This window comes from Triticum urartu, chromosome 6 (genome assembly GCF_003073215.2).
Source record: "Triticum urartu cultivar G1812 chromosome 6, Tu2.1, whole genome shotgun sequence".
In the NCBI taxonomy this organism is placed as follows: Eukaryota; Viridiplantae; Streptophyta; class Magnoliopsida; order Poales; family Poaceae; genus Triticum; species Triticum urartu.
In genome coordinates, this window is record NC_053027.1 from 384,104,552 (window position 1) to 384,176,640 (window position 72,089).

The window sequence follows — 72,089 nt, forward strand, 5'->3', positions numbered from 1 at the left end:
AGAATGCCTTACCCGCTGCTATCTTCTTCATATCCTCCAACTCTCGGAGGGCCTTTTGGGCTTCGGCCTTGGCGGACTTGGCAGTCTCAAGGGCCGTCGCGAGCTCGGACGCTTGAGTCTTTGACTCAAGCTCCAAACTCTCATGTTTTTTCATGAGAGCCTGAAGCTCTTGCTGCACCTTGCCGACCTGAGCCCCAAGTTTCTCTCGCTCGGTGCGCTCCACGGCCGTTTTCTTTTCGGCCTCGGACAGCGCCTGCTTGAGGGTCACCACCTCAGTCGTAGCCCCTACAATAAGAAGTACAATCCTGTTATTTTTTGCAATCACGCCTCTCTATAGGCACCTTTTTATAAGATATGTCTTACCTTCTTTCTCCTCGAGCTGCCGCTTGGCATGGCCGAGCTCTTGCTCGGACCGCTTGAGCCCCTGCTTCAGGGTACCCACCTCCGCAGTCAGTGCGGCGGTGGCTAGCAGCGAAGCCTGCATACGCATATTGACACTTTATTGTTAGACTCCTGCGAAATTTAATAGATCCTCTATTCGGCTTTTCTTTCCGAACGCCAAACAGAGCATCAGGGGCTATTGTCTATGCGGTAATATTTTTACATATTTTTACTTACCTCGAAGCCTGTTAGGAGGCTAGCGCAAGCTTCATTCAGCCCGCTCTTGGCGGAGTGAACCTTCCGGATCACCGCACTCATAATAGTACGGTGCTCCTCGTCGATGGAGGCGCCTTCAAGCACCTCCAGCAGATTATCCGGCACCTCCGGTTGGTCGGGGGCTGCTGGCTCAGAAGGCTGGGTCCTCCTCGAAGGAGTTCGCCTGCCGCGGTCCCGAATCGTTGAAGATTCCGGCACGGTGTCTGTCTTAAAGCCGTACTTGGAGCCCTGGGGGGTCTTGTACCCTTCACTCCTGGGGTCCAGGAGGTCGCCTTGCGGCTCCTCCAGGACCACCTCTTCCTGCCCCGGAGCTCATTGCGACGCCACTTCGGCGTCATCCGCAGTGCGGAGGGAGATAGCGGGCGGAACAGAGTTCACGTCTGATGAATCCAGGGAGCCGCTCGACGACTCGTTGAGTTCGTCCCGGGGCAGGCTGCATGATTATATTCGACGTTAGGGAAAGCTGTGCAACAAAAGAAATATCATGAGTTACTCTGGTATCTGAACACTTACGATTTCGCCGGACGCCTGGCCCTGTCCGGCCACTCCTCTTCGCCCTCGTCGGCGTCGGGGGCGTAGTCCGGCGGAGGGGTTTTCCTCTTCTTGGACCCTTCGCCCCCCCCCTCTGGGGCGGCCTTCCTTTTCTTTCCTTCCCCCGCTGGAGGGGGAGAGGTTTCTTCTTCCTCCTCCTTGTTTTCACGGGAAGAGGGCATCTCGGACTCGTCAGATGACGAGTCCGACAGCACCACGTTACGGGTACTCTTCCAGGTCCCCGTGGTCTTCTTCTTCTTGGCCTTCTTTTCCGGCACCACATAAGGCGCCGGAGCCAGCAGCTTCACTAGTAGAGCTGGGGCTGGGTCTTCGGGCAGCAGAGCCAGACAGTTAATTGGTTCGGCTACCGCCCGCCAAGCCTGTCAAAGGTAAGGGAGTTTAGATCCCGCACAGAGTCAATCTATGAAAAAAGCTCAACAACCTGTAAAAGATGTAGATGGCATACCTTGCTAGCGTGACGCTGCAAGTTGTATCCGCGGTCCTCGGAAGCGGATGCGGGAGCCTCGGCGCCCTTGAATAGCATCTTCCAGGCGTCCTCGTATGTTGTGTCGAAGAGCTCGCTGAGGGTTTGATGTTGCGCCGGGTCGAACTCCCACAGATTGAAATCCCGTTGTTGGCACGGGAGGATCCGGCGGACGAGCATAACCTGGATTATATTAACTAGCCGGACTGGCTTGTTTACCAGGGATCGGATGCATGTTTGCAATCCGGCTACCTCTTCCTCATCGCCCCACGACAGGCCCGTCTCTTTCCAGGACACAAGCCGCGTGGGGGGTCCGGATCGGAACTCAGGGACCGCGGTCCATTCCGGATCGCGTGGCTCGGTGATATAAAACCACCCGGATTGCCATCCCTTTAGGGTCTCCACGAAAGAGCCCTTGAACCATAGGGCATTGGCCATCTTGCCCGCCATGGCGCCTCTGCACTCCGCCTGGCTACCGCTCACCACCTTGGGCTTGACGTTGAAAGTCTTGAGCCAGAGGCCTAAATGGGGGCGGACGTGGAGAAAGGCCTCACACATGACGATAAACGCCGAGATGTTGAGGATGAAGTTCGGAGCCAGATCGTGGAAATCCAGGCCGTAGTAGAACATGAGCCCCCGGACAAATGGGTGGAGTGGAAAACCCAGTCCGCGGAGGAAGTGGAGGAGAAATACCACCCTCTCATGGGGCCTTGGGGTGGGGATAAGCTGCCCCTCCTCGAGGAGCCGGTGCGCGATGTCCTTGGACAGATACCCAGCCTTCCTTAGCTTCTTGATTTTGCCCTCCATAACGGTGGAGACCATCCATTTGCCTCCCGCTCCGGACATTGCTGGAGAAGGTTGAGGTGGGAAGTGCGGGCTTGGGCGCTGGAGCTCGGGTGCGCGAGAGATGGGTAGGCAAGGGAGGAAGAAGGTGTAGGTAAATAGGGTGGGTCCTTATCCTCTTATATAGGCGGATGCGGTTATGCGTCCCCACCTTCCTAGTAAAACTCTCTTGCCTCCCGAGCATCATGATAAATGGCGCGGTTGGGTTACCCACGTCCGTATTAATGAGAATCCCGTAAAAAGGGTACATGATCTCTGCTTCGACAAGACGTGCCAAGGAAACCGCCTCGCAAAACATGCTGAGGTGGGAAAGTAAAAACAATTCGAGTAAAGGACTTGGCTATAGTGTGATGGCGCACTGCAGAATACGTCAGCAGATTTGATTTGTGTTAATATTATTCTCTCTATGGCAATATGTGGAAACTTATTTTTCAGAGCCGGACACTACTCTTGTTGATTACAATCTTCTAAATGAAGGACTTGGAGGAGGAACCCGCCTTGCAATGCCGAAGACAATTTGTGCGCCGGACTCGTCGTCATTGAAGCCTGGTTCAGGGGCTACTGGGGGAGTCCTGGATAAGGGGGTGTTTGGATAGCCGGACTATACCTTCAAGCCGGACTCCTGGACTATGAAGATACAAGATTGAAGACTTCGTTCCGTGTCCGGATGGGACTTTCCTTGGCATGGAAGGCAAGCTTGGCGATGCGATATTCAAGATCTCCTACCATTGTAACCGTCTCTGTGTAACCCTAACCCTATCCGATGTCTATATAAACCGGAGGGTTGTAGTCCGTAGGACAGAATCAACTCCATACACAACAATCATACCATAGGCTAGCTTCTAGGGTTTAGCCTCCTTGATCTCGTGGTAGATCTACTCTTGTACTACCCATATCATCAATATTAATCAAGCAGGAGTAGGGTTTTACCTCCATCGAGAGGGCCCGAACCTGGGTAAAACAAAGTGTCCCCTGTCTCCTGTTACCATCCAGCCAAGACGCACAGTTCGGGACTCCCTACCCGAGATCCGCCGGTTTTGACACCGAACACACCCTGTCCACGAGGGTGGGGGCGCGCCCCCTGCCTCGTGGGCCCCCTGACGCTCCACCGACCTCAACTCCAACTCCATATATTCGTGTTTGGGGAGAAAAATTCAGAGAGAAGGATTCGTCGCGTTTTATGATACGGAGCCGCCGCCAAGCCCTAAACTCTCTCGGGAGGGCTGATCTGGAGTCCGTTCGGGGCTCCGGAGAGGGGAATCCGTCGCCATCGTCATCATCAACCTTCCTCCATCACCAATTCCATGATGCTCACCGCCATGTGTGAGTAATTCCATCGTAGGCTTGCTGGACGGTGATGGGTTGGATGAGATTTATCATGTAATCGAGTTAGTTTTGTTAGGGTTTGATCCTTAGTATCCACTATGTTCTGAGATTGATGTTGCTATGACTTTGCTATGCTTAATGCTTGTCACTAGGGCCCGAGTGCCATGATTTTAGATCTAAATCTATTATGTTTTCATGAATATATGTGAGTTCTTGATCCTATCTTGCAAGTCTATAGTCACCTACTATGTGTTATGACCGGCAACCCCGAAGTGACAATAATCGGGACCACTCCCGGTGATGACCGTAGTTTGAGGAGTTCATGTATTCACTATGTGTTAATGCTTTGGTCTGGTACTCTATTAAAAGGAGGCCTTAATATCCCTTAGTTTCCAATAGGACCCCGCTGCCACTGGAGGGTAGGACAAAAGATGTCATGCACGTTCTTTTCCATAAGCACGTATGACTATATTCAGAATACATGCCTACATTACATTGATGAATTGGAGCTAGTTCTGTGTCACCCTATGTTATAACTGTTGCATGAATAATCACATCCAGCATAATTCTCCATCACCAATCCAATGCCTACGAGCTTTCCATATATTGTTCTTCGCTTATTTACTTTTTCGTTGCTACTGTTACAATCACTACAAAACCCAAAATATTACTTTTGCTATCATTACAACTACTATCATATTACATTGCTACTAAATACCTTGCTGCAGATATTAAGTTTCCAGGTGTGGTTGAATTAACAACTCAGCTGCTAATACTTGAGAATATTCTTTGGCTCCCCTTGTGTTGAATCAATAAATTTGGGTTGAATACTCTACCCTCGAAAACTATTGCGATCCCCTATACTTGTGGGTTATCCGACACTCAGCTGGATCTAGAGTTCACGGGACGTCACCGAGCTGAACGTGTGCAGATCACGGAGGTGCCATACCTTCAGTGCTAGGATCGATCGGATCGTGAAGACGTTCGACTACATCAACCACGTTGTCATAACGCTTCCGCTTACGTTCTACGAGGGTACGTGTGAGGGAGTCCTGGATTAAGGGGTCCTCAGGCGTATAACCTGTTGGACATGGGCCGGACCGATGGGCCGTGAAGATACAAGACAGAAGACTCTCTCCCGTGTCCTGATGGGACTCTCTTTAGCATGGATGGCAAGCCTAGCGTTCAGATATTGTCATGGAATTGTCACGGAAGATGTCCTAGTGAAAGGACTTAACCATGGAGCCATCGCAACTAGGAAGCTTAAAGGGGTTTAAACGGGACAAAGGACACGAGGGTTATACTGGTTCGGCCCCTTGCGGCGAAGCTAAAAGCCTAGTCAAGTTTGAGGTGGTATTGCTTATGTTTCGATTACTAGGGATCGAATCCGCTTGACCTAGCTTTAGATCTGATCTTTCTTGCCCTAAACCGCCGCCCGGTTGTCCCTTTATATACAGAGGCTGCCCCCGGCGGCTCGTAGAATCCCTGCCAGCTCATAAACAGTATCTGGCTCGGTCTCTAACTATTCCTGCCTGACAATGCAAGTTATGTACATACGGCGGTTTATCTCTATGGGCCTTGAGTCACCTTTGGGTCTTTGGCCCTTAACTTAACCGCCATCTTGCAGGGCTGTCTTGGGCTTCAAGAATCGCCATAGGTATAACTCGCCCCCTCCTGGGTGGGTCATACCTAATAGTTATATCCCCAACATTAGGCCCAGGTTGATTTGAACTGGTTCATGTCAATCTTCAACACTTATAAGAAATCTTCTGCTCTTTATTGTGCGAAAATTTGTAACCCGCCATGACGCCATCTCCAGGATTTTGTGATAACCCTCCATGACATTATCTGCCATTACTTCACACTTTATCTACATATCTCAATGGATCTTTATCTTAATGATTATCCCGAGAATTGAGGCGTCCTGATAGCTGGATGACCATATTTTTCGGCCTCCTTGTATTTTGCACCTGCCTATTCCCTGTGTCCTTATAAATAGGATCCGAAAACCATCTCCCATTTTTATCCTTCTTCCTTCTTTCTCTCGCAACCTATCTGCTGCTCGAGCTCCACCGCTGCCGCAGAGCACCTCATCTTCGTCAATCTCGGCCGCTGCATCAACCTGAGTCAACCCAAACAACGGCGGCGACCCTCCGCAGCAGATCTGCAACTGTAAGTTTCTGCCTTCTCATACCTTAGACCCGCACTAGGGTTTGCGAGCTTCTCTGTGTTCTTCTTAGTTCGTCATAGTTCATCTTCCAGGCTGCTCCACGAGCTTCTTTAATCTGAAAACGGCGTTAAACTAATGCGGTAGTCGTTTTATTTCTACCTTTGATATCAGTAGATCCCCTTTTCTGGAAGAAATATCTTGTGCAAGCTCATGAACTCATATGTACTGATTTTTAGGTCTAGATTTATTTTTCCTTTCCTGAACAACCTTTGATCCAAAATAATAGCTGCAGCCATTGAAACTTCTTGCTGGCAACTCTTGAGTATCTTTATTCATGGCGGCTTACCATTCCGGCTTATTTTTCCTTCCTATACCATTGCCCTTATTTCAGCCACCATTATACATCTGTACTGCAGTCATTAGCTTGTAATTCCACCAATTAATTTGAGCTGGCAAATTACTTCCTTTTAGATTGTCTTTTCGCCATGCCGCCGAAGACAACGACAGTTTGCAACTGGGTCACTTCCGCAGTCGCTGAGGATAATCTAAAGGATTTTGTCACTGTCGGATATTTACCAGAGAAGAGCGTCATGTCTTACCACGCCCCTGACCCGGCCGAAGAAAGACCTCAGCCAAAGGATGGTGAAATGATCGTCTTCACTGATCTTATGAACCGGGGCTTTTCACCGCCCGGCTCAAAATTCTTTAGAGATGTTATGCATTTTTTCAAGCTTCACCCGCAAGACATTGGACCCAATTCCATATCAAACATTTGTAACTTCCAAGCTTTCTATGACGTTTATCTTCAAGAAGAACCTACTGTTGAACTCTTCAGAGAATTCTTCTATTTGAACCGCCAGAATGAGTACACCAACGACCCCATCTTGGAACTTGGCGGGACTTCAATTCAGTGCAGATGGGATGCTGTCTTTCCTCTAGTAGTCTTGCCAAGCCATCCCAAGGACTGGAATCAAACCTAGTTATATTGCAAAGATACATCGCTGGTTGATGAAAAACCAATGCCGGGTTATCGCGCTGAGCGTCTTGACGCTAAATATTCACTCCCTGATAAACTTTCTGTCGATGAACGCAAGAAACTTATCCCAACAATCAAAAGGGTTCAAGCCTTGCTGGGAAATGGCTTAACTAGAGTTGACTTGATCCACTGTTGGATTGCATGGCGGATCATCCCTCTGAGCTGCCGATCTGACTTGATGTGCAACTATACTGGAGGAATAGACGATCCATTACATCATAGCTCCCTACATCTGACCGAAGAAGCCATTGTCAAAATGGCGACCACCCTCGTCAACAGCAAATATGAAGACTGCATCAAACACTACAAAAAAATACACTTCCGTGATGATACGTGTTTGTCACAGTAGGTTGCTTTTTTGTCATGCATGTACATCCATGACAAATTTATGACAGAATCAAGATAGTCATACATGTGCTGTCGTAGAAGTGTTCCATGACATTACCAAAATTATCATCACGGAAGTGTCCACTTCCATGACGATAAATCGCGAGTCACAGAAGTGCTTTCGTCAAGGGTGACCGACACGTGGCATCCACCGTAACGGAACGCCGTTAAGCTATCGGTCGGGTTTTGGATCCGATAACCCGTTAACAGCCCCGACCAATGGGGATTTTCCACGTGTAAAATCATCATTGGCTAGAGGGAACACGTGTCGGCTCATCGTCGAGACAGATGTCATCCACTCAGTGGACAGAAGGCGCCTATGATACGTCGACACGTGGCATGGCCCAACAAGTTTAAATGGGCCAGCCCAACTAAAGGCCCACAAAATTTTGCGGACCATAATGGGCCGGCCCAGCTAAAGGCACATGAGATTCTGCAAACCATAATGGGCTGGCCCAGCTAAAGGCCCACAAGATTTTGTGGGCCATAATGGGCCGGCCCAGGTAAAGGCCCACAAGATTTTTGTGTGCCATAATGGGCCAGCCCAGGTAAAGGCCCACAAGATTCTTGCGGGTCATAATGGGCCGGCCTAGCTAAAGGCCCATGAGATTTCGCCGACATTAATGGGTCAGCCCAGCTGTAGGCCCACAAGATTTTGAGGACCCTGGTAGGCCGACCCATTAACTGGCTGCCATGTTTTGGGCCAAATGCCAGCCCATATTTGATCCGGTCCATTAATGGCCTGCCATGCTCCGGGCCTAATAGTGGCCCATATGAGATCCGGCCCGTTAACAGCCTACCATGTTCTAGGCCAAATTACGGCCCAGATCAGGTCCGGCCCTTTAAGAGGCTTTGGGCTCAATTATGGCCCATATCAGATTTGGCCCATCAACTGGACACTATGCTTTTGGGCCCACTTGCTAAAGGCTCACTTAGTAATTCGGCCTGATATTAGTTTTGGCCTGTTAAGGGCCCGTTTAACATTTCAGCCCTATATTAATTTCGGCCTGTTAAAAGTCCGTCATATAGTTGGGCCTAACTACGGCCCGGTTTGCATCCGGCCTGCTCGCAGCCGATATCTGATTGGGCCAAACAAGGACCCAGACAATTTTGGCATGTTAAAAGCCCGTGATTTGATTCACACAATCATGGGCTGGGGTTCATTTCGGGCTGCTACGTAACTAATAGGAATTAAGAACAAACCTACTCTATACAATAAAGAAATTACGACATAGTAACTAAGAATAGACCTACACTACACAATAAAGGATTTAAGGTATATTACATCCACTCGGCATCAAAGTTTGCCACCAGTGATCATAAAGCGCAACGAAGAAGCAGATTACAAAAACTGGGCACCATTGCAGCGTAACAAAATAATACTGAACCGAGACAACTTCCAAGACAGTTCAAGAAAGGTTAGCCTTGCGGGGGAACTGCTGCGCAAGCTGCTGAGCAAGGCTGTGAGACCGGCCTAGCATGTCGGCCATAGCTTCCAGGTGTAGCTGTTTAGCGATGAGGTTCTCATTGGTGTTCTCCGCAATCTTTCTTAGAGATAGGACTTCAAGTTGAAGTTGAGTTGCAGAATGCCTTTCTGCTAGAACTTGGGACTGAAGAAGTCGAACTGATTCAGACAACGAATTCTGTGAGCTTGTCTGACTGTTAGTCTCAAGTAACTTGAACACTGCATCAAGACAAGACTTTGGGGTTGTCTCGCTATCTTCAAGATGTTTTGCCTTCTTTGCTGCAATATATGTTGGGTTTGTTAGAGCCTTCAGCAGACTTGTGCATGCTATCAGGCATATCACCTTGAAACAAAGCAGAGAGATGACAGGTTTTGCACGTGTATAAACAAAGATGATAACTGTTCTGTCAATTCTATCCAATTTCAAATTAGAAAATAAAGAGTATGTTCAAAATATCAATAGCATAATTTGGCATTGTTTATAATGCGGGGAGCTCACCACACTACTGGATTACCATGTCAACATAACAAGCATAGATGAAGGGCAAAGAAAATCATTATATCTATTTTGGATAATGTGCATGGCATGTTGTTCATATCATCAGCCACATCAGTAAGATAAAACAGGAGATGACAAGGTGCAAACGTGGGCTGCTTCACCACACACTGGATTATAGATCCACAAAAACAAGCATACATATAGGGAGTATTAAGTAATGTGCATGGTATGAATAAGGAATTTGGTTTTACAAGTAAAACATAGAACTTACGATTCTTATGAACATGCATTTTGGTAGAAACAGCAAACTAAACAGCAGTAAACGATAGGGAGTATGAGAAAATTAAACAGCAGTTGAGGATAAAGGCTTTAGAAGGACTGACTTACATTAACAGTTAACACCGGCTTTATAATTCCCTTCTCCATGGCAAGGGAAGGATAACTCAAGAATTTCAGCAAAAAATCTTCTTCATAAGCATTGCCTGTACTCTACATTTTGTAGAGAGTAATTATAGATATGATAATACTAGAAGGGATAGAGGATAATGAAGATAAGATGCAGATTGATGCTACATAATCAACTACCAATCCCTGGAAGTACAAGCGTTACAGGACAAAATGTACTGACAAGAGCAATGGGCTACACTTCTGCACTGGCATTGTCTGTGTATTCTACTTGTTGGTAAGATTAAATATAGATCCGATCTTTTTTAGTAAATGGTGGGCGAGGGAGATAAGATGTAGAATGCTACAAAATGAACCAATCCCTCTTCCCATAATACAAGAGTGTTTTGAACACTGGTGTACTGTACAAAACGTTCTTATATTATGGGACGGAGGGAGTAGCTGTTAATGTAAGTACAGTGATAGACCACATTCAGTCCTTACAAGAGGACTGCAGAGCTAAACCTCCTCAAAAGCATTGGGTTGATTCTAAATTTATGTAAGAGTCCATACGGATCTTATAATGTCCACCAAATGGACAATTACGAGGCTAACATGTGCAGTGATGCTACATAATCAAATAGCTATGAAAGTAAGTATGGTCATACAGGGCAAGAGGTACTCACAAGAGCAATGCAGTGTGTAGTATAGTTGCGAGATTCTTTGGTCCCTTGAGAACGAATGTTCTTCTGCTAACAGTTTTCATACAAGTGAGACATTAAGGCAAATGCAGAAATGTAGTTCAAATTGCGATGTGATATCATCGACAGTACCTTACGCTGCAGACGAGACCAATGTGTAAAAAGATTATTCCAGTCACCGTCGGATAAATGTAGCACCGGAGACTTTACAAAAATTTTGTTCAGAGGCTTGCCATCGAAGTGCGCTTGCCTCAGGTAGGAACGATACTTCATCAACGAGTGCTTGAAAAGCGCAACCAACCCTTGCTCATCATCACAATCCAGTTTGCGCCTCGCCTATTTAAAAGAATGAAATCTTGTGTCTTCTGTCAGCAGAAACATATGCAGTAATGACCATGAATAACATTAGTACATTACTTACGCGTAAATTGCGGAGGAAGACTGGAAATTGTTCTGTGTCTGCGATATAATCTTTCCATGAAGGAAAGATGCGCACAAAGTTCCTGACAACAACATAAGCTTCGTCTTCTAAACTGGGAAGAAATGGAATAGGGGTCCTATTTGCTGCAATTGGGGCTCTCTCTGGTTTGAAAAGGGATTTGGCAACTGGATTTGGTGTACTCTTTGCTGGAATGGGGGTTTTGCGTCGTACAGCTGGTGCTATGTCAACTGGCATAATCATACTGTTTGCTGCAGTTGGGGTCTGCTGAGTTGGGGCATCAAAAATGACCAGTGTAGTAGGGCTAGAGTCTGCTAGAGTTGGGGTATTTTGTGGGTCAGGTGATATTGCAACTACACCTAATGGGCTATTTGATTTATCAGGTGCCACTACCTTTTCCAAATACTTTGCTTGTGCTCCTCCACGATCAGCAATCGCCCTCTTCCTTTTGAACGTCTGATACACAAGAACAGTATTTGAATGGATAAATATGGTATGATGACAGATGGAATATGTACTGAAAATGGATAGGCAGGGCGTATTCACATACACAATGTGTAAACTAAGCTAATGGCAGTTCAACAAAGTAGAAGCAATGCAAAGCATCAGTTGCAAGATATGTGCGAGCAATGTAACCTTGGAAAGTTAGAGCAAGTACCTTGATGGGTGAATAAGATAGGGCATCTTCCTCTAACTCCTCCACTAGGGAGCTACATTGACTTAGGTCTCCCTCTAGCTCAGAATCACTGTTAGGATCATATTCTGAGCATGAATCTGTAGGTGGAGAGTGTTTGCATTGCATTGCATCCAGACTTGATTTCAGTCCCTTAATGCCAAGTTTGACAGCCATGGCATTGCTCTGCTTTATTCTTTTCATGCGTGCAAGCTCATAATCATTATGATGCTGTTCAGAATCTGAGATTCATGAAAACATAAAAAGTAGTCAGATTATCTATGGAATGCATTGCGGTTTCAACTCGGAGAGTGTCTCCCTATAAACCCCTGCATATGCAAAGTTCACCTCCCCAACTGTGCTGACCAAACCACACACAAAGATACACACCCGAGCGGCGAACATGCATTTTCGAAACTAATTTAGGAACATTTAGCTGACCAACTAAACAACTCTGTTTTAATAATATCAGATTCGTATTTGAACAACTAAGCTTGTTTAGCTTGATGGGTGGAGCAGTGTTATTATGACACGAAGCATGTATTCTGATCGTATAGTGATCATAAAAGGGGGAAACTCTAAGCATATATTTTTTAGCAAAAGAGGGTTTCCCCTCTGATTTCTATTAAAGAAACCACCACGGAACCAACGTGATCAATTAAACCCTAAGCATGATCAATTAAACCGTATTATGGTTGTGCCATGGCAGATTTGAAGCTGCAAACCAGAGAACTGATATTTAGCATCCATTGTTTGCTTCAAACTAAGAACTAAATTCTAAGAGCTGAAAAGAAAGTAGAGTAACCAAGTTAAGATCTATTTTCTGGTTGAGATCAAAAAGTTTAGGAGATATGAAGTACCACCTCTCTTGCGGCACCGTGTAGGCATCTGGGGTGCGATGGCTGTCAGTGGCATTGAAGCAGATCTGCGACGGTAGACGGGTGCATCGGGGGATAAGTCCCGTTGCGGTGGAAGAGAAGGTCGTGTGAGCGGCCCCGACAAAGAGGACAACGGCGCCGATGAAGCGAGAGGACGCGATGCAAGGCTATTGGTCCATCGCCGTGGATGAGAAACATCCATCTCTAGCAGTGGACGACGCGGTCTTGGTAGGCGCTCCGGCATGGTGGAGGACGGTGGCGATGGATGTGGTGGAGGCCGGCGGCGATGGATGGGGTGGCGGACGGAGGCTGGTGTGGGAATGGGGTGTTCTAGCGCGGGCGGTGTATGAATGGGAAAATGGAGGGAGAGGTACGGGGAACCATGTTTTTGGGACGCGCATGTCTGAAACACGGGAAAGTTACGAACTTATCCCCCGTTTCAAATTTGGTCGTCTCGTCGGTTGGGGATAGGACGGTAATCTCGCATCTCCCAAATATTTGCCGGTAACTATTTCGGGCGAGGAGAGGGTGTTTTGCCACCCATGGTTGGCACCCACGGTGTATGAACGGGGCTGACAGGTAGGGCGGTTGTGTCACGTCTGATGGAAGTTACACATCTGCCCCTATTTAAAATATTAGCCTACATCTATTTCGGACGAGGAGAGGGTGTTTTGCCGCCCACCGTGTATGAATGGGGAATGGAGGGAGAAACAGAGGTCTTTCGGACGAGCTTGAATCAAATGAGTTTTGCCGCCCATGTTTGACGCCCATCGTGTCGGAATGGGCTCAGAGGCGGCCGTGTCACGTCTAATTGAAGTTACTAACCAACCCCTATTTAGAGCAGTGGAAATCGGGCCGATGGATTGTCCGTGTAATGGGTAGACAGTAATTTCCATCTCCCAAACACTTGGCTTCGGGCAGCCGATGTGGGAGTTGACATTTTGCTGTTTCTTTCAAATTTTTGGACAATAAGCATCCACGTTACCCTGGCAACTAAATTCGAATCCATTTTGTATTCCTATATGAATCTTTATAAATCATTCTATGTGTTTTTATATATCTTCAAAAGGACGACAAAGATGTATTCCACTGTCATATATGAATATGGTTTACAAATGCCGATACTCAAATTCAGAAACTAGAATCCAGTTTCAGGTGATTTCGAATATTTGGAACACTTCATGTCCAACTCAAATGTCACATGCAGCATAATGTGTACTCCCATTTAGTTATTTACACAAGCGATGTATCAAGATTCAAATACCGAGTCAATCAACCAAGAATGTACGGAACTAACAGACATAGAAACACTTATAGAGTATATGGATCAATAATATCAACTAACATACATAAGCCAGGCTACTATACTTTTTTTGGCTACAACAGCATCCTTTTTTTAGCCAGCATCTTGGCCCTTTCCGATGCGTGCCACTTATGGTCCATCTATACTACTATTGCTGAATGCACATTCAGCCCGATTGGCATATTTGTAGGTCTGGCACAACAATCCAAATGAAATGTCTCCGCGTCTTATCAATTAATACAGACTTGTGCTCAAATAAAATTACAAACAAAAACAAAAAAAATTATTACATGATCTCTAAAACAAATGGTTTGATTGATTACGTGAGCAGACAACACAAAGGTTATTCAACTATGGAAAGAACATTTCACCTATGATTTACCAAGTAGGATTTTAATTTCATTTTTTCCTTCAGGACCTTAACAACCTGGTCAGTCTCAGCTTGCTTCGTTTTGAAATCCACCAAATATTTAATGGTTGTATTGAGTACTGCTTGTGATTGTGCTGTTTGCTTCCTCAACATGTCAACTTCATCTCTAAGTGCAGAAGCAGAATCTCTTTCTACCACTAGTTTAGCCTCTAGAGCATAAGCAGTTGGCAATTCATAATGCATGATTGGGCCGGTGCCACTGCTGTGGGATGATGCAACGTCCAAGGGGACCTCACTCTTTGATCTTGGGCTAACCTATTTTGCCATTAAAGTTCCGATTGGATTCAGAAAAGTTGTAGTTAGCAAAACATCTCAATTGGGAGTTATAACAGCAAACCAGTTAAACAAACAAGGAATTAAAGAGTTTCAATTGGATGCTGAAAAGTAGTTATTAACATCATTGTAACCCGTTGTTGCAGCAGCAAAGAAGTTAAACAAACAAGTAGATATTTAAGTTAAGGCAAACATGTAATTCTTAACAGCAAGTATCAAACACATAGATAGGCGCAGTCTACAATATGATTAACAGGCTATGCCATTATGTAATCAGTAGCAAACTAAATTAAGCCAAGCAACGTAATTGAACAATTTTGCAATAAGTGGCTAACTAAAATTCCGAGAAGCAGGTAACTGAACTTACACTAGTTCTTTGTACAGGCACACTGCAACTTCTTTTTCGCTTACAAGGTTGTACGAAGGAGTCCATGGCATCAATTGCTTGGATACACAGTCCCAATACTTCTTTCTTCCCACACTGCATGGGTAAGCCGAATGGTTAATCTGGTAAGATGGTGCGTCCTTGATATGTTATATGAGGACATGTAGTCAGACTAGTTGTAGCCAAACACATCACACTGGCTTTTACTGTATATTTCATGCGATTACTTTTGGCATATCGAGATCTAAGCAATCTACAATAGGATGAAAAGACCGGCATCCTTCACATTATTGGCGAACTCAGTTCATACAAACAAGCAATTCAACCATTATGTGGGTAAATCAAAAGCTTCACTGGAATATTTTTCACTATCCAATCATACACGCAAAAAGGGGCGACGCCACCATAGGGGCTGGTATGGGCGGCCACCTTAGATGGCTGGAAAGTGTGCACCTAGTTTGAGTCGTCCAGGTTGGCCCATGCTAGTTTTGTTCATCCCAACGCACGAGCAGGCAATGTAAAAAATGAAGAAAAATGTTTCAATTTGGATGGGCCAATAACATAAGTGCAAGGCAGGCCCTATAGCAGGCTCGCGGCCCAAATGAGCGCCTCCCATATCGATCGACAGCAGGAAAAATCCCAATTCATTCGCTCCAGCCTCCAGTCTGGTTCGCTCCTAACCTAGCCGCCGCTGGACAAACCGACACATCACTTCCTCGCGCCCTCGTTGGAGGGCGATCGCCGGGCTTCAAGCGAACGGAAGGACAAGAAGATGAAAATCCAACCCTGGGTGTAGCCTGCGTGGGAGGCAGCGGCGGCAGCACGGGCATGGCATCGAGCTTGCGCAAACGGACAGTCGCAACTTGCAAGAGTAGCATGCGCAACGAGTAGGTACATCACATCCCTGATTATATCTAATTCAACTCTTCAATTTCTGGCCAATAGTTAAACCCGATGGTGTTGTAAAACTGCTTATATGTAGGGAATCTATGAGAAAATGAAACCAATTTCTACTTATTTTATAACTCCCCCAATCAATACTGAACTGACTGAATCTGATGTATCTAATCAAGTTTCCGATGCAAACATACAAGCTCATGTTGTTCTTGAGCCTGAAGTGTCTAATGAACAGACTGCTAATGAAGGATTTGATGCAAACATTTTACATGCTCCTGGTGATGAACATATAGTGTCTAATGAGGGATCTAATGCAAGCATTTTGCAAGTTCATTGAAGGATTTAGTGTCTAATGATGATCTACTATGTTGAGAGAGACAGAGATTTTCAGGCATTGATGACAAGCAAATTATAGTGCATTTTCATAGCTTGAGGAAACGTCGAGGCCATCTACCAGAAAGTCCCCGTATCAGGAAAACATAGCATAAATACTTTTCTAATCTATTGTTTGAAACTATTGGCATACTTGTGCAGGATAGATATATTGATATGCAGTTTGCGCACTGGTTATACGTGCAATTACACTTCGATATTTTCAGCCAGAGAATGAATAATTCAAGCAGGTACAGACCATGTTTGTAGTCCTTGTACACCATGTTACATTTTGTGTTTTTTGGTGCTTGCATCATTTAGTGTTTATAATCTGAACTACTTTGGATCATTAGCTGGTTTTCAAAGTGCATGTAGCTTCACATTTCTCAAGTTATGTTGATTTCTGGAGTGCAAGTGCCTTCGTATTTTTTAAGTTAAATTTTCTCCCCTGGTAACTTGAATTCGTGGATCAGCCACTGCACACAAATCATACATGAATGCCAGTACGAATTAAATGAAATGCAGGGACTTACGCTAGCTCGTTGTACAGGCTCACTGCAGCTCTGCTTGCGCTTGGGATGTTCCATGTACAAGTCCATGTTACCACTTGCTTGGATGTGCAGGCCTTGTTCTCCTTGCATCCCCCTCTGCATTTTTGACACGGCGAATGGTCGATCAAATAAGAGCAATCGACCTTGATGTTGTACCAGAGGACAGATAGTTACAAGGTTATACGGGTGTGCAGGATGTGTACCAGATCCCGTAGCGCCATCATACTTCGCTAAAATATGGATTTTCTTGTTTCAGATGATATCTCCCACTACTAGGAAAAGGCCTAATAGTGGCGCACCAGTTTTGCCTACTAATGGCGCACTACTGGTGCGCCACTAGTACCACGCCACTAGTATTTTTTACTAATGGCGCACCACTGGTGCGTCATTAGTATCTGGTATACTAATGGCGCACCACGTCGTGCGCCATTAGTATAGACCACCATGCGCCATTAGTGTGCCTCCCAAGGGGCCATATTTACCCACGTGCTTTAGCATACTAATGGCGCACTATGGGGTGATGCGCCATTAGTATCCTTTGGCATACTAATGGCGCACTATGTAGTGATGCGCCATTAGTATCCTTTGGCATACTAATGGCGCACTTTGAGGTGATCCGCCATTATTATGAATATTAGGTTTTATTTTTTTTACTTTTTTGATTTTTGCACAGGTTAAAAAATATTTTATTGGACAGAATATAGACAGCAACACACAACAATAGCAAATTCATCGAATACAATAGAAGATTAGTCTCCGAATACAATTCATCATATTAGTCTCCGAATTCAAAAGACCAAACAAAGATAAAACATTACAAGTCTCGAGACCGCGAGTAGCGAGTTTGTCTTTACATTACAAGTCAATATCGATCATCTAAACTACCATCACATAGAAGAGACCTGCGGTCATCATGATGAGCATCATCGCGATGAAACTGGTCTTCATCTGGTTCCTCCAATGCTCCCTCCTCTCTCCCGCTAGATAGCGGGCGTATCTAGATTCCGCCTCCGCCCTAGTGGTGTACCCTTAGTAACTATTACCGCTCAAACGGTGAACCTGTCTCCGACACTCCTCCCAGTCATCGTAGACTCCGAGAACCTTACCCTTGTACACGACATACGATGACATCTCTATACACAAGCCAAACAACAGACAATACATAAGCAATATATAAGTATGCAACAAAAGTATCAGAAGAGAAAAGCAAGACATTAATAGCACGATTCATGGTCCTACTAATAAATAACATTGATTACATCTAAGTTGAACGACTGTCCAAACCAAAGAGGCATACAATTCATTAAAGTTTAATTACACCATGAGCCAATCAATGTTTCAGAACTACACATAGCATCACTACTTTCGACTCGACTCATGGGACCGGAGCATGGATGAAGCCGTTGTCTATCGTGACGGTCATGAAATCGCGGGCGTTGTGAGCCTGCATTTGTAGCGTTGTGTCTATCTCACTGTTGGATGGTTGATATCTGAGGTAGAACTGCCCCGAGGTATGAAGGACATCTTGATGGATGATTTCCGCTAACACCGACTGGATGCGAAAGAATTCTTGTCTGATGTCCGCGTCCTAGATTGCCGACAAGCTCGCGGCCCAATCTTTGAGATTATCTGGTAGCAGAAGGTGATGATGGTCCCGTACGATCGCCCGCATGTGATGGCGGGCGTAGTAGGCATCCTTCTGACCGCCAGGCGGCTGCTTGACGCAACAGAACTTAGTATTGTGGGCGAACACGTGCCTGCCGTACCTACGAACTGGCCTGGTGAAGGTGCCTCCAGATTTGGCGTAGCCGGGGAGAACATCATCAAGAACTTTCTAGATATTTGTGTAGTCTATCTTGGAGTCACGGTTCGGGTCGAAATACGTGGCCATGGAATATTTCGGGCTTAAGAGGATGAGTGTGCAATGTGTGTCACTGCACAGAACACGGAATGTTAGCAAAAAGAAAGAATGATTGAAATCTAAGAAATCATTTGTTTCGGGGCAGTTAAGGGATGACTTACTCGGGAAAGTAAGACACGAGGAAGTTATCCTTATCTGGGTTTGCCAGAATGATGCCTTCGAGGTGTGAACTTGCGACTTGGCGGTCCCCAGCGCTGCCCAAGAGCTTGGCACGCATGTAGAAGGGGTCGACTATCACGATGTCCGGGGTCTTGTCTCTAATGATCCACATCTCCATACTCAGCGAAAACAGCCGAACGAAGGTGTAGTGCAGCGGATGAAGGTTAAACATATCAAAGATGTCATCAAACCGCAGGATGATCGTACCCCCGATGGCGCCATCCACAAAGCCCTTGCCCTCTGGCACCTTGGCCACGAAAACCGGGTATGCCACATCATTCTCTCTGAGACGCCGCTTCTCCAAAGAAAGAACACTGTCATGCAGACTCCGCATAGCACCGGTTGCAGCATTGAGCATATTTGTCGGTAGCATCGCCCTACCCGCCACATGCACCCTCCTCGAGATATCATTAGGTGAAGGTGGCCCGTCTTGAGCACGGATCGTACTCGGTGCCGGCTGGCTCGCACCGGCGCCCTATTTAGCCTTTCGTTTCCGTCCCTTCTTCTTGATCTGCTGTAATGGGACCGAGTTCTGCTCACAAACCGCCTTCTTGAGCGTGTTGGGGCTGATAATATTTCGCACCTCAGCTATCTGAGGCTCGGTGAAGGTGGCAGCTGGAGGCATCTCTTGAGAACTGAATGCCAGACGACGCCTGTTGCAATTGGGTTTCTCCGTCGTACCAGCTAGATCGCGGTCGTCTTGGTTGGGTTCTTGAGAAGGAGGCCCGCAGAACTCGTCACCGTACCCATGTTCGGCAAAGTACTTATCGACGTTGGTAAATGTACCATCGTTGTTGTCGTCGTCGTCTGGATCATGTGCCATAGGGACGTCCGGCATGTCCGGTAGCGTTGCGGCGTTCTTGCCATGGCTTGGCGCCGGCACGACTGGCGGTCTTGTCTGTGGGGTGGTGTCCCCTGCCCCCAAACGAATCGGGCTCTTCGGCCAAATCAGGGGCCAGCTTACGCAGGCGCTGGGGGTCATCTCATCTTCTTCGTCGGCCCCGGCGGGTCGAATCGGAGGTAACAGCTCGTCGCAGCCTGGCAGCACCCGAACCACTTCAACCCTATACACTGTGGGTGGCATCGGATTACCGTGGAACACGGGGTTGCCCGGTTGAACGATTCTGCCCTTGGCGACATCGACCAACTCGCCGCCCACGAAGTGCAGGAGAGTGCAAGGAACGTCGGCGGCGCCCTGCGAAAATATGTAGGGCGTCAGGGATGCCCAGTCAAAGGCAAGGAGATGAAGTCATCGGCCGAGAGGCTTAGTTACCGTGATGCTGTCGAGCTCGGCTAATGTCGAGGCACCGCCAACAGCGGGCGTGCAACTGACGGAGGGGCCGCTTGCTAGTGAGGTGCCGGCCGGCGTACACCCGGGTGCATTAAGCTCCAATGCCCATGCCGGTGCCGGAGACACGAATACCGCCTCCACCGGAGACACCAATGGCGCCGCCGGAGACACCAATGGCATCGCCTGCGCGTTGTGCGAATTGCTAGCCGTAAAGCTGGGAACCAGGGGAGGCCCCTGTTGGCCGCCCGCAATCCACGTCGTCAGCCCATGAATCAACGTAGGCACCATGGCGTTGAGCGTCGTTCCTAGTTGTTGTTGGACAATCTCTGGAATCCATGCCACTTGTGCCTTGAGTGCTTCAACCTCGCGCGACTTGCTTTCCGAGCTGGTCTTTTTCTCCTTTCACCCACCAGCGGTATAGTATGACGACCATTTTGTGGACAAGCCTTTGCCGGCCACACGACCAGCTGACGTCGGCTTACTGAGCTTATCCTTGTTTTTCATTACGTTCAACACCCTATTTAAAGGGGTGTCGAAAGGGGAGCTCTGAGACGACCCCGCGCTACTGCTTTCATTGTCCTGTGGAAGGAACGTGAACCATTTAGAAATATTGGGGATTAATTAGAATACGACCATATGGAGCTAATTACGCGGGGGATGTATTCCTTACCAGAACAAGCTCAAGCGCCCTGGTCTTTGGATCCGTGGTAAGCTCCTTTGTTACCGGGTCCTCCTTGTACCGGGCCCTGAGAAAGTTCTTGGCCTGCTTTTCACGGTATTTCTCGAAGCGGGGCAATAGGCCTTGCTCGGCACGCTCCGCGTCCTCCTTGTCCCATATAGGCTCTGCCACTCTGTAACCGCCGGGACCGAGTTGGTGGACCCCTAAGTTCAACTTCCGCATTTCTTTCCCCCACTGACTTGATTCGGAGGTTGCGCTGCTCTCGCACTTGATCTTGAACTCCTTGTAGTCATCTTCGCTCATCAAAGGATATTTCGCCTTGATCTTGTCATAACTATCACCTTTTTCAATCATTGCCTTCATCGTGCTTTTCCAAGTAGAGAAGGCCGTGCTCATCCTCGTGAGGGCGGCACCATTCACTTTATTCCCTGAGAGGTGTGTGTTTGCAAACTCAGTGGGGAACTTGTATCGTTCGTGCAGCTTCTTGAAGAGGAGGCTGCGCAAATTCCCTCGGTCCTTATGCCATAGGTTCTCAGTGTTGATTGAGACGGTGCTCCGGAGAATGCACCCGAGCTGAACCGAGTACCCCTTGACTACTTCTTTGGGCGCCGTCGGATGCCCGTCGGAGTTCACTTCAGTAAATTCCTCCCTGACAGTGCCGAGCACGCTCGGGCGCCGGTCCTTCCGTTGCCTCTTTGGTTGGCTGCCATCTGTGCGTGCGCCGCCATCATCAGTGGTGGCATCCGCGGCGCCATCATCAGTGGTGTCATCCCCGACGCCACTAGGAGTTGTGTAGTCAGGATCGGTGTCTTCCACGGCGTCCTCATAGCGGTGAGGTTCTTCCTCCAACTCCTGGGACAACTCCCAGAATTGCTTGCCGCCCGAACCGCCGGCCTCATCGTTGTGGGCCATGTTTCTCTCTAAATAGGAAAAAAGTTTGGTCAAAAAGTTGGTTATTGTCAAGGAACAACATCATGGTTTCATCATTTAGGGTTTTTCGACGCCGAGGCATCCTAAAAGCTAAGCTTTTATAATTTAGGGTTTGTCGATGCCGAGGCACCCTAAAATCCTAAGCGTACATCATTTAGGTTCTCATCGACACTGAGGCACCCTATAGAAGCCAAGTTAAGTTTTCATCATTTAGGGTTTATCGATGCCGAGGCACCCTAGGTTGGGCCTAATCACTTGGCACTAATCACTTGGCTCTATTGCCACCTATGTTGGGTTTATCATCTAGGGTTTATCGATGCTAAGGAGAATTCTAAGTTGGGCCTAATCACTTGGCTCTATTGCCACCTATGGTTTAATGCAGCAAGAATGACGGGGTAGTTGATCCTACTTAACTAAGTACTAAGATACCCCGGCCCATGCATTAGTCGCAAGTACCCCATATGTCCTATTTTTAGCAAAGTCATGCTAAAATTCATGGAAAATTTTAGCATGACCTTTGCTCAAAATAGGACATATGGAGTACCTGAATTTGCCGGAATGGAAGTTAATCGACATTCCGGAAAACTCAAGGGCCTCTCAGGGTACCTGCAAATTCATCACGACACAATGGTCGGAGACAAAACCCAGCAACTTTACAAGTCTTTCACAGATTTGTTTGCAAGTTCTGATATGTAATAAAGATGAGCCTCAAAGATGAGCCTCCAATGCTGATTTGTTTGCCTTAAGACAAGATGAACCTCCAATGCAACAAGTAATAAAATGTTTGCAAGTTCTGATATGTTTGCAAGATGAACCTCCAATGCAACAGTCTTAGACATTAGGACACTACAATGATCTCCAACCTTATGTAAAGTGCCAACTCCACAGATTTCTTTTTCACAGCTTTTATATTATTTCTAGAAGCAACACAACAGGGTTAAACACCAGAATCTTGAGTTTAATTTGATTAAGCTATATTGTCTTGAGGCTAGGTTTACTTGTCTTTGTCTGTCAGCTAGCTCATGCATGCATGGGCATCTAACTCACTGGTATCAGATCTGGTTATTAACAGAACAACATGAGAAAAAAGAAAAAAAATCATATAGAAGCACATATGAGAACATACTCAACTCAAGCATTGTGACAGGTTCACAACATGAACATGAACATGCATTGACAGTCATATCACCTGGGCTGGGCACCATGCCACTGCCCTAATTAAACCCTAAAATAAACATTTCTCTTTCCCCTCACCCTCCTATCCCTCTGTATCTCTTTCCCAGCTCCAACCCCAAACACAAATTAAACCCTATATTTACTTGTAATTAAGATTCAGCCCTAGATAATCAACATACTCATCTTGAACCCTATATTTACTTGTAATTAAGAGTCCATATCTCTTGACTAGAACCACACCAAACCCATCTTGTGTTATGTATCACACCAAACAAACCAGCAACTGAATACTGGGGCTTTAAGTTGCTTGCAGAGACTAGATAGCTCTACTCATTCTCAAGAGCCAGCACTACATACTTTATCCTATATTTTATTTTACTGGGATATAATAAAGAGCACAATTTGCAATTAGTCTGTATCTAGTTGCAAACAGGACTGGATCCAGTTTCAGTCCTACATGTCTCATACCTTGCAGGACAGTGGTAGCAGCACACTGCTTGCAATGGTTAATGTCCAAAATAACTCATTTTCATCTATAAACCATGGACAAATACATGATACAGTGCATTTTTCTTCAGTGTGTCCGGTGCATTTGCTAGGGGCAGCCAGGATAGGTAAAAGATTAGGTAGGAAATGATACCAGGGAAGTGACGCAGGAAGAAGAGCCACAGGATGACTACAACGAATGCAATCCAGGCACCAACCTCTCCCCTGCAATTTTGATGTTTGATGATCACAAATTTGATTCAAATGTCTATATGTAATGCTGTACAATTAAAGCAACAGAGGATATAGCACCATGGAAGTGTCAGCCAGTGAGGCAGAGGCAGTGATCCTTCAACCAATAGACAACAAGCATGAAAAAGATACCTCGACTTTTGCAGTTGAGTGTCCAAATCTTGCCGGTACCAAGTACTCCAATGCACATGGAGTACTAATTATTCATGTTTGCTAGGCACTACTCCCACAATTTTTTGAACCTAATTTGACCTAAATTCGAGAGGGATTTGACCTAAACCTAGCAAAAGAGAGATGAAGAGGGCATGGCCGGGAGGGAGGAGAGGAGGAAGAGAGGATAAGAGAGGCAGAGGGAGGAGGGTTACCTAACCACGATGAGGTGGTGGCCGGAGCGGAGACGACGGAGGGCAGAGACGGCGAGCTTGGGGGAGGCAGGGATAGACGGCGGGGAGGTCGCGGGCCTCCTCTCCTGGTGGACGTGGGGCGGCTCCGAGGCTCCAAGTCTCTGGCGGCTCCGAGGCTCCAAATCTCTGGCGGTTTTCTAGGGTTTCGAGGGAGGCGAGGGAGGCGGCGCTCGTGGGGGAGGCGGGGCTCGGGGGGGAGGCGGCGCTCGAGGGGGAGGAAGGGGAGAGGGAGGCGGCAGGGGCGCGTGGGTGGCTGCGGCGCAGTGGGTCGGGGCAGTGGCGGCGGCGACGTGGTGGAGGGAGGGACGAGGGAGGGAGCGGCACGGTGGAGGGAGAGGGACAAAGTGTTTGGCGAGAGGGAGGGAGGAGGGAGGGACGAAGTGTATGGATGGGGGAAGATTACTAATGGCGCACCCCCTGGCGGTGCGCCATTAGAATGTTTTTTTTCATAGCAATGGCGCACCAGCGGGACCGTGCGCCATAAGTATTCTTTTTTTAGATAGCAATGGCGCACCAGCCAGCCGTGCGCCATAAGTAAGATTTTTTTATTATAATTTTGTTGCATCTAATAATTTTTTAGAAAATGAATATGAATATGAAACAGTAATAATTTTTTATAAAAACAGTAATAATTTTTTTAAAAATATCATCAGATTTGTTATTTGAAAATATTTATGAATATAAAAAATATCATCAAATTTGTTATTTGAAAATATAATCAAATTTGTTTTTTTTGGATTTTTAGTTGCATTCATTTGTGACGGTGGAGCGGGGGAGGGTGCGGGGGTCGTCGGCGGTGAGGGGGATCTGGCAAGGGGGATCTGGCAAGGGGGGATAGCGATCGAGATGGAGGGGGATCGAGATCGAGTGTCCTCATGAATATTCAATATTTTTCATGAATTCAAAAAGTGCCCATGAAATTTAAAAATATTCATGATAGTTCAAAAAGTGCCCATGAAATACAATCGAGAAATGAAGACTACAATTTAAATACAATCGATCTTAGCTAGCTAGCTATCTGTTCACAATCTTCTTGCCCTTCTTTTTAGCAAATGGAGTTCTTCTGTGGAACGGACGTCCTTTACGTAGGGTGGTCCTGCTTCTTCTTGTGGTGTATGCTGCTACTTCATCGTCGTCATCATGTTCGATCTTCGGGTCGCCGTACTTGTCGAAGTCTTGCTCATTGGCTACTCCATCCATTCCGATGATCTTCCTTTTGCCTCTCCTCACGACAACACGACTGGGCTTTGACGGGTCGGTAATGAAGAAGCATTGGTCCACTTGGGAAGCCAGTACCCATGGCTCATTTTTCGCGGTGACGTTTGCGCCCGCGGCCTTGGATTTGGCTTCGGGTATAACCATGGTGGTGAAATACCGGTCTTCTTTTAGGACGCTCTTGGCCCATCTGACACGGAACATCGGGACCTTCTCTCCAGCGTAGCTCAGCTCCCAGATCTCCTTGATCCTTCCGTAGTATCTATCCTTGTCATTACCGGTGTAGGATTCCATCGTTACCCCGGAGTTCTGATAAACATCGCTCTTCATGTCCTTGTCCTCGGTGTAGAATGTGTAGCCGTTGATATCGTACGCCTCATAGGTCATCAGGTTGTGCTCGACGCCCTGTGACAAGGCGAATATGAGTTGTTCTTCCGCGGAAGAATCCTCATGTAAAGGGTACGATAGAAGCTTCTGCTTGAACCAACCCGTGAAACATGAGTTGTGCTCTTTGATTATATCTCCGTCCGTCCTCTGTTGGCCTCGGTCATTGTACGTCTTCTCAATAAAGGTTTTGTGCTCTACCACCCAAGGATCGACCACGTCTATCTGTTGTAGCGCGACTAGGTTTGCTCTTTCAAAGTCGGCGAGTCGACCCTCGAAGTCGACATGCATTTCGCGGCGACCCTCACGGTGACCCCAACCAGCGAGCCTGCCGAGGTGCCTGTTGACGGGCAGACCAACGGGGTTCTCGATGCCTAGATAATTCGTGCAGTAGGATATGCACTCTTCAGTCAGAAAGCCCCTGGCTATACTTCCCTCTGGACGTGACATGTTGCGAACGTATCCTTGGATGACACCATTCATCCTTTCTAATGGCATCATGTTGTGCAAGAACGTCGGCCCGAGTTGGATGATATCCTCCACGATATGGACTAGCAGATGCACCATAACATCGAAGAATGCGGGCGGGAAGTACATCTCAAGCTCGCATAGTATCACCACGATCTCTTCCCGTAGCCTTCTGAGTTGCCTCACGCCAACTGACTTTCGAGAGATGACGTCAAAAAAGTTGCATAGGCAAAATAGCGTTTCACGGATGTGCGCGTCCATGATCCTACGGATTGCAACTGGAAGTATCTGCGTCATCAGCACGTGACAGTCGTGAGACTTCATCCCGCTGAACTTCTGCTTTGCTAGGTCTATGTATCTGCTTATCTTCCCCGCGTAACCGTAAGGAAGTTTTACTCCTACGAGGCAGGTGAAAAACTGCTCGATCTCCTCCTAACTTAGAGTGAAGCACGCAGGAGGGTAGTCATTTCTGGTCTACTTGGCCTTTTTTCCTTTGCAACGACTTTCTGTGTCCTGCTTCGCCTCATCATCATCATCATCATCATCATCATCATCATTAGCGTGAAGCTCCTGCCTGATGCCCATTGATTTCAAGTCTGCCCTTGCTTTCGGCCCATCTTTGGTCCTCTCTGGCATATTGAGCAGGGTACCAAGTAGACTCTCGCACACATTCTTCGTGATATGCATGACATCAAGGTTGTGAGTCACACGGTGGATCTTACAGTACGGCAAGTCCCAGAAAATAGACCTCATTTTCCATACCTTCAGCAGCGGCTCTGGCGCATTTCGCTTCTTTCCCGGCTCTGGCGCCTTTTGCTTCTTTCCCGGCGGTGGGAAATCTTTCCAATTTTTCAACAGCTCGTCTATTTCCTCGCCGCTCCTCGTACGCGGGCGTCTTCGGGGTTCGGTTTCACCATCGAACAGATCCTTGCGTTTCCTCCACGGGTCATCGTCGCGAAGCCACCTTCGATGTCCCATGAACACGGTTTTCAAAGACCCGGGATCTCTATCTAGCTGGCGATACGTTGTGTCATCCATGCACCTGATGCATCCAGAAAATCCGTGGACCACCTGCCCCGCGAGATATCTGTAACCGAGATAGTCGTGCACCGTCGTGAGCAGTGCGGCTCTCATAGGGAAATATTCTTTCTCTGCAGCGTCCCACATATTGGCTGGCGTTTTCCACAGCATGTCTAGCTCCTCTTTCAGCAGCCCCAGATACTGATTGATGTCGTTCCCTGGTTGTTTCGGCCCTTCAATTAGCATACTCCTGTGAATGTACTTCCTCTTCATGCACAACCAGCGGGAAGGTTGTACATCCACACAAACACAGGCCAGGTGCTATGTGTGCTTCTCTGGCTGCCAAACGGATTGACTCCATCGGTGCTCGCACCCAGCACGATGTTCCTTGGATCCTTCCCAAATTATGGGTGTTCGAAGTTCAACGCTTTCCACTAGCTCCCATCCTTAGGGTGACTCAACATCTTGTCTTTTTTATTTATCTCTGGATCATTTGCGTCATCTTCTTGCTTCTTCTCCTCCCTATCCGTGTGCCAACGCAGGAGCTTTGCTACCTTAGGGTCCATGAAATACCGCTGCAGACGAGGAGTGATCGGAAAGTACCACACCACCTTTCGAGGAGCTTTCTTCCTCTTCTTGTATCAAGTGACGCCGCAGACCAGACATATGGTAGACACCGGACATATGGTAGACTCCGCGTGCTCGTCCCGGTAAATGATGCAATTGTTCATGCACACATGGTATTTCACGTGGGGTAAATCCAGAGGACACATGATTTTCTTCGCCTCCTCGAAACTGGTAGGGGACTTGTTCCCCTTGGGAAGACGTTCGTGCCAGAATGACATGTTCTCGTCAAAGCATGCGTCGGTCATTTTGTGTTTTACATTCATCTCCAGAGCCATGAGTGTTACTTTCAGGCGGGTATCCTCGGGCCTGCATCCTTCATACAATGGAGTAACCGCATCTATCTCCAGTTGATCCAGCTTGGCTTTCTCTCGGGCGGCAGCTCTTGCGTTATTCGTCTGCTTGAGAAGCAGCTCTTGAATATGAGGGTCCTGCACCCAGCCCATCGATGGTCCATCGTCGTCTGCTCCGCCGGCATCTTCATCTTCATGATCATGCCCTTCGTCTACTCTGACATCTTCCTCATCATCATGTCCGGCATCTTCTACATGATGACTGTGTACAGCATCACCGTCGTGATCATGTCCTGGAGATTCTTCGTCTTCTCGCTCGCCCGAGCCGCGGTGGTTGTCTTGCTGCCCTTCCTCATTTCTTGCCTGGCCCCCATGGACGACTTCATAGTCATCTTCATCACCATGCCACCGATAGCCATCCATGAAACCACGCAAGAGCAGGTGGTCCCGCACCTGCCCGGAATCCGGGCCCGCAATAAGGCTCTTCATCTTGCATCTTCGACACAGACATCTTATCTTTGTCTCGTTCTTTTGAAGCATCTCGGCCTTTGCAGAGCTCAAAAACCTATTCACGATGCCTTCGGTCATCGTGCGGACCATGGTCGCCTACGGGGTAGAGCAAAACGATATTTTAGAACCAAGAAAAAATTTGGCATGACTTTCCCTAAAAATAGGACCAAAAAGAATGCATAGTGCCAAAATTCTCGCCGAAACGGAAATGAATTAACATTCCGGCAAAATATTGGCAACTATCACATTTCAAATACTGGTACCTGCAAACACAAACATATATGCAACACCACAAACATATGCAACACCACAAACATACATAGATCAAGCTAGGCCACAAAAAGTGCATGTGCACGTTGTTGGAGCGAGCTAGGGAGAAAAAAAAGTAGATCTACAACATAAAGATAGCTTTCCCCTTACTTACCTATCGAAAAAAAGGTAATTTAACCACTTAATTTTGATGAATCTATGGTGCAAATGAGGTGAGGAGGAGGAGGCAGCCGACAAGCTTGGAGAAGGAGGTGGAGGGAATGAAGTGGGGAAAGTGAGTGTGTAGGTGTGGCTGTCCAAAATATCTAGCTGGTCCCAGGTTACTAATGGCGCACCACCCACCCATGCGCCATTAGTAACCCAACATACTAATGGCACACCTGCTGGCCGTGCGCCATTAGTAGTTTTGCAAAAAATAAAAAATAATATATATATACTAATGACGCACCGTTGCGTAGTGCGCCATTACTAGTTTAAACTAGTAATGGCGCACTATGCCACGGTGCGCCATTGGTAGTTTTGCAAAAAAAAGAATAAAAAAATACAGTAGTGGCGCACTGTGTGTCTGGTGCGCCATTACTAGTTAGAACTAGTAATGGCGCACTTTGCCTGGATGCGCCATTCGTATGTTTGGAAAAATGAAAAAAAATTGTTACTAGTGGCGCATCGTGTGTCTGGTGCGCCATTAGTGTCTTCCACACTAATGGCGCATCAGCACATGGTGCGCCATTAGTATATAGTAGTGGCGCACCACTTGTCTGGTGTGCCATTAGTGTCAATTTCATATATAGCCCTTTTCCTAGTAGTGTCCAGAAGAAATAAGAGTTAAGGTCAGAGTTGCATAGGCGTGTAAGCTAAGAGAGGAGTGAAAGGATATCCAAACATCGTCAAAACATGCACAAGGGAGTGATGTGTGGATACCTAGTTTGGGCCGGCGTTTGGGCATGCTCGCCTAGCTAGAGTGCGGGTCACTTCAGAGTCATTGAGGGTGATGCGCTGGCGTTGGCTGGCCGCGCACGGATGCATATCTTGAGTGGCAGCGGAGCGCTACGATGCAGTGGATGAGACAGTTAGTGAAGCCCCAACGGCCTCTGGGGGTGGAGGTCCGACGATGTGCTCGATGAAGTAGCCCCGGTGAGCTGGGAGACGGCGTCAGTGAAGCGCACCTGATGCGGTAGAACTCGGTGTCTGTGAGGCACGTCGGTTGCGGCGGCCGACGTTGTCGGTGGACCACCCGGTGCGGTGGACGAGGGCCTAGATGAGGTTAATCCGGTGCGATGGTGAAGCGCGACTGTCGTCTTCGTTGTCGTCGTCTGGGACAGAGGTGGGGAACGGTGGGGAAAGAGACGAGACGAGGGGCGATTCGAGGGTTGGCGGCGAATTAGGGATTTGAGCAATCTGGGCGAGAAAGGGGACAGTCGAGAAGAGAGATTTTGCAGGGCTAGAATTGGGGCCGCCAGATATTTCAATCCGAAACGTGGAAGCGCGAACTTATATTGTCGTTGTCCTTTTTGGGGGGGAGGGGGGGTGGGTGGCTGGGTGCTACGCGTCCATCCAACACACGTGACCACCCCGACAGGACTATGCTTCGGTGCCTTAAGGCACCTGCCTTTGTGTCCATGACATATGGGCCCAACAGGTGGCTGGCTCACATGTCAGTGACCCAAAGGCAGTTGCCTTTAAGGCACCGAAGCAGCGTCCACCCCGACACGACCCTGGTTTGCCTGGTGCGCCTCCATTTGAGAATGCAAACGAATCTTCTTTCATTTGCAAACGAATCTGTATGTATTACCATGCCCATGTTTTCCTTGCAATAATTAGTCATTCGAAACGAGATACTCCTTCCGTTCACTTTTGTAAGTCATTTCAGACAACTTAAACTGAACTGTTTTCCACATTGTCTAAAATGTCTTCAAGGTCTTATAAAAGTGAACAGAGGGAGTACTATAAATTAATTAATGAGGAGTTATTTGAAAAAATATTCGAAACGGTACCCACGCTAACGTGGATTAGAGTGTGTGTCACATAATTAGTTATTTGAATTAGAGTGTGTGTCACGTAGTTAGTTATTTGAATTAGAGTGTGTGTCACGTAGCGATCTCCAATTCTAGCGTGGATTTCGCATTTCATTTTATCCACGCTACTTTTTTTAATACAAATTCATATGTATATGATGAACACCATGGTAGTGAGAAAACTTTTGGATGGATTCAAACATATGACCTACAAAATAGCACAACAAACTGAGTCAATGTCAACTTTTCAAAACTTAGTATGGCACGAATTCGAAATAATTACCCGTATGCGTGGTCCTCGGTTCAAATCTTACAATGTACACCAAATTGAAACATCGATATTAAGTCTCGTACTATGTACATTCAAATGTTGTTTTAGCCCCCCCCCCCCCCCCCGCACAAACGCTACATACTTCCTGTATCGGTCAATTTTCCTATCCTAACCACCTTAGGAAGCTATCGGTTTCCAACACATGTTCATTCTTTCTCTCCATGTTTCGATCTCTAAGTCTCTCAACTACACAACCCCTTTTTTCCGCTCTGTTACCAAATGTATTTACCTCACACACCCGCCATTGCACCCCATGCCAAGCTCTCTCTCTCTCTCTCCCCTCTCCCTCTCACCCTCTCGCGCTAAATACATGCATTGCCCATCTAGCCCCCCAACCTATCATGCATGCGCATGCACGCACATTGCATATCTAGGTCACTCCCTCGAGACTGTCTCACTCTTTCTTCCGCACGGCGGGCCACACTCACTCAATCTCGCTCTCTTTATCCGAGTCTCATTTAACCTTGTTTTCTTTCACACACAAATGATATATCTCCCTGTTCGGGCCTCGATCGACACACTCTATACTCTCTCACGCAGATTGTCTATCTAGGTCAGTCCATCCAAGCCGCCACCACTCTTTCGACCTCATGGTGGGCCACGCTCACTCAATCTCTCTCTCTCTCTCTCTCTCCGTATGTCTCGATTGACCTCGCTCTTTCTTGGACAAAAACGATATATCACCATGTTGAGCCCAATTCGACCTATTCACATTGTATACTCTCTCACGCACATCGGCTATCTAGGTCACTCTCTCCAACCCGTCTCACTCTTTCGATCGCACGGCGACCCTATGTGATCGGTTGACCTTGCTTCCTCCCACGCACAAAATATATCTACACGTCTGTGACTGGATCATCTCTCAAGCTCTATCTTACAACCCTCACCCTTGCTAAAAAGCTCAATTGGACAATATCTCTCCAGAGCATATATATTTGTTCAATGAATGTCGGACCACACTCACTTTGTCTCTCTATCTATATGTCTCTCGATTGACCTTGCTTTCTCACACCGTATCTTCCACGCATTGAAGCTACTACCTCTCCATCCCTCGCAAAGCCGGAGCTATTTACATTGCGAGGGGCACTCCAACCTTGGATTAATTTGTGTAGGCATTTATTCCGGTCGGTTTAGATTATATTTTCGTAGCATTCGGCCCACAACTACTCCAATCACCGTAGCGGGTAATTAAGCTACGGGGAGCACCTAATATGAGCACCGGGGAGCCGTTGGATCGAAGATGCAGCGGCACACACGAGGCCTGAATGTTTTATTTGCAAAAAAAACTTTGGAGAGTTTGGAAATTGCGCATAATTACAAAGGCTACTCCCAAGCCATTGGATCTCACTTCCAACGATGTAAAAACTCGTATCACCATAGTATCTAAGCTGCGGGGTGGATGTGATATTCCATGCCGCTGTCATTTTTGTTCGTAAACTTGCAAAAAACGTGTAACTCGTGCCGTTACTTGTCTAACCGCGCAAAGTGTTTGTTCAAAAAAACTATCCTACACTGAAATATCGGAATAACACACGGTGGTCCCACTTGTCATTAATCAAATTCGGACCTAAAACTAACAAATCTGAAAGACAAGATTCGAACTGGCAACCTGGACTACATCGTCTAACTTGATTTTATACAGTACTTGATTTTATACAGTACTGGCAACGTAAGTCGATAGCCTGAAAAAACGAACGGTTGTTGGCTTTGTCCCATAACTTGATTTTATACAGTACTTGCGTTGAGTAGAGTAGAGGGAGTGCCTCGTCAACACGTGCATGACCGTTATCTCACTTACTGGTGGGTCCTATGTCTGCGATCTCAATCTCTCTTCTCTCCATCGTCTAACCTTTGCAGGGGCACACACGAAGAGCGGCGCTAGCTTGCCGTGGTGTTATTACAACTAAGAAAAACTTGGAAAATAGAAGAATCGCCTAGAACAAGAGACGTTGTGGCTGGTCGTGACGGAGCTAACCACATCTATCCTCCATGCCACGTTTGCATGATGAAACTGTGTGGCTAGTGGGGTGTTTTCAACCGACTGGCTGGGTCCCGAGGTCGAACCATAGGTACTATGTCTGCTGCAGTATATTTTTACACGCACATTTTTCCTCCGTGCCGAGACGTGGCACACCCTATCGCGCGGTTTCGGGGTCCTCTCGGGTGGTGCACGCATATATTCTTCCTGACGTGGGACGCCCTACCGCGTGTTTTCTAGGTCCTCCTCGGTCGTAGCACCGAAGCAAGTAAATGAGTCATCAAATCACGAAAGACCACCTTTCCTGCCAAGTACATCAGTGAAGCACGGTGGCTAGCTAGTTGGGCTAGTTCGACCGATTAGCTAGGCCGCCGCCACATTTGTTTTTTCACCCCTTTTTTTATCTACTTGCCGGCAGGTAAATTTAAATATCCACCACAGTGTTGCTCTGGTGTTTGGGTGCGGCAGGATTTTTAATTTTTTGATCGATGGGAGCAGGCGCGGCAGGATTTTTAATTTTTTGATTGACGGGAGCAGGCGCGGCAGCAATTAGTCACGATGACTCTGCCTGTACCCACTGCTCCCTGATGTGAGAAGTTGTCGACTGGTGTTTTACCGTGGTGAAAACCAAAAGATTCCCCGCTCCCTCCGCCTTCCCATAGATTGCATTGCCTTTTAGCCATTTCGCCCCCTTTGCTTCCTCTCCCCATTGCTTCTACCTGGTGCCATGGCGGCGCAGCAGATCACAGAGTCCGAGGTGAGGCTCCTGACACATGAGCTCCATGCCAAGGATGCGGAGCTCAGGGCCAAGGATGTGGAGCTCCATGAGCTCAAGGAGGAGAGGAGTTCCATGCTCCTCCGTTATGTGCGGGAGTTCACGGAGCTTCAAAAGCGGCAGGCGTCCACCACAAAGATGCTCGAGGCGTCGGCGGCATTGCTGCAGAAAGCGGGAGATACGATAGGCCGTCAGGGGAGCCGGCTGGAGCGCGAGCGGGCTGATCGTGACGAGGTCCAGGATCACCTCAGCCACTTGGTGAACCAAGTTGCCATGCATGTGTTGCGGCTGCGCGATGCCTACCATCGTGCCAGCGCGACGATGCCGGCCGTCGGGCTAAACCCGTTCGACCACCTGGTCGACTTCAACGAGCTGGGGCTTCCTGACATGGTCTCCTTCTTCACCTATATCTCCGAGGAGCTAAGCCGTCTCTGCATGATGGTGGGGGCTGAGCTGGACAAGGAGGGGTTGTGGGCTGCCGTCGCCGTTGCCGGGCGAATCCTTTCAGGGCTCCGTCACCGGAATCCATTCGTGCCATTGGACGCCGTCTTTGACGAGCTGGCTCCCGTCAACCGAGAGCAGGCTCTGCGGGCGGTTGCACCCTACATCACCAACGTCGTGCGCCTCAAGAAGCAGAGGGACTTCGGTGGTGTTTAGCCGCCCTCTACATGGACATGTCCATGTCTCGGCGCAACATGACCGTTGGATCAAACCCGGACGGTGCATATCAGTCACTGTAGCACAAAGCGTGTGGGTGTGTTTGGTTGCATTCTCATCTCAATATAGTTGTTTCCTCTTCGTGTATTTTTGTCAACCTACTAGTGTGGACTCATGCACCCTTCATGCACTCTGCCAAACACCCAAAAGTGGGTCGAGAAGGGAACTTTTGCTCCCATCCCGTGCACCCTTCATACACCCTGCCTAACACTATTCGTGCTTCATATTGTTCATGTTTCGTGGAGTACTATAGCACCGTACTCTCCGTGCGCTGTGGACCTAGTTCTGTTAACATTGATCTCACCGTCCATTCTCGACCGTACAGTTGAAAAAGCGGTACTATGCTACATATATGAGTAGTTGACATGCACATAACATCATTTTTTATCGTCATATCTTACTACACTAGCAACAAGATTGTGTAGTATTGACATATGAACCACTACACATGCCTAGTAGAAGGAGCACTGTGTATGTTCAAGTGGATGCCGTGTTTCGCACTCCTCCATTGTAAGAGTGGAAACGCTTGCTATAATCATTTTTTTTCTTCTGAAAAACAGTGGACACGCTCTACCGTGCGGATCCTCCTCCAGCCATGCACTAAATTACTCACTTTTGCCGACGTGTGGGACAACCAGCATCGGGGTCCACCAGCCATGCACTAAATTACTCCGTAGCAGAGTGACGGTAGACTACCCCGATCGAAGCGCCGCAGTAATGCCCAATGAGCCGTCAAATCACAAAACCCCCTCCTTTCCAGCAGTAATTTGGACGGACGAAGCAACCATCATTTCACTCTTCTCTCTCAGCTTCCTCTCTACCCAACCCTTGCTTCTGCCTCATCTTGTTCCACATTTCTTCAAGAAAACCCCGACCTGCTTCTGCCATTGTTCTTCTCTCGCAAAGAAGGAAAGGTGAGCGCATCAATGGTGTTGATTCTGGCCAAGGCCCGGTCTTGCAACCCCGAGACTGATCCTATAACTACCTCTCTTTTCTTCTTTTGGGTTTGTGATTATGGTTTCTTTTCTTCTATTTCTATTTGACAGTTTCTTGATGGACGCTGGAGCACCGGCCGAAGTGATGTCTATGGCTCCGGCCAAAACCGTCGAGGCTCATGGTACGAAGAAGCGCAAGCACCCCGCCGAGACTACCGCAGACAAGCTCAAAGCCATCGCCCAGTCCAGGGCCCCCTCTCCGGGATCCCTCATTAAGCAAGTCCAGGTAATATCACTTCTTGACGATCTTTTTCTCGATCTTGATCGTGTTTTTTCATCTAACACGTAGTACTAGTACTAGTAGTACAACTTTCTGGGTGATCTTGCATGTGATTTTGTGTGCCAAATGACGGTTCTAAATTCCTCTTTTGACCAAAACATGCGAGAGGTTGACACTGATTTCTTATAGATTACTTTCAACAACTCCCTCTGTCCCAAATTTCTTGTCTTAGATTTGTCTAGATACGGATGTATCTAATACTAAAATGTGACTTGATACATCCGTATCTAGACAAATCTAAGACAAGAATTTTGGGATGGAGGGAGTGCTTTATGAACATCAATGCTACCTTTTAAGAGGGTATATTTGCCTCAGTAATTTGTGTTGTGGATATTGCATGTAATCCCTCTGCTCTCATGCCTTTGAAGACATGTTCTAGTGTCTTTGTTCACTCATTTCTGTGCGTATATGTAGTCATATATGGAGTATAATATCGAAAATCATCTTATATTTCTGAATGGAGGTAGTAATAAAATATGGTTTCTGTTTGAATTAGAACCAGGTCCGTGGTGGAGATGAAGTTCTCAAAGTCATGTCGTGTGAACTGGAAGACCTGATGATGAGTTCTACTGCTGAACTATCCAGCTGCTGTGTCCTTGTCGCCACGTGTCCTGAACTAGTGTTTTCCTGTAGCATTGTTGTCAGGCGTGTTCTCGAGGCTGTACTTGACCACAACAATTTCCTGGCTGTGCCTTCAATTACGAAGGGTGTGGTTCTTGTAAAGCTTCCCAACAAATCTGATGTGGCTTGTCTTCATCATCATGTTTATGAGTGGAAAGACCACTCTGTTAGGTTCTCCAAGGTTGACAAGATGGTGATGGTGCATGTAGACATCTCACACGAAGTCCATGGCCTAGTCAGTTATGCGGGGTTCATCCCGTAGGTCGGTGGCAAAAAATTGTCTGCAGAGTTTAGTTAGTGCAACTTTGCTTGTCTGTAGTAAGTAATATTGTTCAGTACTTGATTTGTGTTTGTGAACCCTGTATTGTTTATTAGTACTGCCGCTTTTGGTGTGTGGTTAGTCCTGAGAACGGTCTATGTTAATGTCTGTCCACTCAATTCAGTTTGTATATTTTGAAGTATCCATATCATATTTTTTGTGAGGACGGTCTATCAATTATGGTTACACTCCAATATCTGTATGCATTGCAGGGTTTATCGCACCCACCAGGATTTCCAGCCCCATGGATGTTCGGTCCATACGATTTGTCACGACCTTTGGACTGTCCTACTTGTGGGAGTAGGCGGGGGCCCTGCATGCCACGCGTAGTTGGACGATCAATCTTCTGTTTAGTACTTCAACATAGTGATTTCCTGGTAAGGATTCACTCGTGTCACGTCAACTAAATCTTATTGATTTACTGTCTAAATCTTATTGATTTAATGTCATGTTTTCTTTCTTTTCCTGCAATTTTACGATGCAGGTTTTGCCATTTGACATTCATCACAGAATAAACCGTTTGGTTTGCTCTATGATGGCTATTTTTGCAGGTTTCACTTCTTATGTCGTGTCAGTAACGAAGGCACTGTCCATCACTTTTATTACTGGAAAAAATTGGATCAGTCTGTTGTCTGAGTACAAACTGAATCCCTATGATGAATTGCAGTTTGGTTTAACAAAAACGCCACAATTAGTCCTTCTCGCGTTTAAAAGAAATGAAGAAAAAAACTAGATCACAGTCACAGATCCTAGTCAAGTTAGAAAGCTGATCATAGCAGACCAGACACGATCGCCGCTGTCTCGCATAGATCGAGCACCGACAGTTGCTCTAGCACTGACAGCGGCAGCAGCTCAGTCTGATCCAGCTGAGGATTGGGCACCGACCGCGTCAGCTGATCAGTCTAATCTACCGGAGGATCGCGCATCGACACCGGCACCTGCTCCGACACCAGCACCAGCTCTACAAGGAGCACCATCTCCGGCAGCAATAGCGGCTTCGGCACCTGCACCAACACTTGCGCTTGCATCTGCTTCGGCCCATGCAGTTGCACCGGCAACAGACTGGGCTGCAGTTCGCACTTCATATACCAAAGTCCTTACGAAAACCGACTTGTCCACCTTCTTGGTAAGCATTGGATGCCCAAGTGCTTCGTTCTTTTTACTTTCCATGTTGTTTCACATGATTCACTGTGTTGATCTAACTGTTTGGGTATGTCTTCTTGTTCAGAGAATTCCTAGAGCAACGAGGGAGTCATTCAACAATCCGGGCGACCACGACCAAGTTTCTCTTACCATGCGCAGCCTTGGTGTGAATGAACCTGCTCAATATATCGTAAGTACAAAGGATGGTCGCATGATGATTGATGCTAAAGGATGGTCAAGGTTCAAATCTAAATCATATCTTGCGGTAGGGGATGATGTCAAAATCGAACTTTCTTGGCAAGGAGAGCTGGTCCAAATCAACTTTGAAATTCTTCAGTAGCAGCACGCAACAGCCTAACTGATCTATCCTCCGAGAGATTTTGATGTAATAATCTGGCTGTCAGGACCCCGATTCCAGGTCACATCGATCTAGCCGGTAACACCTCATATCACTTTGCGGCCTCACGCACGGTATTCCCATGGTTGTCGCCTTACCATGGCCCGGGACCGTTTGCGCCTTTTGGCTCACGTATATGATAGTGTCGCTAGCATCCATATGACAGAGAACCCGGGCCGACATGACTAGTCGTGAACCCAAAGTGGCACTAACTTACGGGGACAGGCATACATGAATCAACATCGAGCATGTCGTTCAGCAGCGTGTGAATCCGGGCTGTAGCACTGGGCTAACAGGACTCCGGGAACCCGGGCTGTAGCAGGCTAGGCAGGACTCCGGATGTCACCGTGTGATATTTCCCCGAAGGGACAGACACAGGAACGAAGTGAATCACATCCCGGCCAGTCAAGTGTTCCGGAGCAGTAGTGCTAGGCTAGCAGGACTCCGGTGAACCGGGTTGTAGCGGACTACTATGGCTCATGGAAGCACAAGACTACATTTCCCCATAAGAGAGGCTACCAAGGGTAAAAAACTAGGTTGTCGGATCCCACACATACCAAGCATTTCAATCATACACACAATATGCTCAATATGTGGAATACAACATGGCATCACAACAAGACTCTACGACTCAAAGTATTTATTCATTAGGCTTCGAGGAGCGAGATATTACAAACATGGGTCTCATGACCCAACATACAGAGCATACAAGCAACAAGCACATGCGGAAGCTTAACTTGTATGAGTACAGACAACTACAAATGAAGAAGGCTCAGAAGCCTGACTATCTACAAGACCCTCCCAAGGGTATAAGATTGTAGCTGAGGTAACAAGCTAAACGTCGAAGTCCACGTGGAACTACTAGCGAGACTGAAGTCTCTCTACAAAACATAAATTAAGCAAACGTGAGTACAAATGTACCCAGCAAGAATTACATCAGAACTAACTACATATGCATCGGTATCAACAAAGGGGGTGGTGGAGTTTAACTCCAGCAAGCCAGCTTTGACTCAGTGGCTAACCTGAACTACGACTGCAAGTAACTCTTTTGAGGTGGCGCACACGAGTCAACAAATTCACCATACCAATACACCACTATGGATCCGCTCCCGTCTCCCTGCGAGAACGCCATCCATAGCACTCACACTTATCTTGCGCATTTTAGAGTATCCACTTTCACTTCTCTATGAACTATGCAAGGGGTCCAAGTTTCCATATCCAAGGAATCCGGCTATTCGAATAGATAATGATAACCCTACAGGGGTGTACTTCTTCACACACGCTCTCGCCACTTATCGCCCTGTACACGTCATGTACCTCAGCAACCTTCAAGCGGAAGCCGGGCGAGGGAGTCAGCCACGACCTGACTAACCAACAAGTCTCTAGTCCAGGTTTATCGCCTATTCGGGTTCCATCCGCAAGGAGATCCGGCCGGGGTGTCGCTCATGACCCCAAACGATGTGAGCAGGGTTCCTAAGCCCACCATCCGGGTGCCACTTGGTACACCGTGCCACTGTGCCTAGTCTGTCCCAAGCCCACCTGTACCGGGTGCCACTTGGTAGACTACTAACACTACCTACAAACACCAGAAACTAGTTTCAACTCCTGGACAGAGATCGAGTTGATTAATAAGTCGAGAGGGGTCGAGTTATCGGAACCCAATGTGTGGTAGTAACTGTTCATGGATCACAAACATAGAACTCAGTTCCCGAGGACGGCTGCAATGAGACAACCCACCATGTACTCCTACATGGCCTCTCACTGCTACCTTACCAAATAATGTTCACACACTCAGCTCACACACAGTAGGACATGTTCATCACCATTCCAATTCATTCCCGATGAATCAGACCTGACTCAACTCTAAGCAATAGCAGGCATGACAAACAAGCATGAATGAGTAGGCACACCAGGGCTCAAACAACTCCTACTCATGCTAGTGGGTTTCATCTATTTACTGTGGCAATGACAGTTCATGCAAAGGAAAGGGGTTCAACTACCGCATCATGTAATAGTTGAATCATTGTTGTCCTAATGTAGTAAAAGAGAGCAAGAGCGAGAGAGTGGGATTGTATCGGAATGAACAAGGGGGTTTTGCTTCCCTAGCACTTCTGAAGATAGTATAGTTCTTCATCGGTGTCATCGATCACATCGTCGGAACCACGTCTATCGAGAGGGGACAAACACCGGCAACTGAGAAAGAACACAATCAATGCAATGCCACAATATGATGCATGATCATGACAGGGCAATATGCTGTGATTTGAGCTAATGCATCTAGCTATGATTTAAATGAAGTTGGTTTGAATACATGATTCAAATTCCAACTCCATATATGATTATTTAAATGCCTTTTATTTGTTTCGTCCAAAACAGAGGACAAACATTGTTCAAACATGCATGAAAATGGTACAGATGGATTCCTTCAATTTTTATGATAATTTTACATATATAATTTATTTAATTCTGAGCTACGGTTGATTTTCTATGATTTTTAGAAGTTTGGGGTATTTTCTGAAATTTATAAATCATTTTTTATTTATTTTAATTCCAGAAAACTTTACTGCGTCATCATGACATCAGCAGGTCAACAGGGCACGGTCCAGGTCAAACCTGACGTGTGGGGTCCACACGTCAGTGTAACGGGGCAAGAACAGAGGATGACTAGTGGGGCCGCGTCAACGCTGAGGTGGCGGGTCAAAGCATTAGCTTAATTAAAGCAGGGAATAACCCTGTGGTTAATTATGAGGTGGGGCCCGGCTGTCTGTGACTCTTGGGTTTGATTAAGAGGTGGTTACCGCCTAATTAACCTGGCCATGTCAGCACGGCCGGGGTTAGTCCACCGGCGACCATCCAGCACGGCGGAGGCATGCCGGAAACGCGCTACGGGCGTCGGCTGCATGTGCCAAGGGCACCAGGGCGTAGCCCTTGCTCACCCGCATCCAGGGGAGCAGGTGGGAGGTCGTGGGGTGACCGGAGCTCGCCGGAAACAACCTCGCGGTGGCGGCCGGAGTTCGGTTGCGTGCGGGATCGCGTTGTGGTGCACGGGGAGGACGGCGGTGGGGTGATATGTGCTACGGGGAGCATGCTGGGCATGATGGAGTGCTCAGACACGGGCTGCAGTGCGCATGGCCTCGTCTGCACCATCGCCGGTGATGAAGAGCTCATGGCTTCGGTGGGAACGGCGGTTGGAGGGTGAATTAGGCGACGGGGTATGGGGAAAACGGTGCAGAGGCTCATCGCGGTTCTTCTGGTGCTGCTGGAGAGGCAAGGGAGACACGGGGTCTGGCGAAATGTCGGCGGGGATCTCCGGCACCCGAGGACGGAGACGGCGGCGTTGGCGAGGCTCTGGAGCGTTCGGCGTTGCATAGCTCAGCGAGGAGGTCGAGGACGACACGGCGGAGCTTCTAGGCTCAGCGGCAGGGCGAGAGGTGGTCGGTGGCCTTGGGTACGGCGAACGGCGGCGACGGTGGTGAGAGGGAGAATGAGCAGAGGAGGGGGATGAGCTCGAGAGAGAGTGAGAGGGGGTCAGCGGGATCGTGAAGACACGAGGAAAATCGTCCATGCGTCCAGGGGCTCGTCGGCAAGAAGGAGGTGGCGCGGAGCGCGTGGGCGCGCACGGCGGCCACACGCCCTCCTGCCCACTGGCAGGAGGTTGAAGACAGTGGAGGGCCTGGTGGGTTGGGCCAGCAGTGCCAGGCCAGGTGGGCTGCATGTAAGCCAGGTGGGTTTTTCCTCTCTCTATTTTTCCTAATTCTGTTCTATTTTCTGTTTTGCACGTTTGTTTTGAATTTGGTTTTGAAACCAATTCAATTTTGTTGCTTCTGGAAATATTTTTAGAAGCTAAAAGAATTAAACCAAAGCTCCATAAAATATTTCAGAATTATTGGACCTATATTTATTTAATAGTAGATATAAATCCAATTCAAATAGTTATTGATTTAATTCAAATGCCCAAAATAAATGTTTCTGAGACACCAAAAATATTGGTTTGGATTTTACCTCTTGCCAATATTTCCAGAGGATAACAAGAACATTTTCTTGGACTTATTTGAAGCAATTTTATCTTGATCATTTTTAAAAGGATTCTGAGGCTTGGAAAATTCCCCAATTCAAATTTCATTTGAATTTAAACATGATGCAACAACCAAGCTAGTCCAAGGCCAAGGTAAAGCTAGGGATGTGACACTGGCATGGTGAAACAAGTGTCCTGTCTGTATAAGTAGTACGATGGTATAATTTATCACATGGTATATCGTTGATAGAATTTCAACTCTGATTGCTGGTTAGGAATTGTCGTTCGATTTCATTCCAACAGCTGTCGTGCTTTATTCAATTTTGTGTATTCACCTTGCGACAGCATCTAAAACCAGCGCCGTACCAATCGCTTGCAATATGAAAAGTGCTGAGGTAGAACACATGGGCCCCCAAACATGCAGGGTCGGCCTGCGGCCCAAAGTCCAGAACCTGGTTTCGAGAAGCACTAGCTCAGTGCAGAAGTGGCGTCCTCCTCCTGCTGTGGGTTGGGCGAAGATGAATGTTGATGCTGCGTTATCTCGCAATGGTGAAAGGGGAGCCCTGGCAGTTGTGAGCCGGGATCATACATGCTTCTTCCTTGGAGCATCAGCACTGGTGTGCGAAAGTGTTACTGATCCAGAGATCCTAGAGGCAATGGCATGTTGCGAGGGGCTATCTCTGGCTCTTGACTTAAACTTGCAACAAGTTCAGATTAGCACCGATTGTTCAGCAACAGTCAAGCATATCGGAGAGGCATACTTGGGGCCCAGCAAAGTTATTCTGGACGAGATCAAGATGAAGAAGAATATGTTCCAAACCATGGAGATCATACATGAAAAACGCGAGTGTAATGTTGAAGCGCATGTGCTCGCAAAAGCTGCTACTTCTTTGCCCTGTGGACGCCATCTTTGGCTCACAGGAACCCCCGAAATTATTTGTATACCTATGGCTGTTAATCTTCAATAAAGCAGCTTCTATCCCTCAAAAAAAATCTGAGTATTATATTCTCAGCTGAAACCCCATAATGCCTGTGCGTTGCAAAGGGAGTATATTTCTCGGCAAGGTGAGCCTGTGATATAAAAGATTTGTATATTTCTTTACAGAGGGAGTATCTCTCTGTCAAAAAATATATATATGTGTAACTAGTCACTCCTGTCTTTCTACTTCCCTTCGCTGATATGTGGGGCAACCGGCAACGGGGTCCACGTGCCATATGCACAAATTAGAGTGCACAACTTCACGGTAGACACACCCCGGTCGTAGCACCGCAGTAATGCCCAATGAGCCGTCAAATCACAACCCCCCCTTTCCAGCTTTAGCAGTAAGCTGGACGGACGAAGCGGCAATATTTCACTGGGCCTGAATCCCCTTCTCCCTCGTCTGCTTGTTCAGAGAAAACCCCCTCTCGTCGATTGCATAGGGTTTTCTCATGGAGAACCAGGTATGAATTCTCCATCCATCCCCGATAACCCCAAGTCCCTTGGTTGCAGGTAATCCTAGGATGGCAGCCGCCACCGTTGATGCATTTTTCTTCCTACTGGATCTGGTGTGTTTCATTTGCAGTGCCCGAAGTGCGAGTACCCTACAAGTTTCTGCGCCCTCGGCGAGACGCCACACTTGTTCCTTCTCATCCTAACACAGCATTTTGAAACGCGCACAGTATGTTCCTAGAATCCTCTTTTCTATCCGGGAGGGTGGGGTTTTTTTGAACATGCTGTGTTCTCATATTATTTTTCCTGCAGTGTATTATTTGCTCTGCCAGAACACATGTACTCAAGATGCTCGGCTTTGACATAACTGAATACACTAGTTTAATGGTCACAGTGAAGACAAGCCATGGATATAAGTTCCGAGTTGGGTTCATGAACCAAGAAGATTGCTGCTTTTTTATGGCCGAACATGGATAAACTTTCTCAAGTGTTAGGACTGAAAGTTGGCGCGCGAATGTTGATGGAAATAGCAGAACCTGGTCTCATCTTCACTGTGATCTTCCACCCCGACGTCGTTCCAATTGTTCATCCATGTTAGTTTTGTATCTGGTTCTTTCTTGTTGCCTCGATTACTTCTTAATCCACCTATTCTGTCTAACTAATCACAATTTAACTTTACAAGTAGCAATGAATCTCTCACGAAGATGCTACTTCTAACTAATATTTTCTTATAATTGGTGGCACATGTAGGTTTTTTCAGAGTTAATCAGTCTGCCCGTTTGTTACTCTATAATAACTCAGCTCTTACTAATGGCACTGAAGTTGACTGGATCGACATCCACAGGTTCCTACACTTCATTGATCGTCTTGAGGTCCTTGTGGGGCGTTTCAATGGTGGAAGGCCACGTCGGATATGTGTGCCACTGCTGCACTCGTTGAATAGGTCCAACTGTGTCGAGAAACTTATGGTACGAGATGTTTTCTATTATATATGTTGTTCATAAACTATTGCTTATACACAGTTTTACATCTGTGATCTTCTTGAAAGAGGAACTGCCGAGTTCTATTGTTCCTATATAGATGGCTGACCATGGCCTGGTCAGACTTGCGCTTGGTCACAACATGATGTTTATGTCGACCTACTCAATTCCCCTTGGAGGTGAAAAGATACTTATTCATGGGTGGTCTCAAATAATGAAGGCCCGTCCATCTTGGAGAATAGGACAGAAGATTATGTTCATGCTTTTCCATGGCTCTAAAGCGAATATCCTGTTTATTGACCACGTTGCGAGATGAAGCCGCTTTCAGAAGGTTGTGGATGCGCGGGGTGGCGCCTGGGCCTTGTCCTGGGGCTTGGCGGCCTCACCCTTGGTTAACTATAGGAAAAGTAGCATTGTTCGAGGCGTGCTTTGTACAGTTGAACCTGTATAAGTACTCATACTGCTTTCAGCTTTGGTTGTTAAGTGCCCCTGCTGGTTTCAGTTAAGGTTGTTAAGTACTCCTGCTGCTTTACAGTCTGTCGTGTTTCTTCAGTCCTGTCTTCCTCCAGCCGCCAAAACCAAACCAGCGCCAGCGGGGCCGCCTCCTTCTGCCTCCCATGGCTGGCTGCGCCTCAGCGCACGCATCGCCGCCCCACCGTCTCCTAAATCGTTAACGCTGACGTCCTCCCCGCACTTTGGTGCGCTCGCCGCAGCATCGCCCTCTCGCGTTGTCAACATAGTCAACAAACAACAGGAATCGGCAGAAGTACGTGGAGAGGATGACAGTAGGGGCCCACCACGTCAGCGTATGGAAACATAAAATGCTTCCTCCTCGTGTTTTCCTGACATCTGGGACCCACGACATTGTGAGCGTATATAGTCAATAGACAAGAGAACAACACAAGATCGGCTGACACCTGGGACGTAGCTACTCGAGCAGTATTTTTTTGTTTGGTATTGTTGAGGCAGAGCAGGGTTTGAACTGGGCTGTGGCCCGTCTAGCCCAGGCTTATATTTTATGTTCACCATGTGACCAGCCCAGCTATATTTTCTTCGTGAAAATGAGCCCAGTTTATTTTTTCTGAAGAATACCCAATCCAGGCCTACTTATTTTTCTACGCCCTGATGGGCTGCAACTCTTTCAAGACGCCTGCAAATCTTGAAAGTAATATGAAATGGGTTGTAAATATAAAAACAGATGTCAAATTGGCAATTACTTTATAATTTCTGAATTTATTACATTTTCAGATTCCTATTTCACTGGGCATTAACCTAATTTAAATATATCTTCAAAGTATTTTAAATCTGGCTGGACATTTCGGTATTTAAAATAGTTTGGAACCCATAGAAATATGCGAAATTGGCCATGGCCAACCCAAAAAATGACTGCAATAAATTGCATAAGAAGTTGCCATGAGCTATATATAAATTATTAAAAAAAGAGGGAGTGGTCTGACTTGTGGGCCTGTTTAGTTGACGCGTATGCAAGATTTTTTTTAGTTATTATATACGTCAACAAACGATTCTAGCAGACGTAACTGTTGGGTGTCAATCCAACGGCCGTCGTGTTTCTTCAATCTCTGATCTTCTTGCTCCAGCCGCCAAAGCAGCGCCGGCGGGACCGCCTACTCCTGCCTCCCGTGACCGGATGTGCTGCCGCACGGGCCTTAGCGCCCCCTACTACTCCCACCGCTGGCCAAGGCATCCCTCTACTCACCCACACCCCCTGTTATTCTGCGGCGACGGTAGCCTCACACCGCAGCTGAACCGGTGAACGCTCGTACTCCTCTCCGCGTGGGCATCCACTGCCGCGTCTTTCCCAGCTCCGCGTCGTCCCCTCCCTATGCCTCGCCGTCGTCCACCGCCATGGTGCTCTCGGCACGGCATGGTCAATGTGGTCAACGACCGACTTCCATCAGAAGAGTACTGTACGTGGAGAGGCTGACAGCTGGGTCCACGGCAGCCGCAAGGAAGTGCTTCCTTATTACGCGGAAAATAATTATTCCTCCACCTAATAGCGGGGACCCACCGCACGGGCCACCAGTATTTTGTGACAAAAATTGTTTCCCCCTGACTGCTGGGACCCACCGGACGGGCCACCAAATTTTGCGAAAACAACGTTCCCCCCGCTGTCAGCTCGGACCCACCGGAAGTGCCTCCTTATTACGCACAAAAAAATGAATACTCCCCCGGCTAGCTGGGACCCACCTTGGTGGGAGGCTGACTTGTGGGCCTACTAAGTTGACGGGGACGAAGGGCTTTGTCAACTTAGTCAATATGAACGATTCTAGCTCCAGTGATCGTACGATGTCCATCCAACGGCCGTAGTGCTTCTTCAACCACTGGTCTTCTTGCTCCAGCCGTCCAACACAGCGCCGGTCGTGCCGCATGCTCCTGCCTCCCGTGGCCGGCTATGCTGCCGCGGAGGCCTCACCACCCCCTACTATTCCCACCGCTGGCCAGGCCCTGCGGCGACGGCAGCCTCACACTGCAGCCGAACCAGTGAACCCTCGTACTCCTCTCCACGCGGGCTTCCACTGCCGCGTCTTCCCCGGCTCCGCGTCGTCCCCTTCCTAGGCCTCGCCGTCGTCCACCGCCGTGGTGCTCTCGGCGCGGCGTGGTTAATGTGGTCAATGACCGACTTCCATCAGAAGAGTACTGTGCGTGGAGACGCTGACACCTGGGTCCACGGCCGCAACAAGGAAGTGCCTCCTTATTACGCGCAAAATAATTATTCCTCCACCTGACAGCGGGGACCCATCGGACGGGCCACCAGTATTTTGCGAAAAAAATCGTTTCCCCCTGACTGCTGGGACCCACCGGACGGGCCACCGTATTTCGTGAAAAAAACATTCCCCCCACTGTCAGCTCGGACCCACCGGAAGTGCCTCATTATTACGCACAAAAAAATGAATACTCCCCCGGCTAGCTGGGACCCACCTTGGTGGGAGGCTGACTTGTGGGCCTACTAAGTTGACAGGGACGAAGGGCTTTGTCAACTTAGTCAATATGAACGATTCTAGCTCCAGTGACCGTACGATGTCCATCCAACGGCCGTAGTGCTTCTTCAACCTCTCGTCTTCTTGCTCCAGCCGCCCAAAGCAGCGCCGGTCGTGCCGTATGCTCCTGCCTCCCGTGGCCGGCTGTGCTACCACGGAGGCCTCACCGCCCCCTACTATTCCCACCGCTGGCCAGGCCCTGCGGCGACGGCAGCCTCACACCGCAGCCGAACCAGTGAACCCTCGTACTCCTCTTCGCGCGGGCTTCCACTGCCGCGTCTTCCTCGGCTCCGCGTTGTCCCCTTCCTAGGCCTCGCCGTCGTCCATCGCCATGGTGCTCTCGGTGCGGCGTGGTCAATGTGGTCAACGACCCACTTCCATCAGAAGAGTACTATGCGTAGAGACGCTGACAGCTGGGTCCACGGCCGCAGCAAGGAAGTGTCTCCTTATTACGCGCAAAATAATTATTCCTCCACCTGACAGCAGGGACCCACCGGACGGGCCACCGTATTTCGCGAAAAAAATGTTTGCCCCTGACTGCTGGGACCCACCAGCTACATCTTCGCATGAAAGGAAGTGCCTGACAGTTGGGACCCACCTGGTCGAAGCGTACGTAGCGTTGTCATTCTGGTCGCGAACGTGTACGTACATATATACTGGTCGATGTAGAGGCGCGCACATGTCGTAGTAGAGGCGCGCACGTAGCATGTACACGTACGTACAGCGGCCAGGGTGCAAGAAAGAAAATACGGCCACGTATGTGTACATACGGGCGGGGTCTCGAACGCCTACTCGCGCATACGTATAGCCAGGGCTCGTGTACATGGCTGGGTCGGAACAGAGAAACAACGTCGTCGCCGTGTTCATGAGGAGGTAATGGAATGCATCGTGTTCATGGGGAGGCAATGGAATGCATCGTGTTCATGGGGAGGCAACAGAATGCGTCGTGTTCATCGGGAGGGCTTGGACGGAATAGGCGATGGAAACGAGGTCTGGCGTACCGCAGAATGGAGGAAATGGCCTTGTGTTCGACTGGCCACATTGGAAACGGGATCATGTTCATCGGGAGGGGTCTGGCGTACCGCAAAACGGAGGAAATGGACCTCCTACGGCCGAAACGGGGGTCCTGTTGATCGGGAGAGGTGTGGCATACCGCAAAACGGACGAAACAGACTTGTGTTGGAGCGCTACGGTCGAAATGGGGGTCTTGTTCATCGGGAGGGGTGTGGCGTACCGCAAAACGGGGCTCCACGGGATACTGTTAATCTCACTACTAGGAAAAGGGCTATAGATGGAATTGACACTAATGGCGCACCAGACATGTGGTGAGCCATTACTATATACTAATGGCGCACCATGTGTTGATGCGCCATTAGTGTGCAAATACTAATGGCGCACCACATCCACCGTGCGCAATTAGTAAAAAAAATTAATTTTTTTTCAAAACTACTAATGGCGCACCGTGGGAGTGGTGCGCCATTACTAGTTGAACTAGTAATGGCGCATCACATCCACGGTGCGCCATTAGTAAAAAAAATTAATTTTTTCAAAACTACTAATGGCGCACCGTGGGAGTAGTGCGCCATTACTAGTTGAACTAGTAATGGCGCACCACATCCACGATGCGCCATTAGTAAAAAAAATTAATTTTTTCAAAACTACTAATGGCGCACCATGGGAGTGGTGCGCCATTACTAGTTGAACTAGTAATGGCGCACCATGCCACGGTGCGCCATTAGTAACTTGGCCCAAACATTCGCCCGAATGCACCCCCCTGGACCGCCTTTTCAGTATCAAAAAAATAAAAGAAAATGATAGAAATGTCAAAAAAATAAAAGAAAATAAGATTCCCATGTGATATGTGGTCTAGTTGTTAGCAAAATTTACAAACATGAATTTTCGACTTTTTTGCAAAATCTCTCGAGAATTTGTAAAAATGGGCATAACTTTTGCGTACAAACTCGGATGAAAAAGTTTTTTATATGAAAAATCATCTACTCGAAAAGTTACATCCAAATTTAACTGGGGGAACCCCGTTAAACATTTTCAAAATCCTCAAAAACCTAACAGAAAAAAATACGGGGCTTTTAAGATCTGGAGAGGCAAAAAATTCAAAAAAATTCAAACTTACTAATGGCGCACCTGCCCATGGTGCGCCATTAGTATCTTCCTGCCTTCAAAATTCAAAATAAGTCAAAAAATAAAAATAAAAAGTTACTGATGGCGCACCTGCCCGTGGTGCGCCATTAGTATCTTCCTGCCTTCAAAATTCAAAATAAATCAAAAAAATTAAAAAAGTTAGTAATGGCGCACCTGCCCACGGTGCGCAATTACTATGCCGTATATATGGCTGGGCGTGGTCCTCTCCTCCTTACCTCTTCATTCTTCTCCTCCACTCCACCTCCCCTCCACTCCATCTCCACCTCTCCTCCACACCATCTCCTCCTCTCCTCCACTCCATCTTCCCTTCTCTCCTCCACCATACTACCCTCCTCCTCTCCGGCGACCTCCTCCTCCTCTCCGGCGACCTCCTCCTCCCTCCTCTCCTCTCCTCCCCTCCCCCCCTCACGGTTTCTCCTCCCTCCTCTTCGGTGAGCTCCTCCGCCCTCCTCTCCTCCCATTCCCTCATGGTTTCTCCTTCCTCCTCTCCGATGCTTCGGTGAACTCCTCTCCGGCGACCTCCTCCTCCTCTCCGGCAATGTAGGTGAGCGCCTCTCCGGTGACCTCCTCCTCCTCCTCTCCGGCGAACTCCTCTCCGGCAAAAGAACACGGCAAAAGAACGTACAAGATCCAAAAACAGGAACAAAATTTGAAATAATATCGTGCCAAAAAACAAGCAAAAAAAGAGCAAAGAATGGGCAAAAAAATCACGATCCAGATCCAAATTCAAAATTCAAAAATAGCAATGGCGCACAGTGGGGGTTAGACGGTGCGCCACTACTATTTTCCCGCCTTCAAAATTCAAAAATACTAATGGCGCACCGTGGCCTGTACTAATGGCGCACCAGTGGCCTATACTAATGGCGCACCGTGGCCTATACTAATGGCGCACCAGTGGTGCGCCATTAGTATACCAGATACTAATGGCGCACCAGTGGTGCGCCATTAGTAAAAAATACTAGTGGTGTGATACTAACGGCGCACCAGTGATGCGCCATTAGTAGGCAAAACTGGTGCGCCATTTGTAGCCCTTTTCCTAGTAGTGTCTCCACCATCAACCCCCTCCAGCCTCCACGAGCTACTGTTCATCCACCGTCGACCTCCTCCAGCCTCCACCTGCGACTGTTCATCCACGGGCTCCTGTTCATCCAGCCTCCACCACGCGCTACTCCATCGGCTACTGTTCAACCAGCCCTCTCCACGGGCTCCTGTTCAACCACCCCTCCACGGGCTACTGTTCATCCAGCCCTCCACCGTCTACTGTTCATCCAGCCCTCCACGGGGTGGTCCTGTTCATCCAGCCCTCCATGGGGTCCTGTTCATCCAGCCCCAACTGGCTTGATCGATTGGGGTCCTGTTCATCTAGAGGCAACAGCACGGGGTCCTATTCATCCACCCCTACCGGGAACTGTTCACCCCCCCCCCCCCCCCGCAACAATCACTGTTCATCCAGAGGCAGCATCGATCGGCTTCAGTTAGCAGCAGTACCGAAGGAATCGCTCGATCGGGTTCAGTTATCAGCCATCGATCGATCGCTCGGGTTCAGTAACGCGTAGCCTGCAGTGCAATCGCTCGGGTTCAGTTAGAGCCAACGCCTCGCACACACACGCGTATGTGTACGAGAGAAACGCGCATCGCTCGGCCCCCGACCTCCCACTGTAACCGGGAACTCCCCGAAATTTTCCTCGCCCTCGCTTCTACCATGGTTTTTTCCGTCATGGATGGCCCAAAGAATGTCATGCAGCTGCGTCTCCGGCCTGCCCAGGACGAAAAGCCCATTTTCTGTCATGATATTTTGTCATAGAAGTAGGAGCCCACCGGGTTTTGTCACAATTATCGTCATAGAAGTGTCATATGTATGACAGAAAAAATTTCGTTCGGCCCAAAATGTCACGGATGTGTCTTTTTTTGTAGTGAAAGTAGGGTTGAATGCTTTCTGGAAGCTTAACCCGGCACCAGAGGTAAATCTTCTTGACTCCCTTTTCCTCAGCAGTTAAGTATTTGCATGAGTTTCAACATGCTGTTTTTCTACACGCTAAATCTGACTTTTGGAAGGACAAATATGATCATGCAGCTGCTAAAAAAGCTAGAGCTGCTGCAATAGCCGCCAAGAAAACCGCCAAAAAATCTAAGAAGAAAACAACTGCTTCTGACATTTTCAAGTTGGATGACATCTCTGAGTCGGAGGTAGCCCTTGACTCTCTTGGCCTGATTTTTAACAACCTTATTTACACTGACTATTATCAGGATGACACGGGGGCCAGCCAGACAGTTGATGAAGAGGTAACTATTATTTCCTCTAACTCAGAACCTTTACGAAGGCAGAAACTTCGGTGGGTAACCCGGAAAGTAAGGTTTTCACACCCCTTGGCTTATTTAGATCCTCATTTTCGTTTGAAAGAACAGCAACATGAGAGCCGCCGTCAGACCCGGACCAGTGGAGACGATGAGTTACCCTCCGGCTTACCGAAAACTCCTTGGAAACGCCAAAACGAGGTTTTTTACATCTTAACTCTGATGAACGAGTCACTTTTATAAGTCACTCAACTATAATTCCACTTTTGCAGGAGATTGCTCGTTCCTCATCTGGTGATTCTTCACAAACTCAGTTGTCGGCTTTTCAGACTGCCCCCAGGTAAAGATAATTATCCTTCTTCTGCACCTTTATGCCCGTATCGTTATACTGACTCATCAAATTCTTCTTAGTGGCCAAGAAAAGCCCAAGAAAGCAAAGGTGGCAAAACCGGCTAAGAATCCTAAAGCCACTGAACCGGCGCAGCCGACTCTTGCCCCGAAACAAACTGAAGCACCAGAAGACCCTGCTACCAACGTTTAATCTGATCTTCCTGATCTGTCTGTTGATGAAACCATTTTTAATCCATCCACTGTTGAACCATCAAGCTCAGCTAACCCGCCAAAGACTTACGGCAATGATGTTTTAATCACTGGTACCAGATTTGTTGAACCGGGCAATCCGACTGTGCTGGCAAGACACTCTGCAAAGCAAGAAGTCATGGAGAGGCAGAAAAGTGAGGTTTGATGTCTCCCACTACACCCATCTGAGTATTGGTGAAGTACTATCTGGCTATCTTAGCCAAGTCAACTCCAGCCGTGACTCAGAGATTGAAATGGTCAAACAGATGAACCAAAAATATGCGGTATGTTCTCTGGTTTATATAAGTTATGACCCTGGCAGCCCCCAAGTCTGCGGAGTATGATAAGAGTGAATGATCTGTAGACTTTTAATAGACTTATATGCTTTTGCCTTAGACTCCTTTCGATTCTCGGTTTACAACCAAACCGGATGCTGATAGATTTTTCAATTTACATGTGTAGTCCCCAAGGGCCGGTTTAATCAGTATGAATGAGCCGGTCCTAGTAGCCAATATGGAAGAGAAAAATATGTTCACCAGATATCTTTATGAGCCAGCTGAGGCTATCAATAACATATCCGGCTTACCTTTGGTACGAAAAACAGCAAAATGCATTAGCCCCCAAGTGCCAAGTGGTCTTGCTTGCAAAGCACTTGGGACTTCTGGAAAAAATCCAATTCCTTTGACAATAAAATTGTGCTGACAGACATTAGCCCCCAAGTTCCAAGTGTTATTGCTTGCAAAAGCACTTGGGACTTGCTTTTATAATCCGCCATGAAACTAACAACCATATTCTGTATACAGGATGCAACCGCAGAACTGGAATCCCAATTGTCTGAAGCCAAGACCCGGCTGTCGACTCAGGAAACTAAAACAAAGAAAACTGAATCCAAACTCCAATTGAGTGTGTCTGAAGCAGAGAAACTGAAGACCAGTTTTAGTGCAGAGAAAAAGGCTTGGGCCGATAAGAAGACTGCCCTGACGCAGCGTGCTGAAACGGCCGAGGCGGCTCTGAAAGAAGTTACCGCTGAACTCATCGGTTTAAAGAACTGTGTGTCTCAGATGGTTTCTGCAATCTTCAGCAAATCACCTTATTACTTAATCAAAGTCTATATTTGTCAGCATAATGTAAGTTGCCTACTTAACTCGTTGGGAAAACTTGACAGGTCCCTGGAGAAGCAATCTGAGTCAAGATAATCTGATAAAGCTCAAGGCGGTTTACACTCTTGTGTAGCAATTGTATATTGGAGCTTAGCGTGCTCTTGCTATTATCTCCCCAGCGAACCAAGGACCAAACTTATTGAGTGATGTTTTGAAGAAGCTATCCATCTTACCCGCCAGGTTTCAGGAAGTCAAGCGTTCTTGTGCAAGAGCCTGAGCCATAAATGCTTTGAGCCGCTCCAAAGCCTGGGTATCTAAGTTAGACCCAGCGGACGTAGCCAGGGGGTACCCCAGCCTTAAGGAAGATGGAAGTCCATTCGACCAAGAAGACTTTGCTGCCTGCGTGAAAGAGATTCGTCCTCATGCCACCATCATTGCCGAAGAAACCAATCTCACCAAGTATCAGCCGGGTTTTGATGCAGAAAATAAGAAGATGGCGACTCCTTCATATAAAGTGACGGACTTAATCCTGCCAATTCGTAAGCACATTTTCGCCCCTGAATTGACTCGTCTGGTCTGATTGATGATGGGGCTGAGTTCGTCACCCTTCATGGCTTTGATTGGTCCAAACCCAATTTCCAAACGGTGGAGGAAGATGAACCGGCAAGAGATGAGTCGCAACCATCCAGTCAACCGGGCCAGGATTCATGAACCGGCTCCAGTTTATCATCTTCTATGTGCGAGAGTAAAAAACAGTATTATCCTTTTGGGCTCCAAGCGCCTTGTAATAGGCTAGCTTAAAACTTCATGTTCTGCTTATGCCATCGTGCATATTGTGCTGCGTACAACATTTGTATCCCTCATGTGAATATATGCTTTACATCCTTTACAATATCAGTAGTGTTGAATATGTTCGTGCATGCAATATATGAAAATTGTCCTGGCAGTTTATCGCCGGACGGGTCATAACGCCTGATACACAACCAAGGAAACCAACATAGCTATATAACCAAGGCTGGATGCAAGAATAATCAACATGAAATATATCATTCCTATGATATTGAATTATATCGGCGTCTTACCACAGGGTGGGTCATAATATCTTACGTACGACCATTAATATTAAAAGAAGAGACACAGATAAGCCTATTATGAATTTTAACTTTGAAACACAAGGGCAATATCATACCTGTGATTTTGAATTTTCACTGTCGTTTAATGTGACCCGAACAGTAAGGGTGATAACCCAATCTTTTAGAAGCCAAAACTTCCACATGTATGATAATTGTCATACACTGGTGACTTATCATCAAAAACCAAGCCGGGTTAAATTGAAACCATACTTATACTTAGATCTGGACGAAAAAGATGCAGAATAAAAAACAAAGATTGTTTTTCATAAACTTAAGCCAGATAAAAAGAAAAATTTAGAGGCTTCTGATTCAAATACAATCAGCAAACCGGACCAAAGGGGTTAATCTAGGATTCGAATACGATCATGTAGCCCCCAGTGGCTTTGGCGTTGCGCCGATCAAGAGGGTACCGACAGCTATGTTCTCTTTGGTTCGAATACGACCTATGATTGAACAGGAAGCCCCCAAATGACCTTGAGAATTTTTTAACGACTCTGATTCGAATACGATTAAAGTCGAACCCAAAAAGGGGTTAAGCTATGATTCGAATACGATCAAGAAGCCCCCTAGTGAGTTTGGCATTGCACCGATCAAGAGGGTGCCGACAGCTATGTTCTCTTTGGTTCGAATAGGACCTATGTTTGAACAGGAATCCTCCTAGTGATCATATGATTTAACGGCTAGATTCGAATACGATCATGAGCCGGACCAAATGGTTAAGCTGGATTTGAACACAATCAGCCCCCAATTGGTTATTTTGAAATTATAATGATGAAGACATATGATTATTGAGGATGAAAAGGACAGAGGTCCTTCTTTATTACTTATCATATATACAACGTCAAAGTATGTACATCATGAGAGCCGGTGGCTCAAGTATAGTAAGGCCGAAGATGAGCGATATTCCACGGCCGGCGGGTCTCTTCCTCCGACTTACGTGAGTCTTTGTGCTCTCGAACATCAATAAGGTAGTATGACCCATTGTTCAAATTCCCGCTGACCCCAAAAGGTCCTTCCCAAGGTGGGGATAACTTGTGTGCATCAGTTTGATCCTGGATGAGCCGGAGCACCAAGTCACCTTCTTGAAAGGTTCTGGACTTAATTCAGCGGTTGTGGTAACGGTACAGGTCCTGTTTGTAAATCGCCGGACGGGCTGCTGCTAAGTCACGCTCTTCATCTAACAAGTCAAGTGCATCCTGACGGGCTTGTTCGTTGTCAACTTCAACGTAAGCCGCCACGCGGGGCGATTCATGACGGATGTCACTAGGTAGGACTGCCTCTGCTCCGTAAACCATGAAGAAAGGCGTATAACCCGTAGACCTGTTAGGGATAGTATTGGTGCTACATATCACAGAGGGTAACTCCTCCACCCAATAACCTGGCGTCCTTTGTAAAGGAACCATAAGCCAGGGCTTGAGACCTTTCAAGAATTCCTGATTGGCTCTTTCAGCTTGACCATTGGATTGGGGGTGAGTTACTGATGAAACATCAAGTCGGATATGCTCACGTTGGCAGAATTCCTCCATAGCACCCTTGGCAGATTAGTACCATTGTCAGTTATAATGCTGTGTGGAAAGACAAAATGAAAGATCACCTTTTTCATGAATTGAACCACCGTGGCTGCATCACACTTACTAACCGGCTCTGTCTCAACCCACTTTGTGAATTTGTCAACTGCCACCAAAAGGTGTGTCTTTTTATCTTTGGATCTTTTGAAAGGTCCAACCATCTCGAGCCCCCAGACTGCAAACGGCAAAGTAATTGGAATCATCCGCAATTCTTGAGCCGGCACGTGTGCCCGTTGTGAGAATTTCTGGCAACCATCACATTTACTGACTAGATCCTCCGCATCAGCGTGAGCCGTCAGCCAGTAAAAACCATGACGGAAGGCTTTGGCTACAAGGGACTTTGAACCGGCATGATGGCCACAATCTCCTTCATGGATTTCACGAAGGATTTCTTGACCTTCCTTAGGAGAGACATAGCGTTGAAATGCCCATGTGACACTGTGATGATGCAACTCACCATTGGCAATTTTCATTGATTTAGACCGCCGGGTTATCTGTCTAGCCAAGGTTTCATCCTTAGGCAACTTGCCCCGGGTCATATAAGCCAAATATGGCACTGTCCAATCTGGGATGATGTGAAGAGCCGCCACCAATTGTGCTTCTGGGTTTGGAACAGCCAAGTCTTCCTCCGTAGGCAACTTGACAGAAGGGTTATGTAGAACATCTAAGAAAGTGTTAGGTGGCACTGGCTTACGTTGAGACCCCAGCAGGCTTAAAGCATCAGCCGCTTCATTCTTTCTATGATCAATGTGTTCCACTTGGTAACCCTTGAAGTGTCCAACAATGGCATCAACCTCACGGTGATATGCCGCCATGAGAGGATCTTTGGAATCCCACTTGTCTGATACTTGCTGATCCACCAAATCTGAGTTGCCAAAGCACCTTACCCGGCTCAAGCTCATCTCCTTAGCCATCCGAAGACCATGGAGCAAAGCCTCATACTCAGCTGCATTGTTAGTATAGGGAAACATCAACCGTAGCACATAACAAAAATTTTCACCTCGAGGGGAAGCTAAAACAACTCCAGCCCCCAAGCCCTCTAATTTCTTGGACCCATCAAAATGAATAGTCCAATAGATGTTGTCCAGCTTCTTTTCAGGCATCTGCAGCTCTGTCCAATCGTTGATGAAGTCCACTAGTGCTTGAGACTTGATAGCAGTGCGTGGCACATACTTTAAGCCATGAGGCCTAAGTTCAATGGCCCACTTGGGAACTCGTCATGTGGCTTCTCTATTTTGAATGATATCTCCTAAAGGAGCAGAACTAACCATAGTGATGGGATGACCCTGAAAATAGTGCTTAAGCTTCTGGCTCGCCATGAACACCCCATAAACAAGTTTTTGCCAATGTGGATATTTCTGTTTGGACTCAATAAGCACCTCACTGACGTAGTAAACCGGCCATTGAACCAGATATTCCTTGCTAGCCTCCTTGCGCTCTACTACCATGGCCACACTGACAGCACATGTGTTAACAGCCACATATAACAATAATGGCTCCTTATCAATAGGAGCAGCAAGGACCGGCGGCTCAGCGAGCTGTCTCTTCGGATCTTCAAAGGCGGCGTTAGCAGCATCACTCCAGACAAAATCGTTTATCTTCTTCATCATTTGATATAGCGGTATGGCCTTCTCACCTAACCGGCTTATGAACCGGTTTAAAGCAGCAATACGACCCACCAAACGCTGAACATCATTGATGCACGCTGGCTTAGCCAAAGATGTGATTGATTTGATCTTCTCCGGGTTAGCCTCGATGTCTCTGTTAGAAACCAGAAAAACCAAAAGCTTGCCCGCTGGTACTCCGAAAACACACTTGGCCGGGTTAAGCATCATCTTGTAGACCCGGAGGTTATCAAAGGTTTCCTTTAGATCATCTATAAAGGTCTCCTTCTCTCTGGACTTCACCACAATATCGTCCACATAAGCATGAACATTGCACCTAATCTGATTATGAAGACAGTTCTGCACACATCGCTGATAAGTCGCCTGGGCACTCTTAAGCCCAAAAGGCATAGACACATAGCAGAAGGCTCCAAACGGAGTAATAAAAGTTGTCTTCTCCTGGTCCTTAACTGCCACCTTGATCTGATGATAACCAGAATAAGCATCCAAAAAGCTCAAATGCTCACAACCCATCGTAGCATCAATGATTTGATCAATACGAGGGAGAGTGAAAGGATCAGCCGGACAAGCCTTGTTTAAGTCCGTGTAATCCACACACATACGCCAGGTGCCGTTCTTTTAAAGCACAAGCACCGGGTTAGCCAACCACTCTGGATGAAAAACTTCAATAATGAACTCGGCCGCCAAGAGCCGGGCCACTTCCTCACCAATGGCCTTGCGCCTCTCCTCATTGAACCGCCGAAGAAACTGCTTGACCGGCTTAAATTTTGGATCAATATTGAGAGTGTGCTCAGTGAGTTCTCTCGGTACACCCGGCATGTCAGAAGGTTTCCATGCCATGATGTCCCGGTTCTCACGGATGAACTCAATGAGCGCACTTTCCTATTTGGGATCCAGATTAGCACTGATACTAAACTGCTTAGATGAGTCACATGGAACAAAATCGACAAGCTTGGTGTCATCACCCAACATAAACTTTAGCACCGGCTCATGTTCTGTAGTTGGCTTTTTCAAGGGCGTCATGTCTGTCGGGTCAACATTGTCCTTGTAGAACTTCAACTCCTCTATTGCACAAACAGATTCAGCGTAAGCAGCATCGCCTTCCTCACATTCCAAGGCTATCTTCCGACTCCCATTCACTATGATGGTGCCCTTATGACCCGACATTTTAAGCTATAAATAAACATAACACGGCTGTGCCATGAACTTGGCATAAGCCGGTCGTACAAACAGGGCGTGATACAGGCTCTTGATCTTGACCACCTCAAAAGTTAACTTCTCGGCCCTAGAATCATGCTCATCTCCAAAGGCTACTTCCAGTTCAATCTTACCCACTGGGTACGCCGACTTACCAGGCACCACTCCATGGAAAATAGTGTTGATGTCTTAAGATTTTTGTCAGTCAACCCCATGCGACGTAAAGTCTAGAGGATGTTGATGCTACTGCCTCCGTCCATGAGTACTTTAGTGAATTTATATCCACCAACCTGAGGTGCCACCACCAAGGCCAGGTGACCCGGATTGTCAACCCGGGGAGGGTGATCTTCCCTACTCCATAGAATAGGCTGCTTAGACCATCTCAAATAACGAGGGACTGCCGGCTCAACAGCATTCACAGCCCTCTTATGAAGCTTCTGGTCCCGTCTCCACAAAATGGTGGTGAACGCATGATACTGTCCACTATTCAACTGATTTGGATTGCTCTGATATCCAGACTGCTGCTGCTGCTGACCTCCGTGGCCAGATTGTTGATTATAGCCACCTTGATTTCCTTGAGAGCCTTGAAAGTTGGAATTTGAACCGCCGCCCGGGCCATGAAAACCGCCACCACCTGAGCTGCTGCCCGGCCCATGATTACTATTGAACATGTTAGAGTTCTTGAAAGCCTTCATGATCGTACAGTCCTTCCATAGGTGAGTGGCCGGTTTCTGCTGAGTACCGTGCCTTGGATAGGGCTCATTTAACAGCTGCTCAAGAGTGGGACCTGCCCTGCCGGACCGAGGAGGTGGCCTCCCCTTACATCGCTGATTGTTGCCCTGTGTATTGGTGTTAGACACAAACTCCGAGCTACCGTCAGCCTTACGCTTATTATTGCCTCCTTGATTCGCCAGGTTATGCTGATGACCCTTGGCATTGCCTTTCTTTTTCCCCTTCTCTGTCTTCTCATCATCAGACTCGGGATCCTTGGTACTATCAAAGTCGGCGTACTTGACTAGAGCCGCCATTAGCTGGCCCATGTCATTACAATCGCGCTTGAACCGCCCTAGCTTCTGTTTCAGAGGCGTAAAACGGCAATTTTTCTCCAACATTAAGACTGCAGAGCCGGGATCCATCTTATCAGATGAATGTATTATGGCTTTGACCCGGCGCACCTAATGGGTCATGGACCCACCTTCCTCTTGCTTACAATTAGTCAAATCCACAATTGACAAGGGCTGCTTGCATGTGTCTTTGAAATTCTGAATAAAACGGGCTTTTAATTCTGCCCATGAACCGATGGAATTGGGTGGCAGCCCCTTCAACCAAGTGCGGGTCGTTCCATCCAACATCATGGTGAAGTAGTTGGCCATTGCTGTGTCACTGACCTCCAGTAGTTCCATGGCCATCTCATAGCTTTCAATCCATGCCCCTGGCTGTAAATCAGCTGTGTAATTAGGCACCTTTAGAGGCCCCTTGAAATCCTTGGGAAAACGCTCATTACGCAGAGCCGATACCAAGCAGGGGACACCTCCAGTCCTTGTGGTCACGCCTGCCTCAATAGAGGTCGTCGGATGAACCGGAAAAGACTGGTGAGCCGCCCGTTGACCTGCCCGCTCAGCTGTCTGTTGAGCTGCCCGCTCAACCTCTTGGCGAATCATGTCCTGGTCAACCAAGTTAGGAGCTCCATCACGCTCCGTGTCATGCCCGCACGGCTGGTCACGGCACCAGGCGTTGCTTGAAATGGCTACCGAATCTATGTGCCTGCTATAACTCAGGCTTCGGCTTGGGTGAGGGGTCGAATGAACCCTGTCCCAACTATAAGAATATGCCTCCTGCTGCGCCAGAGCCGTCTGAAGGAGTTCTCTAACCCTTCGGGTTTCAATCGCCGCCGGAGAGTCACCCTCTGCTGGGAGAGCCACCAATCGCGCCGCCGCAGTGATCATGTTCTCCAAAGGGTTAGAATAATGACCCGGTGGTGTTGGTACATAAGGAGGTGTAGTAGTATTCATACGAGGAGGTTCCATCACCCGTGGCTGAACCGGCGCCCCAGCCCCAGATGTTGCAACCCGGTTTACCTCCGGCGGGTTACTGGGGCCTGCACCGGGTGTGCGGAAGAGGTTTCTAGGATCATAAGTCAGAGGCATACGGGATTGAGCCTTCTGGTATCTTCTCCTCATGACCTCATTTGATGCGTTCAGATCCATCATAAGCTGGAAAGCCTCTGATTGAATCTGCTGAGCTCGAGCATCCAAAGTCGCCTGCTCCGCGCCCATCCTGATGTCCTCTGGTGCTAGATTTTCCTTGGCTTGTGCTACCTCCTCACGTAACCGTGCCACTTCTGCATCATGCTGAGCCTGATCCATCGGGTTAACCACGATAGTTAACAGGGTTGTCATCCTATCCATGAGATCCATCAGTACCTGAGCCGGCGGGCGCGCAGGGCCTCCTGTCCCGGCCGCCGCTGACCCGGAGGTTATCGCTGCCGCAGCCGTAGAGTTTTGAACGGGTTGCGTGACAGTCATGAAGATCCCTGCCCTACTTGGCGGCTCAAAGGGATCCGGAATACTTCTGCCATCGGAACAGCCCCCAAGCCCACCGTCTTGCAATTGATACAATGAATCCGTCTCACCTGTGGACGACTCACCGTCAGAGTAGATGGCCGTCTCACCGCTACACACAGATCCTTCAGAAAATTCTCCTCCATGGATGCATCCCACGAAGGCACGCTTCATGGCGGGCTGAGTTCGAGCGGGTCTCGCACCCTGAGCCATCTCGATGATGTCGGTGCAGATGTCCGGCTCAGGGCATGGCTCACCGATCTGGCCGATGAAGACGTGGATTCCGCCGAAAGGGACCCGGTACCCGTACTTAATTGAGCCGGCGTCGGGGCCCCAGCCTGCGTCGTCGATGTAGAGCTTGCCGTGATGACTCTTGGTCATCCGGCCTACAACGTATCCCTTGAGCCCTTCGAAGCTGCCCTTCAAGAACTCAAATCCACCATGCGTAGGCCCCACAGTGGGCGCCAACTGTCGTGAAATTGTCACGGCAGATGTCCTAGTGGAAGGACTTAATCATGGAGCCATCGCAACTAGGAAGCTTAAAGGGGTTTAAACGGGACATAGGACACGAGGGTTATACTGGTTTGGCCCCTTGCGGTGAAGGTAAAAGCCTAGTCTAGTTTGAGGTGGTATTGCTTATGTTTCAGTTACTAGGGAGCGAATCCGCTTGACCTAGCTTTCGATCTGATCTTTCTTGCCCTGAACCGCCACCGGGTCTTCCCTTTATATACAGAGGCTGCCCCGACGGCTAATAGAATCCAGGCCGGCTCATAAACAGTGTCCGTCTCGGTCTCTAACTATTCCTTACTTACAATGCAAGTTATGTACATATGACGGTTCATCTCTACGGGCCTTGAGTCACCTTTGGGTCTTGGGCCCTTAACTTAACCGCCATCTTCCAGAGCTGTCTTGGGCTTCATGAATCGCCATAGGTATAACCAGGCCCCTCCTGGGCGGGTCATACCTAATAGTTATATCCCCAACAGATATGAAGATTCCTTTCTCTGTAACCAACTTTGTACAACCCTAGTCCCCTCCGGTGTCTATATAAACCGGAGGGTTTAGTCCGTAGAGGCAATCATAATCATACATGATAGACTCCTAGGGTTTTAGCCACAACGATCTCGCGGTAGATCAACTCTTGTAATCCTCATACCCATCAATATCAATCAAGCAGGATGTAGGGTATTACCTCCATCAAGGGGGCCCGAACCTGGGTAAAACTTCGTGTCGCCTGTCTCCTGTTACCATCGACCTTAGACACACAGTTTGGGACCCCCTACCCGAGATCCGCCAGTTTTGACACTGACATGGTGCTTTCAATGAGAGTTCCATTGTGTCGTTGTCAGAAGGTTCAATGGCTCCATCCACCATCTGCAATGATGCTGCCCTAGGGGAGGTTTTTCTCCCCGGCCAGATCTTCGTATTCGGCGGCTTCGCACTGCGGGCCAACTCGCTTGGCCATCTAGAGCAGATCAACAGCTACGCCCCAGGTCACCAGATTAGTTTTGGAAACCTGGATTATGTTGTTGATATCCAAGGAGACTTGATCTTCCAAGGATTCACAACCCCAACCTCCGCTCTGGCCTTAGAGCCGGAGCGCCTCGCCAAGACCGAAGACGGGATTTCTAAACCCGTCGGACTATCTCTGGCCAGTAGGCCAGTATTGGAGAGCCGGAGGAAGCAGTGTCGCCGGCAACCATCACAAAGCCGGACTCTTCCCCGAACACTGGCATCGAACTCTCGCAGTCAGCATCGTGTGAGCTTAGCCAAGGAATTCCCTTCCCGCCATGCTCCACGGATTCTTTTCTCCCTCAAGAAACCTCGCCGTTAAGCGAGGCTCTAGACTTGATGCGATCCCTCGTGATTACAGAGGAGCAATGTACGAACTACGCCCAGCCCAGACTAGGGGCTAAGAGCGGGGAATTTTAAGTCCCACCCACCACCCACTTTATAGCCACTGTCGAGGACTTAACAAACATGCTCGATTACGACTCCGAAAACATCGACGGTATGGACGACGATGCCGGAGAAGAGGAGGCCCAAAAGCCGCCATTTACCGGACGCTAGACAGCCACCTCTTCGTATGACGTGTACATGGTGGATACACCCAAAGAAGCTAATGGCGATGACAAAGAAAACCCAGTGGAGGATAAACCTCCTGAGATACAACCAAAGAGCCGACGGCGCCGCTCTAAATCACGCTGCAGCAAAAACAGCAATACTGGCATGAGAGACAACAATACTCCGGATGATGCTGAAGACCAAGAAAACCCCATCGAGCAAAACTCTGAACAAGATGATTGGGAGGATGGGCAAGTTAGCCCTGGTGAACAGGCTGCAAACGAAGACTCGGAGGACAGTAATTACATTCCACCCTCTGAGGATGAGGTGAGCGTCGGCGACGAAGACTTTATCGCGCCTGAGGAACCTCTCGAGCAGGAGTGCTTTAAGCAACGGCTAATGGCCGTTGCAAGGAGCGTGAAAAAGAAACATCAGTAGCTTCGAGCGGATCAAGATCTACTCAACGACAGATGGACTAATGTCCTGGCAGCCGAGGAATATGGTCTCATGCGCCCAACCAAAAGTTACCCGAAGCATAAACTGCTACCTCAATTCGACGATGAGGCACGCGAGCCCGTACTAGCAACACGTAATGCAGTTGACCGACCACCACGTGGCCGGGACAAAACGGCAACTCAAGCCGAACACCGTCCCATACTATCTCGCCGTAAAGGCAGAGACACAACCGTTCAAGGATACACATATGACCTGCGGCAGGAACTGAAGAATAAAGCAGGTCCGGCCAGATCGATCTACAGATCGTGGGGGCGTGCCCCGACGCACGACGACGGCTATCAAGACGAACATGACAAGCACAATCACGTCTGGGCCAAAAACCGCAGACGGACTCCATCCGAACTACGTCGCGATCTAGCCCGATATAGAGGTGCCGCACACCCCCTCCGCTTCACTGATGAAGTAATGGAACATGAATTCCCAGAAGGGTTCAAACCCGTGAATATCAAATCATATGATGGAACAACAGATCTCGCGGTATGGATTGAAGACTTTGTTCTCCATATTCATATGGCCCGCGGTGATGATCTTCATGCCATCAAATACCTCCCCCTAAAACTCAAGGGACCGGCCAGGCACTGGCTGAACAGCTTGCCTGAAAACTCTATTGGCAGCTGGGAAGACCTAGAAGACGCCTTCCGCGACAACTTCCAAGGCACATACGTCAGACCTCCGGATGCCGATGACTTAAGTCATATAGTTCAATAGCCCGGAGAGTCAGCCAGGAAATTCTGGACCAGGTTTTTAACTAAAAAGAACCAGATCATCGACTGCCCGGATGCCGAAGCCCTAGCGGCCTTTAAGCATAGCATCCACGACGAATCACTCGCCTGACACCTCGGCCAAGAAAAGCCGAAGTCCATGGCGGCCCTCACGACACTTATGACTTGTAGGCTAGCTAGTGATCGATCAGTAACTTGTAAACACTGAGCGAACAGAAATAAGTAACTGTTAATGCATCTCAATGATTCACAGATCATATACAAATATGTAGCTCTAAAAGCAAAGATCAGCCACTTCGGATCTTGCGTCGCAACTAAAACTAACTAGTACGATTACCATACATAAGATCAACATGTTAATGCATCTCAATGACTCACAGATCATATACAAATATGTAGCTCCAAAAGCAAAGATCTAGAAAAAACATATGGTCTTCCTACTAACATGGATGCTTCTCTTGGCCAACATTCAGTACAAACTGAAATACAAATTTGTTTGTGAAGTCTACAATTCCTCTTGCAAACGTAAGTGGTTTCACCAATAGCTAGAACCATGAGAATGAGCCAGACATGATGGAGGAACATCCACTGCAATATGATTTGGTCTTCTCTCGATCACACGGCGAGACTATTTTCGGAATACAAACTTTAACTTAGGCAAAATGATGCCCATTGTATAATCAGACCAAATCAATGAAGCACCTAGTGTTGGCCAATAAATAGTACAGTACTACTTTTCTGCAATCCATGAAGTGACTATCCAATCTTTCTGTGTCTATTTTCAAATGGCACTGCATGCAGTGACTATACTATTCTCTTGTGCAGTTCAACCAAAATTGCGGGCACTTTGTTGATTTGCCAAATAGCAATGGGCAGACATCTCTGTCTGCACAAATATCAAGCAGCTAGTAAACATATACCACACCTTGTATTTTTGGTTTAAACATGTCTCTTCCGCTTAGCATCTGTCATGTTCTGCACTGGACAATCTGATACGGTTATGTTTTGCCTTGGACAATTTCATACTGAATTGATTTGCTGGTTCAGAGCAGAAATATAGCGCCTATTCTTCATCAGACCAAGGATATCCATGTTCGCAGTGATGGAAGAGGTGAAATCGATACGACCGAAATTGAGCATCCAATCACTGAATCTTGTCCTGCACCTCCAATGTAGGTCCACCCTGCCAATAAATTCACATGCAAACCACTAGTATTACTATCTAATGACAGTACAAATAGAGTAGCAAGATAGTAACAAACCATGTACCTTCGTAATGAAAAGCTCATAGTGCCACCAATTGGATATAAAGGTTGGGAAAAAACATGCTCCTAATGTTGAACCAGTTGGACTTTTTGTGAAGTTCCACTAAAATCGAGCATCCCTGTTTGCATAGATATTGAAAGTGTGATTACTCTAAAAGTGGCACTAGTTGAAGCATAGACTCACAAATATAAGCATTCCAATTTCTTAATGGGAAAAGGTAGCAAGACTATTTCTAACCACCTGTTTGAAGGAATAAATAAAGCAACAACGGCTGATGTGAGGAAGGCATACATAGTTTTTTCTGGAAAAGTGAGCCATTCCTGACCTTTCCTCTTCTTTTAAGCAAATTTTGTGCAGTTCTACTAAAATAAAATGCCATCACCGCCTTGACAATTCAGTGACACTGTACAAAAGGAAATGACTTAACATTACATCATGATGTCAGGTATGTAGTCGACATGCATTAGAGACAAACATACAGACCTCCTCAAGAGAACAGCCGGAGGAGGAGGTGCCCACTCTTGACCTTTCCTCTTGTCTTCATAATTGTCTGTGTAGTTTAACCAAAATAAAATGACATCAGCGCCTTGGCATTTTGGTGACACTGTACAAAAAAATTAACTTATCTCATGAAAGTGAGGTATGTAATCTATAAGCATTAACAGTGCAAAAATCTGACGGGAGTAACAAGTTTCATCATTGGTATACTGGCTGTGCAACAGCATTAGAATGCCTTATAGCTGAAAAATCTTTAATACATCCACAATCAACAGCTAACCCTGAAATAATCCAGTGACATTAAATGTCGTTGCTTAAATTTATGGGTGGCATTAGACTGAGAGCAGCATTAGTTAAATGTGGCATCACTTTAGCAGTAGCATTGCTTGACTTGACTGCTGGCGTTATACTAACAGCAAAAAAGTGGCAATAAGAGCATGGGAGGCATCAGTACGATGTACCTCCATGGACGCAGAGTGGTGAGGGAGGTATGGTTGCCCAGAGCAACAAATATCCAGGCAGCATATGTGGATTATGGTCCCATTTTTGTTCTCTTTAGCCACCTTTTTCCTATGCGAGGACAACAAACCGATCGACCTGGTCATTCTCTATTGCGTTGCCATGCCTTTCTACCCTTCTTCAACCAAGAGACATGAGACTCGTTCCTTAGCTACTGATTTTCCCCTTTTCAACCTAGATGCGGGTTCGATGCCTACTCTCTTGGACAGTACAGTCTCCCTTCCTTTCCTTATTCAACCCAGACATGGATTAGTCTGCATGAAGTAGGGTTTCCTTTAATAGTGCAAATTATGGTTTTCGTCTGCGTGGCCAGCAGAGTAGAGGATAGCAAATTGGGAAGATGGTGGAGTGGAAAAAGATCCACATGCAACGACGTAGCAGATGGGGTAATAGAACAAGGTTATGGCTCGAAAAGAGGTAGCATACCTGAGGTCGGCGGGAAGTGGCTTTGCTCATGGTCGTCGTCCTCCGCACACACTACGGCAGTGAGCTTGGGGATGGAGGCCATCCCGCGCGGGCCCTAGGTCTGAGAGGACGGCCTTATCGTCAGTGCGTGACCTCCCTCGCCGACGACGAGTGCGTCAACGCTACACGTCCTTTTCTTCCCTGGCGGATCTGTGACCACCAGTGAGGAGGGAGAGAGGGGCCATCTTTTTTAGATCTGGAGAGAGGGTGGTAGTGTGAGAAGAAAGTGGGAAGCCCTTAGCAAGAAAGCGCTGAAGCTCCAGCCTATATATATCTTTTTTATACTACTAGTACTGGAGGTGGGGTAGTGGTAGAGTAGTTTATATTTTCTCTGTGTACAGTACTAGTTAGTCGTGCTTCAAAACTGATTGGCATGCCATTAAAAAAATAAAGGTTGATAACTAATGTGGCACCTCGGGCCAACGCGGCCAGATCGCATTTTGCACGAGAAATTACACACCATGTTTCGTTGACATGTGGTCCCGTTCCAACATATCAGTGAGATGACGGCGAGTAGTAGGAGTATTTCCGAACGGACGTGTAGGCCGGGGCGCCTCTTCGTGAACCGTGGAAAACTCGCAACCGTCCACCGACTCTTCGCCTTTCCCTCTCGATTTGGAACTGCTGTCGCATGCCCTTCCTCTCCCTCCTCCATTTTCCTTCAGCCCTTCACCCTTTCTCCTGCCATTGTTCGACCGTCTTCTCCATGAAGGGAACAGGCCGAAAACGACCTCGTTATTCTTGCCCCGATCTTAAAGATGACGTGGTGGAGGAACTCATTGATCGGTGCGACGTCATCACCTCGGCTAGCATGGCAGGTTCGTTCCAGCCCATTCTCGACTCAACTAATAACATCATTGCAAGGAACCCAAGGGTCAAGGAGCGGTTTGATCTCCCCTATCTTCTTCGCCGTGACCCTGATGACTGGCGCCGGCACGACGGAGGACTCGCCCTGTGCAAGTTGATGTCGCTTGATAATGATACATGTGATGTTAAGATGCCATCGCTTGAGGGCAAGGCTTGGGCGGGCACAAATGGAGATTGGGTTGTTTACATTGGGTCCAACTGCGAGTGGGAACTTGTGAATGTGTACACTCGTCACCGGGTTCCACTTCCAAAAATCTCAACACACTGCCCAGAGGATGAGCACGCCGGTAATGTACGCACGTTCAAATATGATCATGGTGACTGTCGTCTATGGAAGATAGCAATTTGTCGAGTTCCCAACCGCTCTTGGAATTACAAAAACTATGATGTTGTTGCTATCTTCGACAAGCTTGTTGCCGTCCTTGATGGTTTCACTCGATGGATATTGCTCAAAAATCAGTTTCTGTACACGGATGAGTACTGTGATGCAATTGAATACAAGGGCCTTGTGTTCGCTGCCACCACTCGTGGCATTGTTTTTGCATGGCATCCTCGTTGTTTCGGTACATTTGTCTTCCACTGTAATTATAATTGTTTCATCCACATGCATGCGGGTTAGCAAGTTTCCCTTTACTAATTAACCTTCTTCTTGTGTTTCCAAGGTCATGTGAACATCCCACCACCTATACTTGAAGATTTTTATAACCAAGGGGGAGATGACGATGGTGATGATCACGAGCATGAGGACGAGCAGCGCCGATATACTCTGTGGCGCCTAGCAACTAATTCCGATGGATCACCTCTTCTTGTGTGTATACAGCCCACTGATGATGTTACTGCTAAGGAAGCAGGTGTAGTCTCCCATGGTCGCACTCTCCGGACCTATTCCAACACCCATTGCATGGTATTCGGGATGGATACTAGGGTGCTAGCGCCAACTCCTCCCTGGCACAAAATTGATAGTCTTGGAGAAAACTCGCTCTTCCTTGGACAAAACTATCCGATGATGGTGAAAGGCGATCCAACTGCTGTTGACACATTTATGAGAAGCAATTGTGTCTATACCTCGGACATTTGGGTGGTTATCTACCCTGGTACTGATATAGTAGGCCGCTTCAGCCTGGATGATCAGTCCTGCGTTGGTCTCCAGATCGACAATGGATGGCCCATCCCAGAGAATCACTTGTGGTTCAAAGCAAGTGTTTCCAACGCCGCGGAATGGTTGAGTTGAAGTTCATTTCATGGCTTGTTATTTGTTGTGTGGTGAAAACTTTAGTATTTATAATGTATCCTCGTTGTCGATGTGGGTTGATGACCTGTTGTACTATGTAATAAAATGATATGCCTGTGATAAACTTACTAAATTTATGAATGGCTTTCGAGTCGCTTCTCTGAGTGAGTGGTGCGACGAGGCAAAAAAATATTTTTTGAATACATAATTGTACGTGCATTGCAACAGGTTATCGGATGAGGCCAATCAACAATAGTAGTACACTATTTGTACTAGCTTCACATGCTTCGCGCGTCGGGCGGGTGTTTTTATTGTAGCCATATGTTAATGTGTTCGTTGTACGTAACCAGCACCTCGAATCCTTGATATACTAATAGTATAGTATATAGTAGGAGTAAGTAGTAGGAGTAGTAGGGTGGCATGGGCCAGAACAAGCATTCACGCCTAGGAGTACAGCACACGCCACCACCACGACATCCATCTGACACCATATTATTTCTTGGAGTCCGTGCGAGAGCAATCTCTTCAACCTCGTCGTTTCTCTAACTTCAGCCATCGCACGGCGGGCGAGGTGGGGGTTTGCCGATAGCGGTTTCCTTAACTGCGGTCCCACTTGTAAGGCCAACTCCAACGCACGACCCCAAACGGACCTCCGTTTTGCACGAACTCCAATGATAATTTTGACTACTCCTGTAGTAAGTTGGATTAGTGCCTTCTCGATGCATTCATTGTTGATCTGCGGAGGCTCAATCTTGCGTGCTTCTTTCTTCTTCGAGTGTAAAGAAGTAGACGTTGCTTCCTCGCATCTAGTCTCATGTCTAGCCTCTATTCTATACTAGCTAAAAGTAATATAACATCTACTAAATTGCGCTCTATCAATATATGGATGTACTCTTCTTCCCAATACAAAAACTTGCATCCATTCTACTCCCTCCGTTGCACAATACTACATGCCTTCTATTTGTCAAAATATATATATGTATCTAGACATGTCTTAGTATATAGGTACATCCATTTTTGGACAAATGGAAGTCAAGTATTTGGGAACGGAGGGAGTACACAATAAAAATTTTAAGTTAGCACAACTAGTCTAATCCGAGAGCAGAACCGAACATTTGGTCGGGTTCTTCCTCCTTTTGCCGACACGTGGGACATCCAGCATCCAGGTCGTGTCATGAAAGAAAATAGAGTGGTAGTTGAAGCCATGAGATGTGCATCTTGGGTTAAACTATAAATAGAATCTTACTACTCTTGAGTAACTCCAAAAGCGGCCACCGAAGATCTTTATTGGATTTTTTTTTCATCACCAGCACGTCGAGGTGAAAGATGTGCAGGTTTAATGGGTCATGTTGCGTTTTCACTGACATGTGGGGCCACATGTGAGCAAACAGACGATGGGCTCCGCGCGTCCGCTGGCTGGCTAAGAAGAGAGATAGAGGAGGGCTGAGCACGGACTGCAGGAAATTTGTTCTACGTACCTCGATATAGGCTCGATATAGTGGGGTGGCATGGGCCATAACTAGCATTCACGTCTAGCAGTACGGCACAGCCATCTCTTCTCCCTCCTGTCCTCTTTTCTCAGCCATCACGCGGTGGGCGGGGTGGGGGTTTGCCGATAGTCGGTTTGCTCAACTGCGGTCCCACTTGTAAGTGAAAATGCAACACCGCACGCATTCCCACTTGAGTGGCGTGCCGGACCAACCATGTGGGGGTGCGACGCGAACATGGCAAGCTTTTCCTTTTGAACTCGTAACTTGTAAAATTTGGTTCTGCTCCATGGCGCGACCGATAGATAGAAAATAATGATTTTGCCTAGAGTAATGAGAAGTTTGCTTCTGGTGCTGTTCATGCATGGAGTACGTATGAAAATTATGAAGTTGATGCGAAAGGTAAGATAATTACTGTAGTATCATATACTACTACATGGATTTGACGGAAGGATAAAAATACATACGGATCC